Source organism: Motacilla alba, chromosome 1A (assembly GCF_015832195.1).
Source record: "Motacilla alba alba isolate MOTALB_02 chromosome 1A, Motacilla_alba_V1.0_pri, whole genome shotgun sequence".
Classification (NCBI taxonomy): Eukaryota; Metazoa; Chordata; class Aves; order Passeriformes; family Motacillidae; genus Motacilla; species Motacilla alba.
Genome location: NC_052031.1, coordinates 10933619 through 11005707, shown reverse-complemented (window position 1 = coordinate 11005707; position 72089 = coordinate 10933619). Strand labels below are relative to the sequence as shown.

Genomic DNA, 72089 nt, shown 5'->3' with positions numbered 1-72089 from the left:
AATTGCAGTCTAGAAGTCAGGCAGTGTTCTGAGCTAAATTTTTCTGATGAAGGTGAATCCTTGCAATTAACAGTGTTAAATTCACTTTTTAAATGAATCTAGCAAAATAAATCTGCCATTTTGCATATGGTAGCACATGTGATTGTTCAGCATGAGTGCTGCCCTCACATATCTTAGTATAGTTAATTCAACTCTTAGTATAGTAAACCCAGATGCCAAAACCATTATATTGGCTGGATTAAAGTAGTGAGACTTTTACACATAAAAAATACTGTTCTTTTATTTTTTCCCCTCATTTTAAGATTTCTGATCTTGAGCTCACTTTGCAGAAAATAAAGACCAAACTTCAATGAAATATGTGGATGTATTCTAATTAGTGCTTGATGGGAAAGGGGTTTTGGCTTTTGGGGTTTTTTAGCTTCTGAGCGAGGCAGACAGGCTGCAGGCTCCCCTTCCCAATCCAGGTGTCTTGATGGCTGGATTACCCACTGCACAAGAATAAAATTCTGCCTCTCTGCTTGCTGTCTCCCTCATTCTTCCTTTCCACTCATACTTGTTTTGTTCTGTCCCTAATCACATGTTTCTGCAAACTATTCTTTCTACATGTATTGGGTGTCACAAGATTATTTGGTTTAAGGTCATAAGACTTCAAGTTCTGCTTTTTTTCCTACTTTTAATGGGCCCCTTAGAATTCACCCTGTTAAGTTGAACTCTGCTGAGTAAAACAGAAGAGTTCAGTATCGGTCAGACCTCAAATCTCAAGTGAAGCTGGTGATGAAATGCAGCATTAAAAAACAATTGCTCCTGTGAGGCCCTAGAACAGCAGTGCTTGCAACCCCATTTCTCCATCCCAGAAGGGTTTGAGCCATGACTTCTTTCTTCTCCTGATTTGAGCCAGTGATTTGAGTGAAATTGTTGTTTGAATTAGATGAGAAGATGGAGCTGAAGGCTTGTGCTTTCAGCAGTCTGGTTCTTGTGCTGAACTGTGGCAACTAAGTCTCACATGCTAAATTTATTGATGTCCTGGAACGAGATGCTAGCCCATTATGGTAAGAACCCCATGAAACTTTGGTTGTTTTGGGAAATGTTTGTTATGTATTAATTCATGTAATAGTCTTGTAAGGAAGAGTTAGCCAATACAATGGAAAATAGCAGGAATTTTAGCAGTCAGGATTTGTCTGTATCAGACAGTGATTTCAGAAAGCATCCCCATGCTTCCTGTGCCTCCATTAGCTCTGGAGTTAGATGTCTGTCTCATCATTCCCTTTGGCCCTGCTGCCAGCTCCAGGGCACCTCCTCACCAAGGGGACTGAGCTGCTGCTGTGGCCTCTGCAGCACTGGGCTGTCTGGGCTCTCCCAGGCTTCCCAAACAGAGCAACTGTGGCCTTATTTAAAACTCTAGTGGAATTCCAAACCTCAGTTGGTGGTTTTAGTCAGGATTTTTTAATTAGTAAAAGAACAATACCTCTCCTTTCTTCTATAAATCCATTTGTGCAGCTCTGTTTCTGCTACTGGATGTAAGCTGCTCTGTGTTACTCATAGGCAGGGTCTGTTAAGGGCTTGAAAGGAAGTAGGATATTTGCAAGACAGTGCCCCACCTGGGTTTGAAATTACATCTTCCAATCTTTTAATTAATTTTCTGATTTTGCTTTTTGATTTTTAGCACTAGTATTTCCAAAGTGTGGGAATAAGCTATCCTGCAGCAGGCTATAGAAAGTTTAATAATGGAAATATAGATGCATTCTACTCTACTGAAAAAAAATTATTCAGGATTTCCATTGGCAAATCTCATTACCTTTAATTTGTCAGTATAAATCACACACCTTTTGATGTTGTAGAGTAAATAATCGTATTCATAAAACGTTACAGGGGGTGTTAAAAACTACACCAAATGTGACAACAGCCCTTTCCCCCCATACAGTGCTACATGAGACCCTGGTGGTGGATGGCCCAGGTCATTAACCCAGAAAGCAAGTATTGATTAGATGTCACTATGTTTGTTACTGAAGGGCTCTGACATTAACTCAAGATTCCTTGCATGGCATTTGCTAAGAGCCTCTCTTTAGAGTTCAGGACCACACATGGTTTGGTTGTTTGGGATTTTTTAAATTGAGATCACTGCTAATAAAACCCAGTATTTGTCCTTGCTAAAATTTATTACCCTGTCTTTCCTTCATTTGGTTCTCTTATCTTGTATATTTGAGTTCCTCACTTCCAAAGTTTAGCCTTCAGTGTGAACAGTTCTGTTTATATTCATAATAGAATTAGTAACCAGATATATCAACAAAATAAACTTGTCTCGAAGGAGAAAAAATCTCCCACTTTCTTAACCATCCAGGGAAGTATTTGCTGGATCCTGCATATATTCTGGATGAGATCTTATCCCAAAATGTTTTTGTACTACCCTGATGCTCCAAGAGCTCATTTAGAGCAAACATGCCATCCAGGAAACAACGGGAGAGCACTGTACTCTTGCCAAGCCTCAAATATTTGCTCTGAGGCAGCCCTCATCAGCTGCTTGCAAAGATGCAGAGGGGCCAGGCACCAAAATGCTGCCCTTCAGGCTTGGCAACCAGATTAGGGGACTGCCATGCATTTTTCAGACATGGCCACAAATATTTATTTTCTTGCTAGGGCAGTGGCTTGAGTGTAAATTCTTTCTGAATTCTTCAAAACCTCTTTTTTTACCTTTTGGGGTCAGATGATTTTCAAGGAAATAGAAAGAAAGAAAAAAAAGGTGGCTTGAAATGTCCCAGAGTTGAGCAAGTACAATAAATCTGGTGGAGTAAGGATTACCACCCTGAGACATACAGCTGTTCCACAACCCCTGTGTGGGAGAGGAGATGCTGGGCGCAAATCTCCCTGAAAGGGAGGTGGAAATCTCTCTTCTACCATGGCATCCATCCTCCAGAACACCCCAGAAGGAGCCACAAAAGGGCTCCTCATTCATGGCATGTCTGGCAGATGGTGAGGTCAGCTCTTGGTAAGAATGTCCCAGCTCTGAGCTAAGCAATTTGTGTGTGGGGGTGGTGTTTTCGTTAACATCAGCACAGCAAGCACAAACACAGGTTTCGTGGAAATTTGATGATCCTGATAAAATTATTCATTCCAGAAGATAAACAGCAGCACATTTGGGTTCGTTTAATCTACCATTTTCTTTTCTTTTGAATATAAAAAATGTGACTTGAAAGAAACTTCCACACAATGTTAGAACTGATCTTGCAACCTAACAACACATTTTGACCAAAAAGTAGAAATTTTTGATTACAAAATGCCATATGATGCTCTGAGAGGTAGAGGCAGCTCATGACAATGCTTTGTCTAAGGGATTAGACCCTCCCCACCGTAGCTGCAGATCCTGGCATCTTGTTCTTCTGCAGCAGAAGAGGTCTGAACCTGTGGCACCAGAAGTGTGAGTGGCCTACACTGCCATCCCCACCAAGCACCAGCATTTCTGAACTCTGAGAGTATGTAGCCTGTTATTTGATTTCAAATTTCATGGAAAGCAGTCACTTAAAGATAAATATTTCATTTAAAGAGCAGATTTTTTATTTGTTTTGATAGGTAGATTTTGGATGGGCAGCAGTCTTAGTTACCCATAGATACTGAACTGCCAGTGAAGCTTTGTGGGAGTGAAGATACTGATGTTGCAATTCAGATTACTTTCCAATGCTGGCAATCACAAAGTGGCTATCAACACTCCTCTGCTATCTTATCTTTGAAGATTCCTTTGCAGCTTGTTTCAATGGGTGTGTGCTGGTGAAGAGCACAGTACCACGTCTCTTAGCAAAAGGAGTTTGTTTTCTGAATCCAGCTATTCAATAAAGTCTATTTTGAATGTAAAACACTTACATAATATTCAGGTTTCACTTTATTTTGGAATATTAAAATTTTCTTGTACTGAGATAAAGTGATCAATCTAGACATAAGAATTTCATTTAATCTGGTAGCAAAATAGAGAAATTATCAAGTGCCAAATCCAGTTTGGACCTGCAGCTTTGCCAAGCCTCTCTCCTGAAGCTGTATTTCAGAGCAGATTTTGGCTGAGAGATGGTGGGTTTGGTTTTTGGGGTGGTTTTTTTTGTGGGGAAGGTGATGTTTCAGGCTATTTCTTTTTGCTGAAAACTCTCAAGGTGAAACTCTACAGTAATAAGCAAATTAATAAAATCTATTTTTTTTCTCCTGTGAAATGTACTGATTGATTCAGCTCTCCTTTTAGTCTCATGACACATGAGGTAAATTGGAGGAGGCAGTAACTCTATTAACAAATAAAAGATATAGGGGATGGCTCCTTTAAGTAAAGGATGGTTTACTACCTTAATAAGAGCCATGGTGTGATGCTTCTGCCCTTGAGCACTCTTTTCCTTCTTTGATGTCTTCTATCTATTTATAAAGTGCTCTGAGATTACAAGGATGAAGCACTCCATATAAAGTACAAGGTCATTGTCTGTCTGCATTAAAAAAAGGCAAGATAATTTATGATTTAAAAAGAGGGGGAAAGAATTTGGCAAAGAAATCAGCTTGCCATGTTTTGTTATAAGATCCAAGAAAAATTGATAAAGCTGACACACTTTTCCATTAAAGCCTCAATTACATACATAGCTTCAGACAGATTCATCTGATTTTCTACTCAGAGTAAAAGAACCTGAAAAAATAGAAACCAAATCTTAACAAAAAAAAATGCTGAAAGTTGAAATGGATGCAGAATTGTGGGTTCTGGGCTGTAATTACAGTCTAATTCAGGCAAACTGCAATTATACATAAATAATAAGTTGAAGTTACACTGCCCTGTGGAGATGAAGTACTGAAACCAATCTCTGTTTAAGGGAAACTTGCTATGCCAAGGTGGAATAAAACATGCTGAAACAACCATAAAAATTGCTTGGTCTGTGCAGCAGACTTTATTTTATTAAACATGTTGAAAGTGATACACCTAAAAATATCTAATATAATGGTTCTTCTGGCTAGTCTCATGGATTTTTAGTTTTAAGAAGCAAATCAAAACACAGAAGATAACTCCAGGATCTGTTCAATACCATGTGACACTTTGATGCTGTTTCCAAGGTATGTGAATGCACACATGCAGGTAACCAGGGCGACCACCAAACCACAGCTGAAATGCAAGGAGTAGATTTATTTAATTACCTTATGAACAACATCAGGTGGCAGAGACACATGGGGACACAGGCTCCATCAGGCTCAGTTCATCTCAGTGCCCACAGGCACATGGGGACACAGGCTGCTGGAGGCTCAGTTCATCCTTGCAATGTGTGGGTGTGAGCCCCTGCCTGCCCCACTGTACCAAAGGGCTCCATGAATGTGCAGTTTATCACAGTTGATCACAAAGGCTTTTCTGGTCTCTGAGCTTTTGATTTCTCTCTCTCTCTCTCCATCAGGAAGCCCATGAGTGTCTGTGACAGTGTGTTATCTCTACACAGGAATTCTACTTCTGAAAACAGGGAGAGGATGAACAACTCTAGGCATAATAACTGGGGTTTCCCCACTCTGGTATTTTTAGCATTCTCAGCTGCAAGGTCACTTGGGTGAATTTACCTCTTTGATATCCTTGTGCTTTCAACCCTTTCCTCCCAACACAAGGTTTTGGTTTGTGTTTCTAGGCTAGACCTACCACTTTTATGGTGCCCAGGTCCTCTTTGGTTGAGGAAATCTTTGGAGTTTAGGAATCCTACAAGTGCTGGCGGGAGTCTTGACCTGGCTGAGTTTATACAATCAGGCTCTTAATCCCTGCCCTGTGTCACTGAGGTTGGCAGGCTGGGTGCTCTGCACTGGGTGCAGCAAGTCCTCGAGGAGGGCCCCATGCTGGAGACCATCCCACGCTGGATTTCACCTGCCAAGAGGTCCATGGAGCTCCTCCTTCTCAGCTCAGTGTATCCACTGGCAAGACCTTTGGGGCAGTCCACCTTCAAAAGGGCTTCAAGCACACTGAACTACACAGTCCCAGTTCAGCAGAGCTGCCAAGCTCATCCTTCTCTGCCCTGCTGAGTTACAAGTGAGTTCAGCTGTCGTGTTCATTTGTACACAGAGGCCAATGAGACTGTCACACTGCCTGCTGTGCCGGGTTAGAGAGAGAAGATTAAAAATGGCACTCTTTCTTCTTGTGTCCCACAGATAAGAGGTTTTCCAGTTCCTTTATTCTCAGGAGTTTAGGAGCTGTTTGAGACTGGCAGTTACGAACAAATCCAGTTAGCTGATTATCTGCTGAAAAGCCACCCTAACAAATACCAAAGATTTTGGGGGAAAAAAAACCAGCCCCAAGCCCTTGTGTTGTCTTTTTTTGTATTTGAATTTAGCCATCACTCCTTTGGCTGACATTACACCAAGTAGCAGAAACGAATGAATTATTGGACGTGGTGTTAATTTATTCTTGCCTGACTCTGGGCCCTGCATGAGGGCAGCTCTTGCTCTGTACATGGCAGATACTTGATATGGTGTGTGTCCTGCTATTGTGACTCTGTAAAGCTTCTGAGGATTAACAAAGAAAGGATGTAGAAATATACTGCCTGAAATGTCAAACACAAAAGTGAAATAAAAAGAAATATATAGGAAAAATGGGCACATTAGTACCTAAACCTTTCAGAGAATCAGATAATGTAGGTTCAATTTCTGATTCCACTATCAGTTTTTTCTGTGACCTTGGGCAAATCATTTAACTTCCCTCTCACTATTTCTCTTCTGTAAAACTGGAACCAGGCTTTGTCAAAGGAAGGGGAAAGGGATAAGCCTTATTTCAGCACAGAGATCATCTCATGTGGACAATGGGAATATGAATCAATTTATTTGAAGAAAATAATTTATATGTTCCTCCTGATCTAGACAGACAATATGCAGTGCTTAAATTTTCTCTCTTTTCTGTTGTAGATCTCATATCTGAATAAAATAGATTGTACTGAAAACTAACTGCCCACACCTCCCCAAATCCGTTCACTCAAATGAAAGCAGATATTTGGCCTCTTTAAGCACTAAAAATAAGCATTCTACTAAATTTCTTCCCCCATTAAACTGATAGAGTTTTTCTTAGAAGAATTACCTTTGGCAAAACATACATTTGTTGTAAAACTTCTGAAACTGTGGCAGAAATTGGATCAGAACAGTGTCTTACACATTTCAACAGCAGCTATAACAATATAGAAGATTAAGGTATATCTCTTGTCACCAGTAGACTTTTGCTAGATCTCCCTTGGGCTGACAGCACTTTTAAACATTTGCATGGCCTAGGATTTATATCCTAACTGTGTGCAAGTAAAAAATTACCCTAATTGGTATCAAAAAGTCTTAGTGAATGTATTATTTTAGCAATAATTTATTTTGTTTCATGCTGAACTGAAATAATACATTCTGCTTTGAAGAACTGCTTCTGTTCCACAGTTTACATGCCGTGAATAAACATTTAAATCACTCTTTCCTGTGAGCAAAGCTCAAAGGGGAAAGATGGGCCACTCTTTACCGAAGCCAGGCGAGATGTGGTGCTGCATTCCAGCTCCTGAGGGCTCCCAAAGAGCTGAGCTTCATCCTGGACCCACCATGCTGTGGTCAGGAGAAGGCTTTGTGCTTGGATTGCTCTGTAACCTCTTTGCTGTATATTTCAGAAATACCAGGGATCTGACCTGCAAAACAAAATGCCTCGAGGCAGAATCAAATTTATGATAAAAAAACCCAGGCATTTTTGACTTATAATGTGGCTATCTGGAATATCTGTGGGGAAAAAGCATAGGATTATATAATTAAAATTATCTAATATTGCACATACATAAAGACATTGAACAGGGTTATTTACCTATTTCTGCCATTTCCTAACTTTTCTGTGTCTAACTTGGAATCTTTGGTTGTATCCTTTGCTGGTCGTGAGTAATCTGGGCAGCATGCTCTCTGAATGAACAGATTTTGAAAACGTCATTATTCATATTTTTATGAGCAAAGCCTCCTCCTCAAACATCAGTACATGCAAAAATCACAGTCATCTGGGTACTCACGGGAAAGGGACTGGAATGGTATGAAATGCAGAAGTTATGCTTTATCTCACCTTTCATAAATTCACTTATTCTATCTACAGCTTTTTATTTGCAAGTCTCAGGTCTGTCTAAATACCTGCTAATTCAGAGAAAGTACAGCTCCACTGTTTTCCCAACACTAATAAGAGAGATATTTTTGTGTGCTCATTACAATAAAAATGAACTCCAATATTTTTTTAACAATGATTTGACAGCCCCTTTCTTTACAAGAGTTCTTTCTCTTAGAAGTTGTCTTTCAATGTGTCCCTGAATTTTTTAGCACTATGCACTGATGTGGTACAGGAATAAGGCTGAATTGAAGGACTTTATTGTAGGAAAATACAGAAGGTATTGTCTCCTTTCTGTCCTGGAACCATTTTTTAAATTCCTTTTACATTTAAGGGTCAAGCCCTGAGGAATACTTCAGGTAATATGCATTATGAATTGCACATGGCATGCTGACCTATTTTTCAATACACTCTATTTATTAGTAGACAAATCCTTTTTTTTTTTTTTCTTTTTTCATGTAAAGTTTGCATCCAGGCAAAGGATACAGCAGCACTCGGTGATCCAGGCCAATGAGTTATTCTGCCAGGTTCTGCCTTGTTAAATTTATACACACCACATCATCTTCTTGACCTCATTTACCTCTTAAGAAGCAAGTGCCTGAAGCAAAGGATATTTAGTTTTAAAGCAGTTGTTTTTGCTTCATATGTTTAAGCCTTTTGAATAAATGTCTCTCTGTAAAAAGGCTTGTGTCCCTGCAGTGACTCTTTGGTACATAGAAAACACCAGAAATTATTATACTCTACTGGAACAGCAAGTGGGCAACCTTTGACAAAAACATGAAGAGACAACAGATATGTTAGTTACAAACATTCCTGTTCTTAACCTTTTGTTTCCTTGCTCATAAAGAAAAAAAAAAACTTTTTAAAAGGAGTTAATGTGCATGAATGGCATAGACACAATGGTTTCCTGAAGGCTGTGAGTATATAGAGGTGGGTGCTGGCAGAGGTCTGTTCCCCCTGGATTGCAGATGATCCACTAAGGTCCTTGGAGAAATGCATTGAACCCCTTTGGTCAGAGAGGGTTTGGTTACATGGACAAGGTGCTCAACAGTGTTTCTGCTTGAAAAGGGACTGGTACAAATAAAGAGATAGGTGTGGAGCACTGAAATGCAGGTGAACTGCAAAATAAATGGCATACTTCAAAACAGCTCAGATGACACACAGCTTATTTCCCTCTCTCAAAATATCAGTTAAGTCTCTGCAGCAGCTGGAGGGCTAAAAACTTCTAGCTCCATCAGAAGGATTTAATCAGTCCAAGAGAATTGGGCATATGTATAAAATAATAGATACAGAAAAGATGGTGTCTACAGATGTGGCTTATTTCTATGAAAACACACGTAGCTGATTCTGTGTGATATCAGTGCTACTCCTCAGCTCAAGGCAGAGACAGACACTGAGGCTGAGGTGTGATCCTCCCTCTGGAACTGCTTACTAGATGTGTGCAAAAGCATGTGGATTCTTTCTTTCTTTCTTTCTTTCTTTCTTTCTTTCTTTCTTTCTTTCTTTCTTTCTTTCTTTCTTTCTTTCTTTCTTTCTTTCTTTCTTTCTTTCTTTCTTTCTTTCTTTCTTTCTTTCTTTCTTTCTTTCCTTTCTTTCTTTCTTTCTTTCTTTCATTTCTCCTCTGTCCCTCTCTCTGCCCTTTCTTCCCCCTGATCACACATTTTGGTTTGTATTCTGAGTGTCTCAGTCTTTCTCCACATTAATGAAAGCCAGAGCTTTTAATAAAAAAAAATTTAAAAATGAAGTTGCATAGAAAAATGAAGTTACACACCCTCCAGTGTGAGCCACAGGAACTGGGGCTATAAAAACCAGTGTACCAGTTTGTCCAGTGTAAGGGACAAATCTGGGACTTAAAGTGTGTGTGACTGTCTCCAGTGAATCCAATTTATGCACATGGTTGCCATTAGTTGTGGAATCAGAATTAAATTGTGTCACATTTTTGACAAGGTCTTTGAGAGAATTTATTCATATTACTTTACTTAACTTTTTTACTTCCTTAAGTATTAATTCTCTCTACTATTACTCCACATTAATTATTCTAGTTTATTGCTGTTGCTGTTTCTGGTCCTTGGTGTCTGATGCTTAGACATAGTTTTTGTGGTTTTAATCTCATGGGTATGCACTGCTTGCCTGAAGTCAGTAACGGTGAGAACCACTGACTCAAGGCTTTCCTGTTCCTACGCAGTCTGTGCATCATGTGATTTTGCTTTGAAGGCGTTTCACTCAACAGTTGAGCTGGTGACACATTTCTGTAACAAAATACCCCTTGACCACCTCCACACCCATCAGACAGCTATGGGAATAACCTGGAAGTAAGGTTGACTAAGTAGCATTTTTGGGAAACATCAGGTTCTGTCATTGAGAGATGAGTGCCTATGTTCAATGTGCTGCCAAAACCTCAGGGATGGATTTCACCAAAGGACGCTTTGAGGGAATTTTGGGATCTCTGATCATTATTAGAAGCATGGCACTCATGCTAACAGCCTGGCTGTGGCCTCAGCCAGCATTCACAGAGCATTTGCCATCAGAAGCTGTGTGCCTTTGGCAGTGCTCCTGTTCCATGCACACAAACACACTTTGCCAAGTCCTGGCAGCCCCTGCCTTGCTGGCTGCCACCACCTACACACAGAACAGCAGAGACTGCCTCCTCTCTGGGCTGAGCTGCTGAGTCAGGAGTAGGTTTCCCTCTCCTGCCCCCAAACCCACCCATGGTGCTGTGAACCATTGCTGGGACTTGCTTTCTATGGAAGCTGCTGAACAGGAAACTCTGCTGAGAAAAGTGGTGGTAAAAGTCACCCAACCTTTGTCCCTCCATCTGAGGCAGATGTTTGTCATCCACACTGTGATCCCTGGGGGGGACACACAAAAGTCATATTCCTCTCAGCCAGTCTCTGGAATGTCCTTCTTCAGTTTGGTGGCCTTTCTCTGCTCCCTGTGTCTTCTCACACCAAGACATCCTTCTCTTAGAAATTACTGGGTCCAGGTAAAGTGGGAAGGTAGGTATTGACTGTCCCGCTCATCAGCTTTGGGTTTCTTTAGGTCTGCTGCATTCTCAAACCCCACCTGCATTCTAGCACAAAATACTGGCTATATACTCTGGCATTTCTCGACTGCACCCTAATCTAGTGCAGGCTAATTCACAGATTTGAGGAGAAGAGCAAACCACGTGCACTCAAATCTAATTCGGTCTTTTTGCTATTTTCATAAAACCAGTGTGTGATTCATGGAATACTAACTACATATTTTCTTTTGCAGCCATTCATTCTATGCTCACTTATGGAAGTAATTCCCTCCTAAGACTTGCTTCCATGGCAGTGAATTTTTTGGTTTCCCTGTCTGATCCTTTGTTTGTGGTCTCCCAACACCCACCCATTATGAAAGCCAGATTTGCAAGCTCAAACACAGCTCCCCATGAGCCAGCATCCACTTTTCCACAATGGAACTATGAAGAAATGGATATTACTGTTTATTATGTTTATTATATATGTTTATTAAATATATGTTTACTACTGCACTGACGATCTGTCTTCAAGATTCTTTTACAGGAAATTCCACACAATTTAGTATTTTATTGAAGCTCAGCTTCATTACATTTATTGTGCTTCTTCTAAATATTATTTCTGTAGAAGGAAGGAAGAAAGTGATGAGATCATGTAAAAGTATGACACTGGGAGTGTCATTGTTGCTTTGAGATTAAAAAATAACACAAAGGGAACCAAAATGTTTCATATCCCTACAGGTATTTCATCATAGTTTCATTTGGTGGGTCTCACAGTTCCCAACATCTCCCCTTTCAGGGATGACCAATTATGAACTTGTCAGTGATATAATGAATTTACTGCATTTCAAGAGCATTTCCAGAGATGAAAATTTTCTTGCCCCTTACGTAATTTTTACTTTTTCTAGAATAGCTTTTTTTTCATGTTCTTTTCCAAATTTTTTACCTAAAGTTGGTTATTTTAATGGATGGGTGCCTTTAAGAAGACATGACATTGTTAATTGTGTAGAAAATTATATTAAAAAGCAAGATTGTTGATAATGATAATGAGAAAATACTATTTATGTATTCTAAAGGCACAAAAGTTTGAATTAAATCTTATTTGAAAGTATTAATTAATGATTCTGCAGTTGCTAATATCTAGCCTACAAAGAGATATAATTTTATGCAGTGCACAGGAAGCGATTAAATTAAAGGTATAAAATATTGATGTCTCCAGGCCCTGAGCTGGTACTGTAGGTTAGAAATAAAACATGAAATGTTGAAGCTGATAATTGTAACCCAGATAATTTTACAGAGAGTTTTTTGTCCTTCTCTACGGCTTCTGTTTTTCCTCCTGCTTTCTGATGGTTGCCTCAAGAATGTAAACACAAATGTGAAGGTGGTCATGAGTCAGTATGACAGTGGACTCCTGTCTTTTACAGAAAGACACTTCCCAAACAGGCAAACATATCAGCAAGATCTCACAGCCTTGGATTTGTGAGTTTTTAAGTAAATGGCAGGTAGTCACCAGTTCAGTACTGACATGGTACAGCAGCAGTGCTCTGGGGGAGGTGACCAAAAAACACCCATGATGCAGAAGGTGTGGGGAGTAAGTTATGGTAATCACATTGACCTGTCCTGTAGAGCACACTGAGATGAAAGTGGCTGTGTCACAATTCAAGGAAACAGGATTTCTTTCCCAGCACTCTGATTGCAGCCCCAGCACAGGGATCAGCTCTGCCCCCTGCACTCTCCCAAACAGTGGCTGTTTTGGCTGGCATAGACTGAAATGAGGCTGGAAAAAAAAAAAAAAAAGGATGAGAGGATTATTCTATTCATAGACATGTAACAGTAGACATTTAAATTACTAGACTCTTCAGCTCCCTTCCTTTTTTTTGGGTATTGGGAGGGTCTTTGTGGATGCAAAGGGAGTCAAGATGTGATGCAAGGAACCAGATTAATCAAGACTTACAGCTCATTTGTATTTCAGAGGCATCTATTGCCACTTTCAAATTTAATGGAGTCCAGATTCTTAAAGATCAAGGTATTAGTATTTTCCAGAATAGAGGTTAAAGATTAAAGTCTTATCTTGATTTGTAAAAAAACATATGGATAACACAAACTTCACATACACACTTGGCCTCTTCCAAAATAAGAATTTTTATGAGCTCACCTGCAATGTAGATGTGGTGTATTTATGAAAACCAGATGTGGTGCATGTGTATGGGATGAAACCTTCAGTTGTGCATTTATAGGCACCAGTAATGGGTGAGCACTTAGTCACTGGCATCAACAGTATACTTTTGCAGCTTACTTGAGATTCAGACTTTCATGCTTGTGAGTCTATGAGAATCTTCCATGTTTCTATGATTCCATGACTTAGTAATGCCTGTGAGTAATGCTGAGCCTGCTGCACTGTACCTGTAAAAATATGGATATTTGTACACACAAAATATCTGTTCCTTTACATACTTTATCAGTCTTAATTCCAAATTATATCATATTGCAGAGTGCTTAGAAAGATAGCCAAAATTCTGTTATTATTGTTTGCACTTCATAGTTTTGTTACTGGGGCAACTGGGGACTTTTGCTATGGAAATGCAGTTTTCAGACTTTGAGATATTGGTAGTGCTGCACAGACTTATTTCAATTCTTAAATAATTATAAGATGAAACTGGAATTAATGGGTATGCTTTGAGAGAGGGCTGAAAAACCTTGATGTAAAGAGCTAGACTAACTACACCAGCAAATTAACAAAATGGCAGTAAAATGAACTTCCAAACATTTCAACATAAATAAGACTAACTGTCAGAAGGGAGAAAAATCTGCACTGGTAATTCGCTGGACCAAGATTTCAAATGCAAATTGATGTTTTGAAACTGATGGCTCCTGAAAGACAATGTGGACATTGAAAAAACTTGCAGAGTGCCTCCTAGATCAAGACCTGCACTAATCTTTCATGATCCTCTGTTTCATGCTTCCTTCCCCCCCTTTTTTAAATTTCTTTGGTCTGATACTGATTTCTTATGCATCGTGAGAGGTTAAGAACCAAATCTCAAAGCTCAGCTTCTCTCTGATGTGCTTTGATTGTGTGACAGAACAGGAGCAGCAGCTTCAGAGCATCAAAACTGGAGCCCTAACTTGCTGGTATCACTGAAGTCCAGGCAGACCTCCTGCTGTCCTCCTTCATCTGCTGTTAGAGGTCTGACAGAGCAGAACTGTATGTGATCCTCCTGGATCTTACTGGACTGCCAAAGTCCAGAAAGGATGCTGACTTGGGACCCACGGTGCAGTTCTCTGCTGATATTTGCCATTACTCCAATTGCTGTCTACAGTGGCTTCTGCTTCTCCTTTGGAGGAATGAAATATTCAGTACAGAGGAATGAACAGAGGTGAGGGCTTTCACATTTTTTTCCCACATCCTTTTGTCATTATGTTCCCACAAAAAAGGTGTCTTGACTTTAAATACAGATCCATTCCTGAGCCACTGCTCAAACTGAGCTAAGTCATAGGTATTTGAGGGGATAGGCGAAAATAAGGAGCCATCTCCTCTCAAATTATTATGAAAAACAATATGATTAGTATCCTCTTACCCTTGTTGTCTTCAGTAAAGCTGCTTCCATCACAGCTGGTCACCCTTGGAGTTCCTGCAAAACCCATACCAGGAAAATAGGCACCTTTATAGCTGCCACCTGGCCTGTTTTATCGTTATTAGACTGCTTCAAAAGTGATTCTTTCTCTCCCTGAACAAAACAGCCTCAATGACTGGCTCTATGCCTGGGATGCCTGCATTTAATGAGATGAATTCCAGTGTTTCTGACATTTTTTTGCCACGTAATGAAGACTCTCCTGATGGAACAGAGACACCAATACCTGTTTGTCACCCACACTGCCGTGAAGCATTGTGAGCAGGCAGTGGGAGAAAATGATCACTCTCCATGCTATTTCTGGATCAAAAAGACATGCCTTACTAGGAAAAGTGCAGTGGGATTTTTATCTTAGTAAGGATGGATAGGGAGTGGGGAAAGTCAGCCAGCAATGCATAAACAGAGGATTTGTATCTCTGTCAGCATCAGTCTGACATCTCTCAACTTCTATGCTCATCAGAAAAAACACACATGCAGAGAAGTCAAAATTGTAGAAGATTTAAAACACAGCATGAAAATAAACTGAATGGTAATGAGAATTTCTCAGAAACATGGTTTCCAGAATTAAGATGCCTCTTGTTACCTGTTCTTCCCTGTAGCTTGTGCTGCTCTCTGAAATACCAAATTACACTGTTGCTCACAAAGTTTTCTCTCATATTTGCTGGTTACTCATCAACAAAATTCTGTTTCTGAGTGTAAGTAACAAGAAAAAAAAAAAGGTTTCCTTGAGGCTTTTGTTTCACAGCTCTCAAGCTGGTCCCAGCTGCATGTGAATCATTACCTCCTGGCTGGACAAGACCTATCCATGGCTTTTTGAGGAAGGTTTTGAATTCATTTGAGGAGGCAGATGGGAGATTGCCTGCCACCAACTTGTAGGCAGGGATTTTCCTAGGATTTGGTCAACCTGCCAAAAGGTACTTCTAGGTTTGTTTTGTCCAATGTAAAAAGTGCCCTAGAGACTGCAGAGAATTGCTGCACTATCTAATTAAGTGGAGTATTTTTAATGGAAGGTCAGAGAAGAATTACTCCCATGGTTTGGGACAAATCCTTAATCTTAGTGGTCTTGATTCCCAGCAGGGTCTGACCTGGTTGCCACAGCCAAAGGGAATGCTCTTGGCATACTGAAATCAGTATTTTTTAATATTATTCCAATTTTTAGAGACTTTTTTTATTCCCAACATTTTTCAATCAGCCCCACATTCCAGTTTCACTAGCGGGCCATTGTGAATCAAGTGAAGTTTTCGTTCAGAGGAGAATGCCTCCTGGATTTCAAATGAGGGTTTCAAAAGCAAGAAGGTGATATAGAAGTTTGGAAAAGATGACATTTTACAAAAACCTTTATAATCTCTAGTGTCCTGAAATCTGCAGCCAAAACCTAACTTGACGGACAAATATACGACTGGCTGATTGATCAATAGCCTGAAGATGCTTTTCCTGAAATTAATGCATCCAGACAGATTCTCCAGGGAATTCTCACTCTATGAAAGTTCCTGGGAGGTAAATTGGATTGATGAATCTTCAAATGCTAGTCTCATTAAAATCAGCTAGTTTAAATATGTCCTCTGTCTTGTAGTTGCTCTAATTGCCTAGAGACAGTAAATTGAATGCCATATCTGAGCATTGGTATGGTGCATGTCTGTGATGTAGATAATACAGAACAGATAGCATGGAAAAGTCAGTGAGTGGCACCCACATGCCAAGGCTAGAAGTACAGGGCTTAATTTAATAGGAATTGTGAGAGTAAATTAGTGACAGCAAATTAGTGACAGCAGGGATATTGTTCTGTTTCACATGTAGGAATTCCTGGCCTGCTACCAAAGGACAAATTATTATTCAGGAAGAAGCAACTGGAAAAGGAAATGGTTGTTGTATTTTGTTATTCCTGATTCCCTCAGCATGTAAATGCAAAAGAGGAGAATCCTGCAGCTCCCTCTGCTCTGACTCTTGCTCCAGGCTGGAGTCATTAACATGAGAAGGTAAGAGGAGCCATCAGGGAGCTCAGACACTCAGCCCCAAGGTATGCTCAGTGGTGGAGACTGGCAGGAGGAGCTATTTGAGCCAAAAGGTTTCTCAGATCAGAAGAACCAGACCACTAAAAGTGAAATCTAACCAAAATTGTGTCTGCTTCTCTAATCACAGGAAAACATGAGCTGAAGCAAGACAGATATTTTCACTTCTGTGTATAAACCAGCCATAGGTAACCAGTCATGATGAAAGGAACTCGAGTCTCTGAATCTCAGAGGTAGTCCCCCACTTTAAAAAGTTCTTTATCTGGCTCTTAAGTTTCCCTGGTGCAGCAGCGAGGAATGAGGAATAAAACCTTGTCACATTCGAATATAAGCCTCAAGGAATGCCAAGATGAGCTTCCCCAAACCAGAAGAGCAGCATGAGGTGAGGGACTTGGCAGGGCATTAGTGGCTGAAAATAAAACCACTAAAAGTGAATTATGATCAACTCCTGTTGTACTTCAATTAGGCTTTTAATGGAAGAGAGGCTGTGTGTTGTTTTAGAACCTAGGAGGGCTAATCCTAGTGCTTTGTTCAGGGAATTCAAGTCACTCACAAAGGACTTAAAATATTGGATTAGAAGACCTGTAGAGAATATTTTCATTGTGGTACATGTAAGACATGTACCTTTAAAGAGGTAATTTCAAGTAAATTCCCAGTTGCATTTTCCTAATGACTGAGCATAACCTGTGGACAAGAACTGAGCTGGAAAGCTTTAAACTGAGTGACTCCAAGCAAACTGGGATCCTCTCCTTCTTCTGGGCAACCCTCTGGAGCTCACTCTCAGAAGTGAATACCCCACTGGATATTTTATGTCAATGATCCTTTGCAGGCTTTTCCTCAGTGTCTAGACTTGGCAGCCTGGAAAGTGAAGAAGTTGAGGGGTGGGAAGGGCTCAGTGAGTGGAGCAGAGGAACCAAATTTAAAACATTGTCTTAAATTTACTTCCTGGAAGCCACATCAGAGGGCAGGAAACAGTGACTTCAGTCCTGGTATAAGCATTTCATTTTCATGTTCTCACAGGGTGAAATTTGTTCCTTAGCAGATGTCCTGAAGGAGATCTGGTTATATACACATTTGAGTGAGGGTGCAGTGAACAAATGTGAAGTGTTTGGTGTGATATCCAGACAGCAAACTTTGGAAGCAGATGTGCAGTGGGGACAGTTGTCTTTAAAAATAATTGTGTCAACACTTGCTGTCATTTCTGCACTGCTGCATGTGTAGGGCTTGGACCTACACTTGCCCCTTTTATGAGCACTGCCCTAAAGAGGATGTTGATGTACAGAAAGTGTTCACAGTCCCTACCTGCCAAAAGACATGGTCAAAAAGTCTTTGTTGTAATTTTTGTCTAATTTCTCTCAGAAAAAAAAAATAAGCCAAATTTAATAATTATAATTATTTATGAGATTCTACTATTTTTGGACCCTGAGTTTCAAAATGGGTAGGAAAGTAGACGTTGTTGACCATATGAAGTGATGTAGATGGGAAATAAATAAAGATTGTCATGAGCCTGAAGTTGAGATTTATCACAAATTGGATTCCTTTGCAATTCATGTATACCACACTCCTGATAAGAAAGAGCTATTTCCTCTCTGTTTTTACATATCAGTAACCTTCAAACATCAAGCATCTTTCATTTTTCTTGTTCAGCTAACCACTAAAATGGAATATGCTACTCAAGGAATTTGAAAGGAGTCACAAAACCACCTGTAGGTGTGCTAGAATACAGTACCAAAATCCAAATGAACCATTCCTACTGCAGCTCCTATTTGTATCATCTGTCACAGCCCATTCAGGGATGCCTGAATCAGTTTCTGGGAACAATTATGGCATTTTATATTACAGTAGTTTAAAATCCTAATACTTTCTCACCAAGGCTAAAACCACACACTAAGTGGACTATTACCAGACTGTTGCTGTGCTGAGGTGCATTTAAAAGATTGTATCTATCTGTAGCAAGGATGTTGACAATTTCTTCTAATAGCATTTGGCAATTTATAACTGCTATGTTCTTTCTGAATACCTTCTGTCATGTTCATGTAATCAGAGATTTCCAAACAAAATTACTCATAAAGAGACATAATTAATTGGAAGAAAGCCAGCTATCTAAAACAAACACTACCATTAGCATCTCTGGCAAGCCCAAAAATAGTCTCTAGAGATGCTACTGTCACAATGAAAAAGCTTTCAAAATGGTATAAAGAGGTATGCTACATGTTAAAGGAATTATTCTGCCCAGTCCAAGATCTTGAGACCTGATGTTAATAAAATTTAAGATGGACATGAACCTCTGGAGCAAGTCCAGAGGAAGCCATGAAGATGACCAGAAGGCTGGAGCACCTGTTCAAGAAGAAAGGCTGAGACAGTTGGGGTTGCTCAGACTGGAGAAGAGAAGGCTCCAGGGAGACTTCAGAGAAGCTTCCAGTAACTAAAGGGGGCTACAAGAGAGCTGGAGCATGACAGGACAAGGAGGAGTGGCTTTAAACTCAAAGAGGGAAGGTTTAGATTGGATATTAGAAAGAAATTCTTTACTATGAGATTGGCAAAGCACTGGAAAGGGTTGCCCAGAGAAATTGTGGATGCCCTATCCCTGGAAGTGTTCAGCACCAAGTTAGAAGGGGGTTTGAGCAAGCTGGTCCAGGGAAAGATGTTTCTGTCTGTGGCAGGATGGTGGAATTAGATGATCTTAAAGGTCCCTTCCAACCCAAACCCTTCAATGATTTTATGACTTTATCATTAGAATACCACTTTGTGAAGCTAAGAGGACTACAACATTGCTGTTAGATGTGTAACAGCTGTCTCTGATTTAAGGACCAGGTCACAGGACACGATGCCTGAAGCTCAAACAGAACCCAAAATGCCACCTTAGCTCAGCTGGAAGCTTCAGCTTTGCAGCACAACAAGAAGGAAGGAGTTTTCACTTATCTACCCTTTGCCATCATTTCTATGCATGTGGGAAGGTGTGGAGTGTGCAGATTCAGTACTCAAGATTAGGGTACAATGCAGAGCCTCTGCTCAGCCTTACCATATTTTCCTGTGGTCTGTCTGAATTATGGGAAAGGGCATGCACCTTCGATAAGCACGTGAGCATGTTACTGGTATTAACTCAGGAAGGAAAAAGACCTTTCAGCAATCAAGAGAATATTTCATAGAACAAACCCACAGGAAAACAGTACAGATCAGTGAGACGGAGGGTGCTATTCAAGACTCCTTCAATTGAGTCAAACATGCTTCATTAGTAACTTTTCTGATCAATAATGATACCAAAAATGTACATAGTTCATCTTTTATTATAATGGGCCAAATTTCTACTTCATCAGCAAAAGCCATGAGCAGAAAGTTATGGCTTCCTGGTCCTTTGCCCAACTCTGGCTTGTGAGCTGGGCAGCCTTGACTCTGCTCGTAAGTGCATCTGCTGGCCAGAGTCTCCACTGGGAAATTCAGAGCTGTGGGTTAGCTAAGTGCAGTTTTCTAACCACATTTCCTCTCTGCCCCTCCTTGTGCCCAACAGTGACCCTGCCATTAGAGGAGATAAGAAGGAGTGGCAAAACCTAGCTTAACCTTCTATACACAGAAGTGAAAGAGTCATCTTCATGTGGCTCACTTGTAATCTCCTCAGGGCAAAAGATTTTCAGTCTTTTTTATAGTGTATTTTGTCAGTTAAGATACATTAACAGTTTTGTAATATAAACAATTAAGACCCTTACTATAACCCAGTCTTATAAAGAGATGCTTTCATGACATGTTTTTTCTTTTCTAAGAACTTTAATACTATCTGCTATATTGAATATAATGCAGTGAAAGAAGAAGGAGCTTTATTTGTAACTTGTATGCTACTTATTAGAAATTTGAATTAAATTGATACTTTCTACTCTGTGTGATTGAATCTGAAATTCCTCCCAAACTGTGTGCAGCAGAATTGAAGGTATGTTTAAGATACTAATGGAAAATATATTACTTCTCCCCAGTTTTCTGATATTCCAAAACAAATTGAGTTTTTTGGAAGATATGTAATGTCATTTAGCATGATGCAGAAAGAATTGCAAATAACAGATTGGCTAAAGAAGAAAGGTACCTGATTGTGCAACACTGTGAAGTGAAACATCCTGTCCTCAGGGAATTAAAAATGCACAGGTCTGTGTTGACCTATAGGTGTGCACATTCCTCCTCTAATGCCAAGAGGAAGTGCAAGCAGCAGTCCAGGGTGATGCTGGAGGAGATTGATTAGAAAACCTGTTTTTACCATTGTTGCCATTACATTATTGGGAAATGCAACCAATCACCACCCATTTAAAAGAGATGCTGGTCGGAAATGTGAGCATGGCAACCATCAAGGGGTGAGACTGCTGGGGGAATAGATTTGTAGATGAGTTGTGCTGATTAGCAGGCCTGTAAACAAAGGTTCATTAAAAGTCTGTTTTGTCTCTGTGCTACTATCAAGCTCTCCTATAGAACTAAGAAATGGATAAAAATCAAAGGGGATTTTAAAATTTGTAAGACCTGTTTTTCATCTATTTCTGTACAGCTTTGAAGATACACTGTTTTGATAATGCAGGCAATGAAAGCAACACAGCTTTACCTCTGCGAACTGCTCCAAGGAAAGAGCTATTCACTATTTGCTCACTTTCTCTGCATGCAATAACTCATCAGCTGCAGACTCCTTGTTTTCCCAGTCAACTTTAACCATTTCCTTGCCTGCTCCCTGCAATAGCACTAAGCTACTTCAGTAAAACTGATGCTTGCTCTACAGGCACAAATAGAATGTGTGTGCATAGTCTGTACACTGTGACCCACTCCTTTCCAATTCAAAATAAAGCATTTCAGAGTAGGTAGGCAAGATTTCTGCAGCAGCTTCAAGAATGTTTGACTAGCTAACCTGGGTGGACGTGAGTGTCAGTGTCTAGTGTAGTAGATCACACTAACTGCACCTACCCTGACCTCCAAACTCCTCATTGCAATCCTATACCATTGTCCCCGTCATATGATGACATGAAAATCCCCATGAAGATGACTGATTTGCTGAGATCCATTCCCAGCCTGTATTGTGCTTCCTTCTTGGCAGTAAATTAAAAGTGGTTGAAATCATTGTTGGTTTCTATAAGAAGCTTTTAACTTGGAGGTTGCAAAATTTAGAAGAAGTGTATTCCATCCACTTCCTGGTTTTATACTGAGTGATAAAAAAAAAACCTGTCCTTTTTACCCTGTTCTGCTTTGGAAACCACAGGCTCAGTGGTAGTGCCATGTCTAGTTCACTGATATGTTGGCATTGGGGCTGCCTCCCAATGAGCATAGCTCACTCAGGTTTGCACTGAGCAGGGACCCTCTGGAGGAGTTACTCCTAGAAGGTTGTCAGATGAAAGCTGAGGGGTCTGCACATTTTCCTCCTGTTAGCAGGGGGAGATTGGCACATGGAGACTGAGAACTCATTAGCTTGCTTATCTTGAATCTAAGGTACATCTCTCTCCTTCTCTTTCTCTTTTCTGAGACCTAAGAAGACATAAAGTGTAACTCACCCAAAGACATAACTTATTTTAATTTTTAAAAATTTAGGATGTATCTTTGTAAGGGATCTTTGAGAGGGAACTGCTGGTCAACATCTCTGTTCAAGTAGTACATGATATTGCTGATAAATGTAATGAAAGAAGGAGGCATCTGTGGACTGAGCAATATTTCCCACTAGCACAAACAATGAAACCACTGTGATGTATATTACACTGTTACTATCCATCTTCATTACCTTGTGTTGTTTAGGGATCTTCAGGATGATTGTCTTGCAACTCTTGCTACACTGGTATCTCCTGCCAGAGTGAAAAACCCCACTGTGTCTGAAATGACATTCCTCTTCCAGGGAGAAATTGTGCTGAAGTGAGTTATCTTTCCAACACAAGAAATGTTACAGGACACCTGATGACTTAATTTTGCTTTGCTCTAGAGGATTTTGCTTAGTCAATGAAAACATTTAGACTGTGACCTTCCTCTGTAATATATCTTGGTGTTTTGATTTCAGCCTACTGATAAGAATAAAAGGTCTCTATACTTTTATAAGGAGATGGAAAGAAAGAAACAGCTTAAACCCTGCTCCTACCAATAGGAATTTTAAAGAGTGAAAATATGATTCTTTTTATCTCAACTGAACCCCTTTGCATCTGGACTGCAGCAAAGAGGAATAATCAGTATCTGATATCATCTTTTCCCCGTGCTGAAACGGGTGGAGAATGATAAAGCAGCTACATTCCTGCCCTGAATGAGGGATTCAGCTCTTCAGATGGCCCTTTACATACTGGTACACCCTGCTCCTAATAGTGCCTGTGCCACAGCTTGAAATTTTGGCTGTGACTGAAAACTACACATTAATGAGCCTTTGATAAAAACTGTCACACAGATCCTGCTATTGATATTCAATAGAGCCAAAAACATGTCAGGAACTATTTAATGGCAGTAGCTCTTCAATTATTAGGAGAAAATGTTAAATACACTGGGTAAAACTCGTCTGGTTGGAAGTCACAGTCATGAAAGGCTTTTTTTAATAACAGAATATAATAAAGATGTATGACCTAAGTGAAATGTTGCTAGAACTATGATCTCTGATCTCTGTCTCCTGTGGCATCATTCACATCATTGTAGTTATTCTAGTGAAGTGTGGTTTGTTTCATTTTTTTCTTTTCATCTACAAAGGGAAAAAACCCCTAAGTAAAAGCCTGAGTCCTGTAATGAGAAATGAAGTATGCAGGCCCTTGTACTCTGACATCCAAATGTATCAGACTGCAAAGTGAATTCACCTTTAGAAAACCAATTTAAATTCAAATTAAGGTTATATCTTCTGAATTTAATATGCAATAGTAGTATTGTTTTCTATTGAAGTCTACTAATCACTCTGTGAAGAGTGAAAACAGGACTTTCCAAATTAAAGTCGTCATAAAAGACAGAAAGCTATTCCACTTTTTTATTAAAGAGATCTGTGTAGAACTTAGTTAAATTTTTATATTAGCCCTATTAAGTTCTTTTCTTTTCTTTTCTTTTCTTTTCTTTTCTTTTCTTTTCTTTTCTTTTCTTTTCTTTTCTTTTCTTTTCTTTTCTTCTTTTCTTTTCTTTTCTTTTCTTTTCTTTTCTTTTCTTTTCTTTTCTTTTCTTTTCTTTTCTTTTCTTTTCTTTTCTTTTCTTTTCTTTTCTTTTCTTTTCTTTTCTTTCCTTTCCTTTCCTTTCCTTTCCTTTCCTTTCCTTTTCTTTTCTTCTTTTTTTTTTTTGTTGTTTAGAAATAATGAATAATGTGAATAGGAAGACATTTCATTACTCTACAATTCACTCATGAGCACGGGATTCTAGGAAGTGCTCCACAACAGAAAACAAAGTCCATAAAACTATTGTTTGTCTTATAAAATCATGCAGCAAGCAGATACCTGCATATAAAAATATACATTTTCTATTTTCTCAGATACAGTAATTAATGTTTGATGCATACACTAATGAAAATTTTAATTCATATATATGTGTGTGTGTGTATAGGTATACATTTACACACACGTTAATGAGAAACATGATGGTCATAACCCATCAGACAGATATGGCACGTATCAATTTGCATTAGACTTTGCTCCTAGTGCTTTCTTGACTCACCATTAGATCAATTTCTTGCCCAGAAACATTTTGTCTTGTATCACTGAGCAGGGGAATGGCACGAGGGATCAGCATCAACATCGAGCAGCAGAGGTTTCACCAGCACAGCAGAGGAGCCTCAGGCATGGAACTTTTCAAAACCTGAAATTAGCAGCTGAAGCCTCATTCACTGATTTTTGGCCTGTAGGAAGGACAGCAGAGTCAGTGATTCCTGTGGGATATCTGCTCTGAGAAGGGCTGAACTTAGCAAGGCTGGTTCCATTGACTGGAGCAGGCTTCACACTGGGAGCAGAACGGCTGCTCTGGCTCCAGCTCTCTCTAAATTAGAAGCTTGACTCCAATACTGATTTTAACCTTGAGAGAAGGTCAAAGAAGAGACATAAAGAACAGCAGTAGGACTGACATAGCCCATGGCATGCTTTCTTCCAGTCTTTCATATTAGGAGGTGTCCCTAATGAGGCAGATCACAAAGCAGATTGGATTCTCTCACAAACTTTGATTGTTTGAGGTTATCTTTTAAAAATCATTAAAAAAAACCCCCATACTTCAGGATTTTGTTTCTTAGAAAAACACAGAAATATTTTGACTTATAAGGTATATTCTTCTACGCAGTTGCAGTTGACAGAGTTCCCCCACCCATAAAACAGGCAGAAGCCAATTTCAAATCTGGAAAATCTGAATAGAAAGAACTTGCTGAAGAGTGTGACCTAATTAGCCATGCTAGAGAGGAACTTCAGTAGGTGAATGGTATTCATCATAACAGTCCAGAATACAGCTGACTCCCTTCTCCCTTGTGCCCCTCCCACACGACCTCAGGGATGTCTGTGTACTTTTGATCTCTGAAACACCTGTGTGCCTACATTTTTTACATCATTTAAATGCTCCACTGTTCATTTTCAATTAAAGTTTTGCCAATTCTGAGAGTCTTTCTGAGGACTCAAGCTCTCTTTTTTTCCCTTCTTACGAAACAGGCAGAGCAGCAGTTTTCACTTTGCTGTCTGTGATGTGTACTTTGGTGTGTGCGTGTGTTTGCTTGTGCAGTTTGGAGGTCACGGAAAATACAAATGTGAAAAAATTCTATCATGATGTACTTTTTCTAGTTCTGTTCCATTGGTAGTCAGTATCACACTCTATACAAAAGTTATTTTGGAAATAATACTTGCAAAGAATTCTGACACAGAATTATGACACTTCTATGTGTTAAAGATAACAATAATCCCCTAATAGAGGATTTATTTTTTTTAAGTGCTCTAAACTGAATTAAGGCTGGTTCACTTTTTCTGTGTCCATTGTTATTTTCTCAAGCTTCAAATAGACTTAGCCAAAACAAACATACAAAAAAATCCTTCTACTTGCAAAAGAGCTTTCAAAGTTCTTGAGGAAAGCAAAAAATAATTGATAGAAAGTCCTTGATGCTTACAGAAACCTTTGAAACTTCAGGATGACTGAAGCTCTGACAGCTGAAATGCAAAACCAGAGGTTAAACCTTGAGATCTGCAGAAGTTTGGAAAGCATTTGGTTGCTGGGATGTCACATATTTTTTAATTTACTGTAGAAAAATGCTTTGAAATATTTCAGATAATTTTATGTAAAATAGTTTTTCAATTTACAAAGTAAATTCTTCTAACACATCAGAGATTATGCCTGCAAATGCATGTTCATCAATGTTTGTACATGTGGGCCATCCCATGAAAACCAGTGGGAAATATGTAAATATTATGCAAAGTTTGTCACTTGCTTCAGCTTTCCTCAGAAATCTATTTCCTTTACCCTCTTTTTATACTAAAGTCTAAGAACAACCTATCAGCAAATTCAGTGCAAATCCAAAATAAATCTCCCAAGTCCACTGAATCATCTGGGATTTACACCAGGGTGTTCAGGAAATGGCAGCACTTTGCCAATGCCCATGGTAGGAGGAGCCCACACACGGGGCTGCAAAGAGCTCAGGGACAATCCAGGAGTGAAGGTGGGCAGTCAGCTGGGTGCCAGACCCTGGCATGGCTCTGTGCCTCCAGCACAACCCTGGGGCTGCTCCGAATGAGAAAAGGCAGCAGGCTGTGCTCACAGCATCTTCTGCCTAAGGAAAATACTGTAGCAGCAAATTTCCCTGCTAAACTGCATGAAAATAAAACCATCAATAAACTTGAAATATTATGATGCAAGGTCGGCTTCACATTCTTTCTCCAGTCTGGCTATAAAGTGACATCAGCAATGAACTCAGACTTTATAGCTGTTCATTTGTCACCATGCCCAGAATACCTCTCCTAGGCAGTGTGCTTTATGTAGCACAAACTGGATCCCCAGGATGATGGGTGACAACTCACGATGGGTGACTATCTGACAAATGATTCAGATAACACTGTGAGATTGAGGAGAGGAAAAACAGGATCACATCCAAAAAATGTCTGCCCCAAGAAAGAATCCAGCAAATAGTAACAGAGAGAAAAAATTTGCAGTGATCTAATATTCCTATTATGTTATGATTATCTGCAGAGCCCAAGCTCTGCAGTCTTTCCCTCTTTCTCTTGCTCTAATCTATGTGGGCATTTCTATTATGCCTGTCAGCTCAGAGTCTGAATGTCTTCTAAGCAAGAAGAAATAGTGACTCTTTTTCCTCCCATCAACAAATATGGACTTTATCTCAGCTAGCATGAAGTCTTCTAAAAATGTCAGTGTGCCAAGAAGGGGAGCATGGAAATTTATCATGGATACAACACCTCATTCTCCAGTCTGCTTTCTGCTCTATTTATGCATTGCTTTGAGTCTCTCTGTGACGATGGGAGCGAGCTGATGTCTGTGGTATTTATAGGGTATTTATATAAGGAATGGTTCTTTAAATGTTGCAACAAGGTTAAGTGTGATGTAGCAGCTCAAGAAGTGCTTTTGACAGCTGAGTACCCCCTCCCAGAAAAGCATTGTCTACTTCATTTTTATTGCAAATGTCACTTAAATGTAAGATACTTAGCAATACTGCTTGCAGCACTGGGTCTGTCATTCACAGAAAGGCAGACACTGACCAGAAGTGACAAAATAATCACAAGTCATTGTGCAGCAGATGCTTTAGTCACATTTTATATGACATAAAACTCATTCTAAAAACCTCCACAAAAAGTTATGCTGCCTTGACAGTGCTTTGATTTCAGTTTCACCCCAGTCAGCCCCTGCTCTGCTGCTGGCCAGAGCAACAGGGCCCTCTTACCTCCATTCACATTTCAAAATGAATGAAGCTACCAACGATGTTTTGTTTGCATCTTCACTGAATAGAGAGAGAGAGAGAGACAGAGAGGTAATGTGAAAAGGTCCTTATAATTCCAAGAAAATATATTTTATGCTCATACTTCATATTAGTAATTCAAACTGTCATACTGTATACTTTAAGAACAAGACAGGAAGGAGCTTGTTCACTTTGTGAGTTTTTCTTTTTTCTCAGAACAGTCCTTTGAAACCTTATTTGCATTGAAAATAGTTATTGAAAAGCTGAGTGTCATGTCAGGATTCCTATTCTACTCAGAGGATGTAATTTTGCTTTGAAAATTGGTCTCTCATCTTGAATGAACAAATAAGCATCCTGGTGGATGCCAATTAGATGAACTTTTGTATCCCGAGTAGAACTGCTGAGAGCAATTTTGATGGACTGAATTTGCATCTGAATATGCTTTCAACTGGATCTAAAACACATTGTAAAATCAGATTGATCTCTCCAGAGTTCCTTCAATGTAAAAGATTCCAGTAATGTAATTTTATTTGGAAAGATTCAGAGAAAGACATTTGGAATTCTGTTTAGTTCCTAAGACTTTTCTTTTTCTTTTAACTACCCAAATAACATATCTTGAAAAGTCAGTATGAAAGTATTTCAGTTTTTCTGAAAGTAAACATTGAGAATGGTTCCAGCTTTTTGTTTCTCTGCATTTGAGACTTATCTTCAAGAAAAAATCTGTAACACTGATTCCTATCAGAAAAAAAGTCAAACACTGAAAGCCTGAAATTCTTTTGAAAAATAACTTCTATTCTCAGACTTAATCTGCAGAGGGAAAAGCATTGGTTGCTTAAAATGTTTCCAGCTGCAATAGTCTAAATCAGGAATTTAAAAATATTTTTGATAGATGCTGCCTTTGCTAATGGCAGCACTGGGTATAATCACTGACAGGAATAGCACTGATTACTGGTATCAGGCAAAAGCACTTCCAGCTCTGTCTGTCTGTCCTTCAGAGCCAGGTTCCATACCATCACGATTTATGCTGTGATCCCAGAACAGCTGAGATTTGTACCAGGGTTTTCGGGCACGAGAGTGTGTACTAACCTGGAATTTCATTGTCTCCCTACATCTGAGGCTGATGTTAAGAGAATTCTAAGCAGATTCAGGGAAGCTATTTTTGGAAGAAGCTGTGGATCAACATGAGCAGGCAGGATTGGTGTGCACTTTTAAAATCTATTCCTCTGCATCCTAAATACCCCAGGCTACACTAAAAGTGCATAATTACTTCATTTTGCCTTTAGACAAATGATATGCCAGTCTTTTGCAGTAAAAATACTTTTTTTCTCAGCTCGGTGGAGCTGCAGATTGGTGCTATTGATGTACTGCTGTCATTCTTGTTCATCTGGACTCACAAAAAAAACTCCAACGTTTTTTTCTGAAGCAACTATCGGGGAAGATGAAAGGATCTGTACTGCCTCTAAAACCTCTTGTGAATTGCTGATTCTGCTTGGATTTAAAAGATCAGCTTCAGCAGTGGTGGGCATTGAAACATAAGGACAGGTAGTGACCAGTGCTCTGTGAAAAGGGATCACACCAATGGAACAAAGGTTATCCAAGACATCACTCTCATCTACTTCCTCAAGTCCAAAATAAAATCCTGTGTCAGAGTGAGGCATTAATGCCAGCAATTGCTAAAGGAAAGACTCCTCAGTGAACATAGAGAGAGTCTCCTGTTCTTAAAAGTAACAATGGTAAAATTGCTGTGCTTCACTGAAACAGGCAGAACGAGCAGGAAATGCCTCTCTCCCTTCAGGAGTCTCCTCTATGTCAAAGTCATTTTTCTAAGGAATTTCCAACATGATTAACCTTATCCCAGTGCTAGACCTGAAGGAAGCCCTGATGAAGATATTTGGTGACTACTTTTGTTTTGTGTGTCAGAGTAAACACAACTGAGTCAGTCCTTTAAAATTAGGAGCCAGAGGCCAAGGTGGAGGAGTCATTCTGTGGAAGCCTTCTCCTGTGCTGGGCTGCAAAGATCAGCTGAAGGACTGCTCTGCAAGCTGGACCTTCCTGAGAGTGGCCAGGAGAGGAGAAAGGAGAAAAATCTTTTCTAGGTTTTTGCTTTTCTTTTTGAAGGGAGATATTTCTTCAGTCACCACCTTTACTATTCCACTGAGCTCCTGTGCTGTGAGCTGTCTCTTTGTAGCCAAAAGGAGGCTGAATTTATCAGATGCTCTGAATCTCTGATTCAGCCACTAAGCCTGTACTGTGATGAATGTTGCTGTGGGCAGACAATGTAATGGCAGGGAGCTTTTGAAGAGCCTGCAAGGGAGGGAGGAGGGAGAACAGTGTCATCTTGACATCTCAGAAGCTCGTCAGTTTCCAGGAATAAAGATCACCCATATCCGTTCCCCAGCCCTCCAGACAAAGCCCTGGCCTGTGCTGCTTTCTGGAGAACCCCACATCCCTCCCAGTGGTTACATAAAGACCTGATGCACACAAAGGCAGGCCTGTGTTTACAGTGGCAGCTAGACAAACTCATAAACAATACCTCTCCCAACAGCACAAGTTCATACAAAATCCCAGTCTTTGGCGAGCTGGAAGATAAACATGAATCTGTGTTTTCCTTTTAAATAGAAAATTCTACAGCAAATGATGGCTTTATCACTTTAAATGCCTGCTTCACAATTTTGGGGGATAGAGTTTGAATCCTTATTATAGGTTACTAGAAGCACAAGAAACACTTTGCTACAGCTAAGAAAAGCTTTCAGATGATTACGAGTTTAAAGCTTCAAGTTGTATATGCTGCTGGGTTAGCAGCCTCCTAACTGTGCTGTATTTTTTGTAGCTGCAGAAAATGGCATGTTGCACTTGAATTGTTTGGGAGAAAACATATATTGCATACAGATGGAGAGATTGGGAATTCTTAACCCCAGGAGAGCTCTGTGAAACTGAATATATCAAAAGCAACCCTTAAAATTTTCATATGCTCATATAAAGATGCTTGCATATATGCACACATGCACATTTTGGCACATCACTGTTCTGACTTATGGCTGGTGACAGAGCTTCATCCTGTGGGCCAAGATTGCCTCTGCCATTTCTTTTCCAGAGAGACCTGGCTGAACATCTTCACCTCCCTTGTGGTCAGCTAGCCTGCAGAGAAGTCAAAAAGTTAGCGTTACATAATTTCCAGAGACTATAATCAGTGCTAGGTATAGCCAACTATAACAAAATGATTCTAGTCAGAAAAACTATCCAGGTCATCCTGCCCCTATGAAAAACGGGAAAAAAAGAAATTCTTTCCAGGAGGTCCAAAAGACTTTGGATTGCTTGTCACAAGGTGTGAGGGGAAACATTATCCTCGTGCTGCACTTGAGTTTCTTTTTATTGGTGTCCAGCTGGTGTTGGTGACCTGGCCCTCTCCTCAGACAACAAAAAGGGCTACTAGAAAATGTTCACACAGAACTTTGGAAAAAATGAACTGGAGATGCGAATCAGTCTCACTGAAAGCTGCAAGCTTCTCTGGGAAATTCTGTAGGCAAGTTCAGCCCTCAGTACATGGCATTTTTTTTCCTCTCATGGAACAAAATTGCCAAAGTATAAAAAGTTTCCCTGCAAATCACTTTCCTCAGAGGAAGAAAGGGAAGCTGATGAACCTGGGAAAGGAAAACTCAGTGTCAGCAATACAGAATCTGTCCTATTTATGAGAAAACTTCTGTTTCAGCCTGCCCAATTGAGCATCATTATTAACCCCATTCCACAGTACTGATTAAATTAAAATTTTCTTTTGTATTGTACAGTACTATATAACACTGAAACCTTGAGGAGGTAAAAGCTAAACAGGGACACTAATAAGAAGAATCCTGTAGCTTACTCTATAAGCTACAAAAATCTGGCTTGTGGCAGCTTCAACCTGAGCAGGAAAGGTCCACTTATTAAACTACCCAGAGAGAGGGAGAAGGAGAGAGAGAACAGGCTGAATCTCCTACAAGATTCCAGGTGGAAGTTTTTTCTTGGCTAACATTTTTTCACTCATGACAACCCTCACTCAATTCCAGTTGAAAGCAGCTGCTTCCCTAGAATGGGCTGCAGTTTTCCCAGCTTTCCTCTCTTGGCCTCACATCTGTCAGAATTTGACATAAAAACTTGCACAAAAAAACGTGTATGAAAGCATTGTTTGTTTTTTGTTGCCTATGAAAATATTCCATAGCAATAATCTTTAAAGATACCACACATTCTTTTGCCTCAGAAATGTGTTCTCTGTAATGCCTTTATTCAATATTGCCTTTATGACCACTCGGGGTTCAGCTTTTATACTTTTTTGATTGTATATATAAAATCCAAGATATGTTGCTATTCTCTGCCATTAAGTGGATGTTATTTGATTTTGGCATTCAGTTGATGGAGATGGAAACATTGAGGTACATTCAGACTTTTGGCAATTTTGCTTATTTTCAGAAATTCTATTATATACCATTCTTTTTTCAGAACCCATTTATGAAGAAAATGGCATTTCAGATTCCAGTTCTTTTAAGTACTAAATATTCCCAGCAAAATGCTCAAGTCTTTCCACAGACAACCTACATAGCAAGGTCTTTTTTGGTATCAGATTCTCCTTCAAAGAGGTGTCTGGATTCCCACTTATGTTTAGAAAAGTCAATCTCTGCAGAGATTTCTGCAATCCTCTGCAGGATTTCCTATTGACTGCCCTGAGCTCCTTCTGCTGCATGCTGACTCTTGCTAGCTCATGCTCACTTGCTGAACTCTTTCCCCTCACTTTGTAGGGAACTTTACCACGATACTCAGGGGAGTGATTTTTGCTTCAAAAGCTGCTTGTCTGTGTCTAAATCCCTTTGCTGTGTAAGCTGCAGCATTCCCCAGCACCCAGGTGTGGGTGTCTGAATGCCTGGATATGAGAGCCCCCACCTTATTTAAGGTTCTTAAGAACCACTTCATGGAAAAGCAAAGGCTACCACTGAATATGCCATACTTTAAAATCAATGAGTCTCCTTGCATTTTGCTTTCTACTTCTTACTCCTTCTCAATGCATCTGTTGGATCTGTACCAGCAGACAGAACCACATGACTTGCACTACAGGATGAAATGACTTTAAATGGCAACGTGGCACTAGTACAGCAATAACATCTCAGCAGCAGACAGTGTGAGATTAATGTCACCATTAGCCAGTGGATGTTTGATATCTTAACCTCAAGGATTCATTGGGCTTGTAAATCTGTAGGAGCTCAGCTGGGTTCTCAGTTGTTACAGATCACAGGAATAATGTAAACAGGCATTTACTGGGGCCTCATGGAACTGGAAAGTCTGCGTTTGCTTGAACAGTCTTCATAAAAAGTAGAAATCCTGTTATAATATAAACATGAATGTATATGTATATAAACATTGTTTTATGCAAGAAAATCCAATAAACCTAAATTCAGTAAGCAGAAGTTAAAAGCAACTGCATATTAAATATTGAAAGGAGAAAGAAGCAGCTCCTTCATACTGGTGAGCTCAGGGATGGCAAGCAAATATTTGGGACATAATTCCTCACTGTTCTTGTACACCTAAACAAAAATATAAAGGAGAAAATACCTCTACCTGTGCAGCTCCTGAGCTGGGAGAACTGAGGCATGGCAAGAAAACCATATTCTGAGTTTTCTGGGTGCCAATTGTCACTTGGTGCCCACGGACCCCACTCTGTCCCCAAATCAAACAAAACCCACATATCTGGCAAGGCCGAGCCCTTATGGTGGGGCTACTACTGCTCTCTGCTGGTGCAGGCTTAGGAAAACACTGCTGAACCAAACCAACTCCAAGAAAACAAATGCTGCTGCCTTGAGCTGTGCAAAGAGGGGGCATTCCCCTCAGGCAGGTTCTGAATTTTCAGCCTTTTTTTTCCTTTCTGGTTTTAATAGATGCTGGTATATCTTCACACCTGAAAAGGGAAATATTTGGGATCTATCACAATATTCAATTTCAAAAAAACCCAAGGTTTTAATTCTGCGCTTTGAAACTTTTCTGTTATAGTATACAAAACAAAACAGAACAAAACAAAACAAATAAACAAACAAACCAAAACAAAACAAAACCCCAAAACCCAAACCCAAACCCAAACCCAAAACCAAAACCAAAACCAAAACCAAAAATAAAAGAAACACCCCACAACTGTTTTGAAAGGGAGAAAATTATTTAGTCTGAAAACATACCTGTCCTTCATTTAACCCCCCTTCCTCTAAGTTTGGCCACTATTCTCTGAATCCCCAAAACTGTTGTACAAGTATTTTCTCTACCTCATGTACCTTTTCAGAGGAGTATTAATTTAGAAATTCAAATTACTTGCAGTATGAAAAACTCCGGCTGAGAAAGAGCTCTGATAAACAAATGATAATTTGTTTATTACAAAGAAGACATCTGAAGTATGTTATAAACATCTAGATATGATTTTACTTTCATGAAAGTTCTACTTGCTGTCTCTATTTACCAAATGACTTCCTTTTTTTTTTTTTTCCGATGGAAGTACATTAAAGTAATGATGCCTTAAGTTTTAGCTTTCATATTTTCCAGATTCTGTACTGCATTAGTATGTGACTCTGAACTTCATATAAAGTGTTAGCAAGTTCTCCTCACAGTTTAGTCAGACAAAACCACCTATTTCCAGACTGAGAACCAAGGACACCATTGCAGCTTCAGGCTCAAGAAATATGAACAGCAAATTGAGGAGAGCAATCTGGGAGGATGGGACTTCACAAGCTGAAGCTGTAATTGGACAATTGACCCCAATATTTAAATGGACAAAAACTTATAAAAGTGTGAAAACTCGTGAGTAGGGGCCCATCTTGGGTCTATCTAGGGTAGAGCCCAGCCATGCTCTTGCACTGCCCAAGGTGTATCCTTTCAAGGCCTTTCAATAAATACTTTATTCCTTTAACACTGTCTAGCCTCTGTTTCAGGTCAGCCTCTTTAGGCATCAGTCTCTTTCCTTGTTTCATTTACATGGGATCAATAATGACCCTGTTGAATAATGTGTCTTGTTTGCTGATGCCTTGAGAGGCTACCTGGAACAGAGGCTAGACAGTGTTAGAGGAATAAAGTATTTATTGAAAAACCTTCAAAGGACACGCCTCGAGCAGTGCAATAGCCTGCCCTAGATGGACCCACAATGGGCCCCAACTCCCAAGTTTTCACATTTTTATAAGTTTTGGTCCATTTAAATATTGGGGTTAATTGTCCAATTACAGCTTCAGCTTGTGAAGTCTCATCCTCCCAGATTGCTCTCCTCAATTCGCAGTTGTTTATACTTTTTAGGCCTGAAGCTGCAGTGGTGTTCTTGGTTCTCGGGCTGGAAAAGGATTGTTCTGTCTGACTAAACTGTGAGGAGAACTTGCTAACACTTTATATGAAGTTCAGGGTCACACACTAAGGCAGTACAGAATCTAAAACATACAAAAGCTAAAACTTAAGAAATCAAGACAAGAAAATAAACTTAGTCATTTCCACACATGTATACATAAAAATACAGTGGGAATTCTCAAAGGTCCAACATAAAAACTACTAATTGCTGTTTTATTACAAATACAACGTACAATAAGCATCAATTTTAAGCAGAACTCCTAAACAAGGTTATATTGTTTTTTAGAGATAAGACAATAATGTCTTAAAAAATATAAAATCAAAATAATCATGAGGAAATATATCACTCATAGTACATCCTGTTGTTGATGTTATGCGGAACAACCCACTAAAATTTAATTCATGGTGAGCTCCGACCAAAACTCAGTACCATGCTGGGTGTAGCTCACAAGCCAAATAACTGCCTATTTTACAGGAGAAAAACTACACTTAAGGAGGCATTAAGGCTTCCTTTTTGCAAATCTCTATTTCTAACTGGAATGAACATGATGCCCCCTTAAGCTGCAGCTCATTACCACAGCTTCAATCAACACACACAACTTGTAAAAATATCCTCAAATCTGTTGTGTTCTTTCCCCTCAAAATTAAATAGAGTATCAGTCTATCTCACTCCTCTCTACACATCTTGCTATCACAAAACCACCCACTGAACAGTCCTGCGAGGTAGCAAATTGCAGTTTAGTATCGTTTGAGTAAGATCTCATGTGAATGCCTCTTGGAGCTGAATAATTTCATTTTACAGCTCCCTGCTCCTGTGTGGACAGGATTTGCACTCAAGGGTAAACAGAGCTAACAGGTTTGATCAATGCCTGTTTAGCATGTAAGTGCCCTTTGATCTCAGGTCTCAGAGGATCCTCATACGTGCTACTTCAGAATTCGTGATTTGCTTTTAATGGGTTGGAATAAGAAGCTTTCACAATGCTCATCCTCGGAGTCTCCCTGTCCTGTGATTTATATGCCATTCCTATGCTTTTAAAATGTTACAGAAAAGGACTGTATTTATGGCAGGTTTTTTATGATGTTACAGAAAGTGGTTTCAGAACATGTAATGCATCATATAGGTACACATGGTAAGAAGGATATGTTAGCTTTTCTGAGTGTCTTGCTACTTTCATTCACATTAATCAGATTTATATGTCCCAGTGGATGAAAGTATGAACTGCAGAGATGTTAATTCAATCTGTTAGGACAAGTGGCTGACTCAGAGTTGAGAAGGAGCATGACCTTTCCTCATCAGTTTTCTCTTAGCACCAATGTAGAAAATCTTCTTGAAGTCCTCAGTGAGGAAAAATAAACCTTTGGTGTTTCTTGAGTGGCCTTTCTGGCCATTTTGTCCCCAGTACAGCTGGTGGGCATGGAGCAGGTTTCAGACTATTGGAGACACCTTTTCTTCAGCATTCTCAGCTTATGGGATCAACTTAGATTCTAGCTAAGGCAAAAATTGCAGTTGGGGGTTAGGGATTGGAATGGCTTCTATCATTAAGTGCCTTTTCTAGCGCAGACACAGTCCTGGGAGGACTTTTGGAAACCTCTGGCTATCTTTTCTCTGGAAGCCATGTGTCATCTTTCCATCTCATCTCAAAAATTTCTTTTCCTCGTGAAAAATTCCTGTTTTCAACAGCAAGGTGTGAAGTCACCATGTACTAAACTCACAAGGCAGATATCAGTCTTCACTCTTCTTCCTGTCCTCCACTACAGCCTGTTCACCATAATTCTCCTCACCCCTCACTTTTTGGCCCTTCCAGGAAATTCAGGCCAAGTTCATGTTGCTGCAGGGCTATGCAGGGTCAGGCTTCAGTGCTGGGTATCAGTGCAGGTTTGGCTCTGCTGACCATGGGTGGATGTCTGGAGCCAAAAATTCAACAGCTCCACAAGGTACATTAAGAAATACGTAATAACCTTAAAGGATTAGCCAGGATTGAGAAGAAAATGATCCTGCTTGCTCTCTGGGTAACTCAGCCCAAGCAGGTGCAGGTGACCTGGATTTCACCCCATGCAGTAAGAGCCCTTGGGCCCTTTCCCTGCCTCCCTCTGTGTGTGTCTGTAGGAAGGAATTAGAGGCATCGTGAGACTGCACTCCTGGGCATGGCTTGGCTGCTGTTCCTGCCTGGTTTGGGGCTGTGGGTGGCAGCAGCAGCCCCTGGAACGGGATCATTTGGGCTATAAGCACAGGGTTGGATGCCTGCAGCACTGCTGCACACAGCACTGGGTGCAGGACCCATCCCAGCCGAGCTCTCCTGTGTCGCCAGGAGATGGAGCTGCCGGCTGGGCTGCAGGGGACCCCCAGCACCCTGACCTGTGCTGTGCCCCCAGGTGTTCCCTCAGCGCCCTGGGTCCTGGTGACACTGCCTGCAGCCTCTTTTCTTGGAGGATCACAAGCTGAAAGCTCACTCCTGTCACTGGGCAGGCTTATGCCTCCCAAACTTCTTCCACATGAGCTGGAAACCCAATCCCAGCAGTCCTACCTGTATGAGCTTTGAGGCTGTGGTGTCAAGCCTGTTTGACTTCTCAGGCATTTGTGTGAAGAATATGTTTGAGATATGCTTATTCATGGATTTTTTTTCTTAAAGACCTTGTCTTTTATTATGTCATCAAGGCATCAGGAATTAATGTCAATGTCACCATAGTTCACATTATTCATTTCAAATTATATTTATTGCTGGAAATGAATCCAGAATCCTTACCACTGGAAATCCATTACTTTTAATACAAGCAAGAAATTAATCAAGTGAAGCACTACAAATGAGGCAGCAGCAGAAATACAGGCAATGCAAAATGTATTTTGGCTCTTCACTTCCCACATCTTTTGGGAGACCTACGAACCCTGGTGGCCCTGCTCATGTGGACAGCTTGCAGGATGCTGCTGTTCAGTGCCCAAGTTCCCTGTTCTAATTAGATTAACCAGATGACAGGGAGTCTATGGTGAGCATTAACTTGAAATGTATTAAAAAAATAAAAAGGACAAAGGCAGAAAAAAACCCTTCATCAATGATTTTATTTTAAGTGTAACTGTTATTTCAACCCCAAATTTCAAATTTCAGTTTAATATTTTTAGAACTCAGTCATGCTCTAACTTCAACTGGCAAATAAGTACCACACAGCCACTTGCTCACACACACTCCAAAACCTGCAGTGAGATGGGGAGGTGAATGAGGAAAAGAAAAAAGTCCATGGGTTGATAGTAGAACAGTTTAATAATTGAAAAAGTAAAATAAAATAATAATAATAATAGCAACAAAAGTAACAATAATAATAGTAAGGAGAATGAAAAAGAGAGAGAGGAATAAAACCTAGGAAAACCAAGGGATGCTCAATGCAGCTGCTCAATGCCTGCCAGGGATCCCTGAGCAGTGATCAAACCTTCCTGGCCAATCTCCCCCAGTTTCTTTACTGGGCATGATGTTCTGTGTTATGGAATATCCCTTTGGCCAGTTCAGGCCAGCTGTCCTTGCCATGCATGCATCTTGTGGCATCTCTTACTGGCAGAGCATGAGATGCTGCAAAGTCCTTGATGTAGGATCAGCCCTACTGAGCAACAGCTAAACCATCAATGTGCTATCATTATTCTGACACTAAATGCAGGACTCAGCACTCTGACAGCCACTAAGGAAGAAAATTAACTCTAATCCAGCTGAAACCAGGGAAAAGTCCCATTCTATTTAAAATAGTCAAATATTTCCTATAGTTAGTCACAATAAATCAACAGGAGTTAAGGGAGAGCAGTTCTGCATTAGCAAGATCTTTGTGTAGAGAAAGGTGCTGTGTGCCAAAGTCCCAAGGATGTGTTTTTGCCATGAGAACTGGTGGGTTTACATCTGCTCTGCAGTGGCAGAAGTTACTGCTGCCATTCCTGTTGAGTAGCAGGATTATTAATTGCTTTTTAAGAAAGTCTCATATTTAATTGTATGTATGTAAACCAAAAATGTTTCAACTTGCCTTTTGCCTTATGCAGAAACTGACTGTCATTATAATTTTTTTTCTCCTTAGGATTTATAAAACTTGCCTCCATCTTACTGTGTTTAATTTTTCTCAAATTGAGAATTTTGTCAATTTTGTGTGTTGCAGTTTTATGCATATATCCCTCAGCTCTTCAAACAAAGCAGTATAATTAAACTTTCAGATTTGCACTGCTCTTCATCATACACCATCTAAGTCTGGGGAGTTTGCTTTTGCTGAATAAATGGCATGTCACTTTCAGTTGTTTATGTAACACGACTACAAAACAGAACGTAAATTATGCATTGATACTGTTCAAAGCTATAGTTTTCTTTAGGCCTCAGTTATAAATTCTTTTTCATCCTATCACTAGAAGACACGGGATACTGAAGTGTTTCCTGAGAAGTGCTGATTGCCTGATCTAGTGGAAGATGTTGTTGCCTATGGCACAGGGGGTGGAACTAGTGATCTTTAAGGTCTCTTCCAAACCAAAGAATTCTATGGTTTTGTGATATTGATTTAAATAGGAATGTGACTTTGATTCCAGCAGGGTTTATCAGCAGCTGTCATCTTTGTAGAACAGGAACATTTTTTTTAACCTCCTTATGATATCTGGAAGGTCTGTGTTGGTCTGCAGTGCTTAGGCTGTACCCAACACTCCACTGATACTAACAGGTGTCTAACTGATATTGTTTCTTACCTAGAGAATTTTTTTTTTTATTTCAGTCAGCACATGAGATGACAAGAGGAAAGTGGACTGAAGCTCTGAACAAGGGAACGAATGGTTAGAAAAGCCCACAATCTTTCAGATTTTCTTTGATTATTATGTCTGTGACTGCATCAAAAACAAATTTGACATTCTGAGTGTCTGTGGCACAGGTCAAGTGACAATATATCTCTTTATCTTGTTTCCTTATGTTCAAGTCTAGAAATTGTTTCTTGATGTAGTTTGCAGCATCTTCAAATGTATTTTGTCCTAGTGGAAAGAAAAGTAAAAGCAGAAAAAGACACATTCCAACTGGTACTTCCTTACAACTGCAAAAAGAAAAGAAATAATGTTTTCTGTGTTTTTTTTTTTTTTCCTTTTCTTTCTATTTGAATTAACTTGATACTTTAGGTATGAAAATTTTGTATCTAAACTGTTTTTTCTCTGGAAATTTCTGACACAGCCTTATATATTCTCTCGCATCAGCTGGGAACATCTGGTGTTTTTTTTAATTTCCAGTAGACACTACTGTGACATACAAAAAGAGACAGACTTCCCTTATGGAATGAGTTCTTAAAATAGGAACAAAAATTTTGGATTCAGTTGTGATGTGTGTGTGAGTGATAAGATCTTGACTTGTTGCTTGAGTCCATCCCAGCACAGTTCAGCCATCTGAAACTTTTAAATTCTCATCTTCTTCTACTACCAATGGACAGAAATAAGCAACTCAAGGGAGAGAAATGAACCCACCCTAGGATAAACATGGTCGGTAGGTGAGATGAGTTGAATTCTGGCTGTGTCTGTCCCACTCTTTTGTGAGAAGATTCTTAGGTAAGAGGTTTAGTATTTAAAGGCTTATACATAGGTGACATGAGTCAGAGTCTCAGTGTTTGATTCATGGCCTACACAAAACATCTGAATGTGTTTTCTCCTGAACACTCCAAACTTACCATTATACTCAGGAAAGCAGATATTCAGGTGAACTTTTGTTATTTTCTCTTGAAAGAGGTCTTTTTTGTTTAGGAACAGCACTATGGAAGTGGCTGCAAAGCACTTATGGTTGCAGATGCTGTTGAACAGGTGAAGGCTTTCATGCATTCTGTTCTGTTGAAGTGCAAAAGGTAAACATGAGACTGAAAAATCTCATCTCTCCATACATCATTTTTTACTGAGATGTTCTTTACTGGAAAGAACCAATAGAGTGTAATAGCCTTTAAATGGTTATCAGAGAATGGGAATGTACCATCAGAGAGTACATTAAAACTTGGAAGCAAAAAGGGTTGTTTGTCTGTTCTGACTCACCACTTCTTTATCTTCCACCAGAACCATGTCATAGGCACTGAGTGCAGCACAGAATATGATGCAAGTAACTCCTTCAAAGCAGTGAATCCACTTTTTTCTCTCTGATCGTTGTCCACCCACATCAAACATCCTTTGCAGAAAAAATAGCATATGTACAATGTAAAGCACTCATAAGGATGTAGCTATGCTTTTAATGCACTGAGTTCAAATGGAGATGAGTGACAAATACCCAGCTTTTCCAAATATTGGTCTGTTCCTACCCCAGTAGGTCAAGGAGTGCTGTGTGTTGTTACTCATGATTTTGTAGTGTGTATAAAATGAAATAGAAAGGCTTAAATACCTGCACGTAGGATTAATACTCAGTACTTATGTGTGCCACTTTGTGTTCACAGAATTCAAGAATCACCAGGTTGGAAGAGACCTTAAAGATCATTGAGTCCAACACATGCCCCAATGCCTCAACTAAACCATGGCACTGAGTGCAACATCCAGTCGTTTTTAAACACATCCAGGGATGGTGACTCCACCACCTCCCCAGGCAGACCATTCCAGAACTTTATCACTCTTTCTGTAAAAAATTTTTTCCTAATATCCAACCTATATTTCCGTTGTTGCAGCTTAAGGCTGTGTCCTCTGGTTCTGTCAGTGCTGCCTGGAGAAAGAGACCAACCCCACTTGGCTACAGCCACCTTTCAGGGAGTTGTAGAGGGTGATAAGGTCACCCCCGAGTCTCCTTTTCTCCAGGCTAAACACCTCCAGCTCTCTCAGTCGCTCCTCACAGGATTTGTGTTCCAAGCCCCTCACCAGCCTCATTGCCCTCCTCTGGACACGCTCCAGCATCTCAACGTCCTTCCCAAACTGAGGGGCCCAGAAAAGGAAGTGTTGAGGAAGTGAGACTCAGTGCAGGACTAAGACTTGCAGGCTGGGATTTATTTAGGACAGAGTTCTGAGACATGGATAGAAGACCCTCAAATTCAGTGTCATTTATTACTTCACAGCTTTGCTTGCAGTGAACTGACCATTGACCAATAGGACACAGGTCTGAAGGCCAGTCACACATTGCCCCTGGCTGTGCATGAATAGGTGTTGCCATCTGCTCCCTGCCCTGGGGTGATCACTGAGCTCACTGCGTCCCACCTCTGGAGGGTCTCCTCACCTTCATTAGCTGCTCTTAAGCAGCAATTCCTGGGGAGAAGGAATTGCTTCCTTTGTACAGTGGGAATTGTAGGGCTGTCCTCCTCTGCAATAATTTCCTTCCCCCTTTGCCAGGAATTGCTACTACCTCTGGGTAGTGTCATTTGAACTTTATATGGGCTCTCTATGGGATCCAAAGCCCTCTGGGCACACCTAGCTGGGACTTACTTAGGGCCCTTAGCCCTAGATTCCAAAACTCCCACTTACATTTGCAGTTCTTCAGTGATAAGGGCTAGGGCTTTCTTTTCATTGTTTTTCAGAAACAAAAGGTGCCAAACTTGAAGATTTTTCAAGTGCATTAGAAAAGATGGAAAACATAAAAAATCAAATTTATCCTGCCCTTAGGTTTTCTGTTTCCTAGTGTGCAGGATGACTTTTTCCTGTGCCCCCTGTTGTTGAACTTAATTCTGTAAAACCTAATACCCTGTTGGATTACCCCTTCCTCCAAGAATATGCATTAGATCTCTGGATCCTGCAGTATGTGAAAATTAAACAATTCTTACAGCAATGAATATAATGGAATTCAGTAAGAAACAATCATGTCAGTAGCAAACAGAGCAAGAATAATTTGTTACTGAAATATTGTTTTTTGCAGTATCTTAATCCTTTGTTTCCTTCACCATCAGCAGTGTAGTTTATGTCAAAAAGGGTTATTTTTTATCATTTTTCATCCTTAGGAAAAAATAAAACCCTTTCAAGTGCTCATAATGAACTGTTTCTGCAGTTGAGGAGTAATCAATTTTTTTTTTGCGGGGGGGGGGATGTTTAATCTATTTTTTTTAATTGGGTGTCAATAAAAGTGAAGTATTTTGGAAATCAGGAAGTTGTTGTGGAGCAAGATTTTGATAATAGTAATGATATTTTTCCAAGCATATCTTCACTGAGTTCAGAAGGTCTACTGAAGAATGGGGTCAGCACAAATGAAGTATCTTGACTTTTGTCTCCGATTAGTACTCAAAAGTCACCTATAATTACATGCCTTTCTTGATTTGTGGTGTAATACACCACAACTGAAAATCAGGGTTATGGCAGGAAAAAAATAACAAAAGCTACAAAATTTATTTTTCAGGAAAGTTTTGTTTCAGTATACATAACCATGTGAATCAGTATTCACTTCCTGTGAAATTTTAGCATATGGCCTTTGAATATTCATGAGAAGTCAGTTAAAGAGGTCAAGACCAAAGCCAGAGGCAAGGCATAAGGGCAGTTTTTGTTGTACTAACCTTAGTTTGCTTCTCTTTTCTCAGCCCAGAACTTAACACACTCACATGTAAAACCAAAGTCCCTCCAAAAATGGTAGAAAATGAGGTGATCTTGTTTTACCAAGGTGGTCAAAGTTAGTCTAGAAATCTCTATATTTTCCCAGATGTGCTCTTGAAAAACTTAGCTGCAGATACAGAATTAGCTATATACTCCTTCAATGGTACACACAGAGAGGTCTGAAGATTAAAATAAAGCTTGCCTGATTTCAGTCAAACTCTTCCTGGCACACCAATAGAAAGGACACTAGAAGAGGACCCATGAAGATCAGATCTCCTTTGAAAAACATTTAAATATGTTCTGAGCTTTAAGTCAACATTAGTGAAATAAACTGAAGAGCACATGGAAGCTAAATTGCACTAAACCAGCAAAGTAACCACTAAGCAAGGAGCAAATAAAAATCAATGTTTTCTGTGCAACTGTAATTCAGTTCCTGGGAGCAGTTCTGGGATTTAGACTTTTACTGCACAGATACAAAATGTTTTCTGTCTCATTCAGTTCAGTAAAGGGCCAAGTGTTTAGTAAATGAGGCATCTGTTCATGGGTTTTTTGTTTCCATGCATGGCTTGTGACCTGAAGCCCCATGAGTACATCAGCCAAAACTCACTCTGAATGTGCAAGTGCTCCTCTCTTTCTAGATGTTTCCATGGTGCTTATCAAACTTGGTGCAGAGACATCAGGATCCTCCAGCTGTTTTGCATTGCTATGGCAAATAGCAATAGTACCTGGCCGGTTAACATGGATTTATAATTGTTCTGCACCCCTTGAGCAGCTCAAACCCCTCAGACTCCTTTGTAGTGATGTTGCCTAATATTACTCAACTGCCTGAAACCATCAATGAATTTGCTCACATAACACTGCTGAGATGCACAGTAGAGGGTAAAAACTGTGGGGTTTGTGCTTGTGGTGGCTTTAAGAGCCTTCCTCTTTTTTGCAGACTAAATTTTGTAAACTAAATTCCCAGTTGTGTTGCATTTCAACTAGACCCAAACACTAATGCTGGTGTTCTCATACCAGAGCTGATAGCATCCATGTCAATGAGGATTTCCCTCTTGTGGTTTTTCTCCACCCTGACTTTATTTCTTACATGAACTATGCTTGTAACCGAAGGCATTCAAATTTCCAATGTACAAAGCTGGAAATACATTAATCAGAGAAAAAGAAGATGATGTCCAGGACATTGCACTGTAGCATTTGTGGGCAAATAATGAATTCTCATGAGTGACCAGAATATTGATAGATTATAATAATTTATTTGTAAGACATCTACTTCAGGATCTCATTTTGTATGTGCAATCTCTGTTGTGTTAAAGCATCTGTGTGGTAGCGTAGATGGTTTGGGGAATGCTTAATTGGCACATGAGGAGAAAGAAAGAAGGCAAATGAAAAATGTAAAAGTTATAATCCTCATGCTTTATAAATCTGTCTGTCTCTATGGGCAGTTTCTTGTCTAGACTTCATTCCTCAATATGCACCCCAGCTTTTAAATTGAGAATTAAATGGATTTCAGTCCACAGAGAAAAGCATTATAGAACTCTGAAATGATAATAATTTGTTCAAATCCATTTTCATGTGCAATTAGATGGTTTTAATTGGTTCACCAAGCATAACTAGATCTTGAATATCTGGAAGTGTAAAACATTTCAGTCAAATTTCTCAGAGGCACTATCTTCAAAATTTTCTTCTGAACATTTTGGTTTTCATCTTAAATGAGCATGAAGATATGCTTGATAATGCTGAAATTCCCCATGGGATAGATTTTTTTTTATTATTATTTTTTGCCAACTGTAGTGCATTCCTGTACTAAAAGCAGTTATTTCCTTTCTCAAAAGAAGAGTGAAAGGTTGAGAGTGTGTGCAAATTGGTAGACATCAAATGTTTTTTGCATGCTCTTAAGGACATTTAAGTAGGCAAATTTTATAAATGGCACAATTATTCAAATGGCAGGATATAACTGAAGCTCTTTAGACATTTGCATAGTAAAAATGCCCTTTTAGAACCTAGTATTCTGTGACCTGTTTGTAATGGTCCATTATATGCTCAAAGTTGGAGTACTGATAATAAAATATCTTACTTTTTCAGCTGTGTAAAAATGTTAAATAAGACTGGATTCAGTGATATCACCTGTGTTATATTAAGTCAACACCTGTGAAAGAAAATACTTAAAAAAGTAAAACCCAAGAAAACTGTAAAATATGGCTTTCATACCTGAAATTTAAATCCTTGAAAGAAAACTGAGTCTCTATGATCCCAGTTGTCTGCACTCGGGAGTGCAGGACATCTTGCTCGGTAGGGACATAGTCTGGCATTGCCAACCTGTCCAAATCATTGAGGTAACTAGGGAGAGTGAGAAAGAGATGGTGGTTGGTGAATTCAAAAAGTGAAATGTCCATTACATAATCACTCCACACTGAGCCCCTTTTAAATATGTTATGCAATATACATATTTACATACAGTACTGTTGGTTTTATATGACTGACTTGCACAATTCAGAACCTTTTTTTTTTTCCTCCTTGTATATAGAAGTGCAATTCAATTGCACATAATAAACAGCTTTCTGGGATTTGCAGCTAAGGAAAATCCTTATTTTCCCTAGGGATGCTTGAAAACCGCCTTGTCAGCAAAGGGGTTTTGGCCATTTTCTCTCAGCAAGTGGGAATTGCTACCTCAAAACCACAAGCATCCTGCAGAAGCAGATGCATAAGGACTCACCTCAGCCTGTCAGACTGGTTGCAACAGTATTTTTCCTTCCTAAGTGATAATATTTTGGAGGAATTCGCTTTTAATGGCTGTTTTCCCTGTAGACCTCTCAATTTACAACAAGAAGGTACATGGTGATTTTAAAAAAATATACTTTTTAGTCAAAACCAAAAGCTTCAATGAAGCTGAGGATCCCCTAGGTTAGCATTCTGAAGAGCCTTTGAAAAACTGTGGATCATCTGCTTTTACTTCTGGTATACAGAGATATAATTAACATTGTATGAGAACTCAAACCAGATCTTTGAAGCATATTTTTGTCCAACACTTCTCCTGTCTCTTACCAGGGCAGACAGCTTTCTTTAAATGGCTGGGCAGAGCCTCTGAATACTGGTTGATCTGAGAATCTCTGCAGAGGCACTATGAGGTGGCAAAAGGAAAACAAAAGGTGATGCCTGAGTAATTTCCTGCATTTTAGCTACTATGTTCAAATAAAGACCAAAGCCAAAAGCAAGAAGCCACACAATAGCTGAAGCATTTTCAGTGTCCAGCTGGCACCTTCCTATTTGTGTCTCTGGCAAACAAACACTGTGTCTCTAATGGCTGTTAGGCTCCATGCTTTATTTTTTCCTTTCTACACCAAGTCTACAGTCTCTACACTGAGCCCAGCAGGAAGTTCTGCTGCTCAGTTTAACCAGAATCTTCCAAAAGAAACCTCACAGATCATCACACTTGCGCGCAATATTTAATTGATCTGTGAGTTAAAAAAAAAGAAAGAATAAAAATGAAATGAAATAAAATAAAAATTTTAAAAGCTGGAATCTTTCATTTGGATATTTCCAAGTAATGTTTGGAAATGGGATTTTCTTATTTTAAGTTGATTAAACTGTATCCAGTCTGCAAGGGGTGTTGAACCTGATCTGAGTAATTCAATGTTTTCCCATTATTTGAGGCCAGGAAACAATCTGTTGGGGAAAGAAAAAAAAAAAAGCTGTTTCTCTGAGTAGGGCCTGAGGCAAACTCATCTCAGCTCACTTTTGTGGAAGGCAAAAACAAAAGGCGTTTTGTTATTTATAAAATATGTAAGCACTAAAATAAACACTTGAATATAAAATAGAGTTCTGATAGGTCTTAGCCCCAAATGCCTAAATTCAATTCAACACAGCCAATTCTAATTGCATTAAAAATTAGACCAAGTCAATTATCCAGTTAAAGGAGCAGGAGGCAATTTCAGGCTCTTCCTAGAGCCGTGGGCATCCCCAAGGGGAGGTTGCAGACCATCTCTTCACTGGGAAAAGAGGGAATGAAAACTGGGGGGTCAGTAAATGCTGACCTTTCCTTGGCTTGGATGAGGTGACAGGACTCCTACCCTGAGAGGAAAATGACTGAGCTAGCAAGATGCACCATGTACTACTGATAGTTGTACAATGACATGTAAAGTCACAATTTTTAATCCCAGTCTTGCCCCTTCCATACCCGTCATTCCATTTTAAAAGAGAAATAGTTCCAGGTGAGTCTAAGGGAGAAATTCCAGCCAAATTTGACAAAGAGGAAATTTTTTCTATTATTCAAAAGTCTTTTTTTTTTTTCAATTAAAACACACAAAGGGAAAGCAGTGATCAAACTTCATTAGCATGAATTAATGATGAAAAAATCTCAGAGAACACAACCTCAGAAACTCAGAGTTTACACAGTACTAATCAAGATTCTATGTAGGAACTGGTTCACAGGCACTGAGAAACAGCGTGTGGGGTTTAAAAGAAATTGAACTGCAGCATTAGATGGCTGATTGTAGCTGACTCTGAGCAGATCATTAGAAGCCTAGCAGTAAGGGCAAACATTAAGTTGATTTTAATGATTCAGAGCCAAAGGCTAGAATTTTAGAAGCATCAGGTACCAAAAGATGAAGCCAGAGAAGCAGGATTTCCAAGAAATTAGCAGAAATGTTCAGGCAGATGAAAAAACATCTCACTGTAGCTGTTTTTATTGTAAGTCTAGAAATAAATAATAACTACGGACACAATCTATATTAACCTCCTTAAATACTGGAATCTATTTCAAGTTAAAACAGGACACAAACATTAACCCTGAAAGGGAATTAATTTAGGTTCATCTATCTTCTTTGTAGACAACTAACCTTATTTGCTTGGCAGAGGGTACACAGAAGAGTGTTAGTTGGTAAACAGGGTTTAAATTCTGTTTTAAATTTAAGAGATAATTTTCCTTTTACTTATTATGACTAGTTTGTTATGGGCTTTTAGTGGGAATGGCAGTGGAACCTGTCAGAAAGGGTTTTGTAGAAAAAAATTGCTTTGTACCATCCTTATAGAAAAACAATGCTGCTATAAAATACTGTCAAATCAGGCACAAATCAACACAGGCAATATTTTCTTTGTTTAGGACTCCTGCAAGAGATCTTCATCCCTGTTTGGAAGACGTAAAGAGAGGAAGAACTTTTAATATTTTTTCTGCTTATTCCCTGCACTATATCTACAATTAATGAACTCTGGATGACTTCAGTTGCCCCCTGAAATCCAACACGCAGCCATGCCTTTCTTTTCCTGCCTTGCAGGAGGGACACCCTACACCTTGGAAGGCTTCACCCTGCAGGTGCCCTCAGCCTGTAGGAGGAGCTCCAGGAGCGGGGAAACCTCCACCTCCAGGTCTCACAAGATGGACCTCGACTGGAACAAACCTCTGCCCCAGGTCTGGAGTCAGACTTGAGCTCTCTCGAAAGACTCTGACCCAGTGACACCTCCCTTCATGAAGTGTATTAGCTGGTGAGAAGGCAGCTGAGCAGGACTGGGGCCAAGCAGGACTGGAGCCAAGCCAAGAGCTCTTGAAAAGTCTGAAGTCACTGATGAATCTGAGGTAAGGGCCCCAGCTGGATGGTGATCCTTCGTGGGGGAGAGGTTGAGCAGCCCTGGTCAGCCCCCTGCTTATCTGTCTGGTACCTCCAGGGCTCAGAGAGGGACCTGGGGCTGTCAGGCTGGAGAGCAGCTGCAGCACCACTGGCTCAGCCAGGGTGGTAATGGACCACCTGTCCCTGCAGACTGTTTGTTTAGAGGAAAGTTTTTATAGTTTCTCCTGACTTACATTTAGCATCTTGCAACATATACAAAGTATCATGCTAGGTAAAACCTTAGCTTTTCCAAGTCACCTTTCCCTCATTTTGTCAATCTTAGCAATACTAAGAATACACTTCTTAGAATACTTAGAATACTTTGAATGCAATTCTTTTTTTTTTTAACCATTCAAACAAACCCACAGTAACAAAATGTTTCTGAAATGTTGTTTTCAGAACAACATTCTTTCTTCTTTCCTCCAGTTAAACATTTCTGATATATCATAAACCTTAGCAACCCCCTCATTTTCCCAGGTTAGCCAGCAATGATTTCCACAGGCTGTTCTGCAAGGGGGACAGTTGCTGTAGCAGCAGAAGCCAGCTGCAGAGCAGCTGGTGTCACCTACTAGGCCGCCGAGTCGCTGAGCTGGTACTCCGCCGCCCTCGCGAAGCACGCCTGGGTGCCGCCGTCGCGCCACAGCTGCTTGATGAGCCCAACCAGCTCAGAAGACATGCTGCCATCCTCCAGAGCTGTTGCCATGGCACACAGCTTCCTTTCATCTTCCTAAAGAGAAATTTCAGTAAATATTGTGCAAGCGCGCTGTGCCCCTTCACCTCCTTGAAGACGAGTTTGGTTTATAATGAGTCGAAAGGGCAAAATTTCTCATTTTCACTGGTTTTTCCAGGTTGCTGTACTCGCCTGTGCATGTAAACATCTTTTTACAGGCTCACTTCCCTTTAGGTAGTGCCAAGGTTAGGCTGAAATTGTGATAAACAGAGTTTTCATCTTTTATTATTTTGTTTTTCTGTGAGGGCTCAGTTTCATCTTACCATAGGCATTCATAAATAGTCCAACTTGGATGGAAGGCTTTTATATCAAGAGAATAACAGAATATCAAAAAATAAATAAAAAAGGACGTTTAAATTTAAAACTTATTATAACAATATCAATGCAGAAGTCTATATCTAAAGGTGGTTTTGAATGTATTTTTTAAAAAAAATTTCTAGCTTTTGACCCCAGTAAGAGTTGTGACAAAGTGAATATAACTTGTGAATGCATTTCCCATATGTGGGGAAGAAGAAATCTGTACAGAATAAAATCCCAAATATTTTATATATATATAAATATATTATTCTGTAATTTCTTCCTTTTGTAGTCAAATAAAAATATTTTAAATGATCTATTTCATTTAAAGTATTTCTTTTCAATAGTTAACAGCTTAGGAATTTATTGTAAATAAAGAGCGTGATTAAAATAGTCATTTGATACACTGCCACAGCAAAAGATAATTATAAAATATAACTCCTTCTTAGTCATAGAAGTAGACAACTCAAGTGACTTGCAGTCAATAGTTGCAAAAGTATAAATGGATTCTGACAGACACTGTTTTGGCAGGGAGTATGTTTTATTCAAAACCAGGAAGCATCTCCACAAAAATTTTTAACAAATTTATTTTAGGAATGTGTTATATCTTTATGTCTCAAGAGGAGCTACAGTAAATGGAAAATTTATAAAAGTCAGAGACAGATCAAAAATTAAACACGGCATTTTTTTATGAAAGAGAAATTGAGTAGGCATGGAGAAAAAAAAAAAGAAAGAAATTGAGTAGGCATGGAGGAAAAAAAAACAAAACTAGGAAAAAACCACTAGAAAATTGCCTTCACTGGAAAGAATGAGGAGGATAGCAGGATAATTGCCCTTCTACATCAAGCGGCACCAGCTCCATTTACACCCCCATCCCCTCCTGCAGTGCTGGGATCAGCAGAAGCGAGTCACTCTCTCCTGCGTGCCCCGCATTTGTCTCCAGGGTGCACACTTGTTCAGCAGAAAGATAAGAGTTGGAATGTTCTCTGCTTCAAGATATGACATATCACAGAATGATTACAGCTATCCACCTACTATATGCTGGATTTGTAGGTTGAATGACCTACAATAAGAAGCCTTGAGCTCAGAATCTCTAGGTGTAGAGGGCAAATGTTCATTGATTATTATGCAAAAGGGGAAAAGTGTGGATTTTTGTGTTTACATAACTGTCCTGGTAATAAGAATAATAAGAAGTAGAGGTGGAATACCCTGGGGTGACATTATAATGCTCGTATCCCCATTCATCTGTTTAGCCCAGAAATAAGTTTTGCACCTTTAAGACTGGTTCTGAGAGAGAAGGGGGGAGAGAAGGAGTGCAGAGTTTGCTGTCAGGAACTGCACTTGCTCCCCCCACATCCTCTCCTGGACTGACTTGTCTGCAGCACGGACAGACAGCAGGACAGAGCTTTCCTTTGCTTTTAGTTAGTTTTTAGCTAGCTGAGGCAAAGAAGTTCCCTGGACTGTGTTTTTTCATTTTCTTTGGACCTGTTCAAACCTGCTCTGGACTGAACACCCAGAAGAGCACCAGCAGCTCACACCTGTGGCCCACCCGGGTGTGGGGCGCAGCATTTCCAGCGCAGGAGGGACTGATAACAGACTGGGTGAGCTGAGCTACAGCCCACCAAGGGGACTTTCTGAGTTTGCCATCTCCTTTGGAGCAGCAAGAGCTTTTATTGTTTAATATTGTTCATTATTTTGTGCTGGTGAACGCTTTGCTTGTTAAATAAACAGTTTTTTTCCCCCTTTTCTCTAATGAAATATTTTCCCGAACCACTTGGGGTAGGGGCTGCTTGAATCTGCTTTCTAGAGGAACCCCTTCAGAGGTTCTCTCCCAAATTTGCCCTAAATCCAGACAATAATAAAGGAAGATAGCAGAAGATAGATTGAATTTATGGCATTATCACCCTGATTTGTACAACTTTTTGTTTCTCTCTGGCATTTACAAAGACTTCAGATGATTTTCACACTAAAATATATGGGAATGATGTCTTAAAGAGAAAAAATTACCTTGCTCCCCAGAACAGATATTCTTTAAATTAAGTGTTAAGGCCTTTTCTGTACTAGTAAGATGTATTTGCAGGCAGACCTGGAACATGGATAAGCACATTGCTTTTGGGACCAAGATACTCCCAGTCCTTGAACTAGATGACTTTGAGCAGCTAAATCTGGACCAGAACACACAGCAAGAACAAAGTCCAGCTGAAATCACTGTTATGTCAAAACAACTAAAGCCTATCAATTGCTTATGATTTATGGGAAATGTAAGCTAAGTTTTTGGAGGTTTTGGAAGAAAAGGCAATGTTTAGTGGCAATGCAAATAAATGTGACCAAAATTTCTATTTTCTCTAAAAATCATATGCAAGTTGCTCTTCTGTCATTCTGGGGAAAAAGACGACAGGCACTGGAAACATTCTATGCTGCTGTATTCACCTGTGCTCCTAGAAGCCTTTTCTGCAATGACAGCAAGGGTGAGCTGACTGTGCTATGAATGATAAACTTACAAAAGCTGTGTTTTCTGCATTTGGTTATGTATAATGCTAAGAAATGGATTGGGCTATTTAACAACTTCTCCATGCTGTGAAGTCCCTTGAAAAGGGTATCTGTGAAACTGGCATAGAGTGAGCCTGTAGAGACATCTCTACAGATACGGAAAATTTGTCTGGGTTGGGAGAAGAGACTGAAATACTGGGGCACAGGGAGGACATACCTCAGTAACAGGTGGCAAAATCTGCACCACATAGTGGAGATCATGGGCTGATCCAGGCAGGACTTGTGGCCAGTGCTGCAAGGTCCAGCTGTAGCCATTGCTTGGGCCATGCGGGGTGGTTGATAGCTCCTTATGCAGTACAGCACATTTACATTGCCCTGTTTTCTGTGTGCTGCTTTTAGACCTTGTTACGTTTGTTTGAATGACTTACATTAGTGGAAAATATTCAATTTCTATTTTGTCAAATGCCAGTATGAGCTTTAGTAACCCCTGAAGATTTTGTTTATCATTTTTTAGGTCAAAGTACCACATGTCGTTATAATGAAATATAGACTTCTGGAACAAGTAAAGCTCTTTCAGATAAGCAGATGTTACTCCCTCCAAGATAAACCTCTAGGGATTAGGCAGAATTTGCCAAAACTGGAATCAACAGATATTCTGACAGGCATTTGAGAAATTCTCAGCAAGATCTGAACTACAGGCTAAAAGACTAAATCACTAAATCATTGCACAGAGAAGAAAAGTTTTTCCTTTATTTCTGTCCTTGAAAAATTCAGTGTGATTGACTGAAGATAACAGGTCGTCCTGTGGATTTGCCTCCATCTGCCTGTGCAGAGGATTTTTGACTGTGTCAGGAATGTTGGACACCACTTCCCTGGGGTGCCAGTGTGCCAGTAGTGCATCCACACAACAGGGAAGTCTCTGTTCCAGCAGCAATGACAGACTGAAATGCTCCCAACATGTCTACATAACCTTTCCTTACATGGCTGAACCCCAAGGTTTGGTCATAAAAGGAAAATATTTTTTACATTTCTCAATAGCAATAAGTAAGGGACTAAGCAGCTAAGAAACAGTTCTGTTTTTTTTTCTTTTTCTGTTTTTCTTTTTTTAATGTCTTTGCAACTTGAACATTTCTTTTGTAGCAATCAAAATGGGAGTTTATGCAAAAGTTAGGCATCAGTTTTGAGAAAACAAAAATAAGTGAGGGCATTTTGTCCCATGTAACAAAATACTGGATCCTCTTTGTTCTACTGATCTCTACTATTGTATTACCAAAAAAAAAAAAAAAAGTGTTCCAATATCTATTTCAAGAGAAAGGGTGTCATACTCACAATTCTATCAGGGTTTTCATAACTGATTCCTAGCTTAGTCATTGCTTTCACAATGGCCAGGATAGACTGCACTGCGTTGCTGTAAATGATAGGTCTGAACTCCATGCGTTCCTCGTAGGTGAAACCGTCTTTGTGGATGATTCTGGGGAGAAAAACCAAAACAACAAAAGGCTTATGGGATACATTAAAAAAAAAAAAGTAGTGACAAGTTAGATCAGGTACTTTTGTAGCCAATGTGAGAAAGAACTGAATCCATCTGGCCCTTGGAAAAGCATTTTTCAATGGTTGATCTGCCTATTCTGCTGGAACAGGAAAACAGCAGTTTCTGTCTTTGTGAGGTTAGTTGTCTGCACCCAGTCTGAGTGAATAGATGCTGTTTTTTCTGCTTGGGAAAGTTAATCTAAAACAAAGCATGAGTCTAGAACAAGAGCCAGGCCTATCCCTGAAGTTATAGGGCAAGACACATTTCTGTACTTAGATCCCAAATATTTTACTTTTGGAAACTACAGTATTAGTCGTGGGCTGTCACTGCTTGTTCAGTCATTCTGATTTTTATCCAGAATTTTACCTAGATAGAAAAATTATTGGAAAAAATGTTTCAGCACTAGGAGGCACTTATCAAGAAAAGAAGAAAAAAAATTAATATTTCTTTGTGCATCAGCTAAAGTTTCTAGTTATAACAAGGACTTATTCTTAATCTCCAGGCTTTGGAGACTTACATTTTACTCCATAGGGTAAAGAGCCTTAGTAATCAAGTTCAGTAATCTTTCTAACAGAGGAATTAGAATTTCATAATCCTCCTTGACTGGAGAATGGCATGTGGTTAAAGTTCTCCAAATCAGTGTGCGGATTATATCACAGTTCAGAGACATCTTTTTCCATGAGTTGTGAAAAAGGATGAAATCTTCACCCACTTTGGCCTGGTGTGCTCTCAGTGAACAGCCTTGGAACTGCTTTGGCTGCTGGAACCAAGGCTCTAGTCTTCCTCACCTCAGCTGGTTAAAGATGAAGGCTATTAAATACAGAATTTCTGGGCTTTGGGGTTTGGTGTTTTACCCCATCTTCCCTGAGATACACTCTGGAGAGAGCTACCTAAGTGGCCAAGTCAGCCCTGTCAGAAAACAATTCACTCACATACACACACACAAAACTCAGATAACAACTGATGTGTCTTAACATTTCTCTGATTTATGGATGTCAGAAAACTCAAAAGTTGCATTCCTGTGCCTGTAGGAATAGCATCTGTAGGAAAAGAAAAATATCTCTAAAATGTTTTCCCAATCACTTCTTGATCAGGCAACTTTATGAACTCTCTTTTGAAGCCTTGCCTTTTTTTTTTTTTTTTTTTTTTTTTTGGGGGAATGCTGTTTTCATCATGAATTCAAATGTATTCTGCAAGAATCAAAGGAGTCCTATTGAACTTGGGAGAAAGAAAAAAAAAGGAGCTCATGGAGCAGAGACCCTCCCCATTTTATGGATGCAGTCTTCTGAGGCTTTATTCACACAAGCAGGACTTCTCATCAGAGAGGGGGCTTTGATTCAGTCTCAACAGGCTTGATGAGTTACCAAATATTTTGCTTCCTGCTTTTCATTCACTGAAATATTTGTAGAAGCTTCAAACTGCTAAATAAGAGCAAGAGATATGCAACTTGGTTTTAAAAAAGTTAGATTGCACATTGGAAATTATGCAGTTAGAAGCACAGAGCTCCAGATTTTTTTTTCTTTTCAATAGCTCTCATAACCATCCTCATCTTTTTATGCTGCAAGAGCCTTGCTGCATATCTGTATTTTGAGTATCAGAAGATATTTTTTAAAGCTTCGTGGATGGATATAACTTTGAGTAAGACTGAAAAAAAGTGATTTATTAAGTAGAAAATTATGTTATTAGTTATAAAACTACTATGATTTTGCTGGAAACTATTTTCAGCAATTTTTTTTTGTAAACATCTATCAGTGTTCTTTAGAAAATGTTATGCTTCATTGAAAAAAAATTACTAATATTGGGGGTTTTAACTGAAGAAAATCCTTTCAAAAGTCCTTGGTTGTGACAGAAAGATGACACTTTATACGAAATAATACGATTTTTGTGAACAGTTTTCCTGTAAAATAATTAATATTTGTGATGAATTTGGCAGGTCATAAATGCACAAGTCTTTATATATAACACTCAGCTTAGCAGTGTTCTCCCCTTCCTCCGTGCTGTTAAAGCTTATCAGCCTTCTTAAAGTGCTCAGTTCAGAGAACATCTTTAATCTGCTCCTGCTTGGGGGAGCTTTGAGCACAACACACTTCAGTGGTTTGCTGAATAGGGAGGGTGTCCTGCATGGAAGTCAAACCAGAAATAAATTTATCTACTATTTAACTGGGAAAAAAAAAAAAAAAAAAGGTTAGCAAAGTATTTAGTGGATGGTTCTGAATCTGCTTTATTACAAAATTATTTGCTTAAATAGTAGAAATTTGTTCTTATGACATAATATTTTTTACTTAACTCTTTAAAATGCATTGATGAAGATAAAATATAGGTATTGGTGAAGATAATAAATAGATAGGGGAACTTAAGTTCAGAATTGTATTACTGATTTCATAAAAAGTTTTCTTGATTTTTACACAGGAAGAGATTGGTGCTTACAAAGTGGGATCAAATCTAAACAGCTGCAATCCCTGTGTATTTTTTTTCTGTATTTGGACAGTTTTAGGAATCAGACCTGGACCTCTCTATGAAAATAAGACTAGACACATCAGCAATTTTTTATCAGGTTGTGCAGTAAAGGAACATTTGCCATCAGTGTAAGTATGGTCCCTTGAACTTTGGTGGATTATAAATTCAAACCAGATACATAATTAGCATTTTGGTTGCCCTTAAAAGAAAAATATGTATGAATTTAGTTGTAACCTGTTTTACTGTATATGAAAATATTGTCAAACTAAATTGTAAATCAGCGCACGCATGTAGAGAGATTCAGCCTTCCTCTGAAGCCAAGGAATGTGAAGTTCCTGACTTCAATCTGTGAGGGACCTTGTGCACTTTGAACAAACTACAAGGATTCTTGAAGTGGATTTATGATGCACTCACAATATCTCTGTAACCAGATAGTCAGTCCAAATTCGAACAGGGATTTCTGCACATGAGCTTGTACAGCCTGGTTTTTATTCCAGATTGATTATTGTATGAAAACTTTTTGTGCTGATAATTTTCTTACTAAGATCAGTTCTTACATCAGTCCCTGCCCTACAATGGTATTGTGGGTAGCAGATGCTCACTGTGCAGGCTGATGGCTAAATGTGTTCTCTCCTGGCCTGTGGGAGACCTTTTTAACCTCAGCAGGAGCTCTGGAGACCAAAAATGATCTATAGAGGCCATTTTGGGGGGGGGGGGGGGGGGGGGGGGGGGGGAACAGTGAAATGAGAAAAAAAAAACAAAAACCAACAACCAAACAACAAAAACACAAACAAAATACCAAAACAAAGAAAAAATAACCTCATCCCCCCAGAAAGAACCCAGGAAGAAACCCCTCTCTGTTCTATTATACAATGTAACTATTTTGATATTTACTCTTGAAATACAGTAAAATCAAATGGAATTAATAGGAGAGATGATTCACACCACGTGTAATTAAACTGTGGAACTACTTGCTGTAGAATGCTGTGGAGGTTGTGAGCTTACATTGGTTCAACAAAAGATTCAGGGGTAGACATGAATTAACTGAGGGCTACTATAGGGACAGAGTGGTGCTGTCTCCAGCTCAGGATGGTTTCCCAGCCACAGATCATCAGATACTGCCAGGATATCCAGCACGAGTGTGCTGGCTTGGCTGGTCTGATGATTTGCAAACATCCTCCACTGGCATCTGCTGGAGACAGGGTCTGCCAGGTGGTTCAGCCATCGCTGCTTGTCTCTTACAGTCATAGTTCCACTACAGCAATCCCACCAAAGCCAAGAGCCAAGGAAGCAGATTCCCTGGTCTCCCTGCAAGGGCGCAGTGCATGATTTGGTCATTCAGATTTGACTACCAATCCACCTGTGTGTCTCACACACTTGGTGATTTGCTTTATAGTGTGTTTGAATGGAAACCTGATTTGAATGATGTTTCTTTGCATTTTATTCAAATAAGCATAAATATTGTAATAAGACTTTAGCTAGACAGCTTATACTACAAATACCAAGTTCAACAGCTGATATGCATATTCAGATACTTACTTCATTTGCTTTACAATAGTGCTCTTTCCTGACTCTCCAGCACCTGCAGAAGGGGAATGTTGAGAAGATATGATTGATAGATGAATAAGAAGCAAGTATTAAAAATAACTCTCTGGAGCATAGAATTTTCTATCTATGAAGAGAGGTACAGATGTCTTAGTTTCTCACTGCACTAAGCATAAACCCTCCCTAACGTCCATTTGGATTTAAAAAGAACAAAGTCTGGGTTAAAGTATTAATACTGAAAAGCAAAGGGACACTTGAAACAAAGTGAATATTCAGTCAATTAAAGAAAATTGCAGAATTTTTAGTTAGCAGGTAAATAAAATATGGATAATATTTGGATTTTATCTCTGGCAGATGAGCAGGAAAACATGAACAAAGTACAGCCTCTGATAGTGTCCCATTATTGCCTGTTTTGTAGCTGGTCTTTTAATTTGTATTATGACCTTTTGTAAGCCAAGTGAGCCAGGTCCATGCCCTTTAGCCAGCTTCTGTGGGCAACTGGAAAAACCAGGGTGTAAAGATTTATATGTGGTCTAGCACCTAACGCAGAGGCAGCACACAAGCAAAAGTCTTGACACTGTTTTTTTGTCAGTTCCTCTGCCATGTAGTCTTCTGCCATGGAGTACTGTGGCTGGAAGTGGGAAACCTGCAGAGCAGTGCCCCAGTTCCACCCTGGGAATGATTCTGCAGGAAAACCCCACAGCTGCTGAGGAGGTGCAGGCATTTGCTTACACAGCCAGTTCAAGAACTAGGACATAGGTTTGGCCAGATTATGTACTGCTAATTTGCCCTCTTATCTCATGGAAAGTGAGTAATCACAATGCAAAGTGTCTCCATTGCAAATCAACAAGAGTGAGTGACTATCATCTTCAGTCAGTGAGAGTGATAAGGGTTGGCAAGAGCTGCCAAAAAAGAGAAGGATTTTGAAATCACCTGAAGAGAGAATTTAACTTTGTGAATCCATGGGATAGGATTCATAGAACCAGAGAATATTCTGGTCCTCACAAGACCCCTCAAGAATCACACCCTGTGCATGAGAGTTGTCCCAACACTTTTTGAACTCTGCAGGCTTGATGCTGTGACCACTTCCCTGGGGAGCCTTTTCCAGTGTCCAGCCACCCTCTGGCTGAAGATATCCAACCTAAACCTCCCCTGACACAGCTTCATGCACTTTCTTTGAGTCCTGCCACTGATCTTGAAGTGATTAATACTTGACTGTTTCCCCTCAGGAGGATGTTGAAGACTGCAGTGAGATCTGCCCTCAGACTCCTTTTCTCCAGGCTGAACAGGTCTGAACTGCTCTTCATAATGATTCCTCTCCTGACCCTTCACCATCCATCCTCATGGCCCTCCTTTGGATGCTCTCTAATAACTGACTGACTTTTTATATTGTGCTGCCCAAAACTACACACAGGGCTCAAGGTGACAAATATTCTTCATAATTTTAAGAAACGGAACTATTCATTACCAGAATTTGTGCTCTCTTTCCTGGTTGCCAATGCTGTGCCTGAATCCCCCAGGACAGAGCTGGCCCTCCTGGCTGCCAGGCACTGCTGGCTCATGTTTAACTTGCCACTGACCAGGACCCCCAGGTCCCTTTCCCCAGCACTGCTTTCCAGCCTCTCATTCCCCCGTCTGTCTGTACATCCAGAGTTGCCCCATCTCAGGTGCAGAATCCAGCACTTTCCCTGATTGAACTTCACGTGGTTGGTGATTGCCCATCTCTAATTTGTTGAGATCTCTCTGCTGGGCCTCTCTGCCCAGGAGGGAATTGACAACTCATCCAAATTTAGTTTAGTTGAGAAACTTCCTTAGTATTCCTTCAAGTCCTGTACTCAAATAATTTAAGATTATTCTGAAGAGACCCAGGCTGAGGATGGAGCCCAGTGTGACCCCAGCAGTGACAGGTCCCCAGCCTGATGTCCCCCCATTCACTGTAACCTTTGTGCCTGGCCCCAGAGCCAGTTGCTCTCCCATCGTGTAACTCCGTTATCCAGCTGTGAGCTGGGCGTTTTATCTCTTGTGAGAGAAAGTATCAAAAGCTGTGCTGAAGTACATAAAGATTCATCACAGCTTTTCTCTTGGTAGATTACCTTTTCCCTCATGGTATGTGTCAAATACTTCTGACAAAACCAAAATCTGGGGCATAGGTTTTTTGACCAAGGACTTCTCAGTAAATAGAACAAACTGATTATTGACTTTTCAAACACATTCTGTAAAGATAGCAGTATTCAAATGACAGGGATTAATTTACTCAAATGAACCACAAGAGACAGCAAACCACACTCAAAGCATTTTCTGAAACTCATGATGTGAATGGTAGAAAGTGCAAGAGAAAAACAAGCCCATGCAAAATGGGCTGATGCTGCCATCTGCCACAGTTTGGAAAAAATGCAAATTTGTTGTAGATCATTTATTATCCTTTCAGTGACCTTCTGAAGAACTTGGCAGAGCTCTGTCTGCAAGGTAGTGTTTGCTACACTTTTTGTAGGGGAGAGAGGAGGCTGTACTGAGAATTCACACATTCACCTCATGGAAAGATGCTAGGAAACATAATATGGAAATTAACTTCTCTGCCAGATCCAAAAGACACTGTTAAAATAGAGTGAAAGACATAATCTGTAACTTTTGGATTCAATTTTCTATCTCTGCTCATCTTTAATTTATGATCCAATAATGCTTTTATCCAAACAACAGGTGACTTTCAGACTTTGGCTTCACCATGGAGTATCATTTTAGTTGTAGCAGCATTTTCAACCCCGGAAGTGGGTCAGGAATAATTTTATTTGCTCCTGCTTTTTTAATTCCTTCCCTTCACCATGTATTCTCCTTCTTTGGCCAGTCTCTGGTATGGAAAACCAGAGTTAGGGCTGCATTTGCACCTGCTGCAGTGGATTTCTACTTGCAGAAATAGTGGCAAGAGTGCATCACAAAAGACCTATATAGTGATTATACAGGGAGCTAAAGACATCTTCTTCAAGCCCAGATTTTCTGAATCATAGACAAGAATTTAGGACAGTTTTGTCCTGAAGCACAGAATGAACTGAATTAGGGTTTTGAGAAGCTCTGTCAGCTCTGAAGATTTATAGCTCCACCTGACAGGTATCACCATTTTTTAGTCATCACCATATTTTATATTTTGCATATTTAAGCTCTAGCTTAAATTTACTCTTCATTTCTGTCTCTATTCCTTTGACATGGACAACTGCACAGAGAATACACAAAAGTCTCAGTCAATATCTGAAAGTCTGGCTGTCACTGCTGGGGCCCCACTAGGCTCCATCCTCAGCCTGGATCTCTTCAGCATCATCTTCACTTGGGTGCAGGACTTGGGTGCAGGACTTGAAGGAATACTAAGGAAGTTTCTCAACTTCCTGTGAGCTGAAAGATGTCCCCCTTGCTGGTGACATCAGCACTTCCCAAAATCACCTCCACCACGCCCCAGGGCACACCACATTCACCTTCTGTGAGGTGCTGAACTCTTGCTGGTTGTAACCTGCATCTCTTCTTGCTTTGGGTGCTCCAGAACTGCATCTGACCATGTCCCAAGCCTCCATGGGCATCCTGGGACTGAAGAGCAGGCTCAGGAAGAACAGGCATGCAGCAAGGCTGCAAAGGAGCTGTCCCCCAGCAGCCTGATGCAAATCTCCCTCCTGCTCTGGGGGTGCTCAGCCTGCTGCCTGCAGGACACTACGGCATGTAGACAGAGCAGAAATAGAGAAAAAACCCAGAAGTGTCTTGAAACCCAGTGAGAATCCCACAAATTCAAGGGGAAACAGAACCCAGGCCTTCAGCTGTGATTTGACATTTTTGTTTTCCTATGCAGAATATTTTTGAATAGCTGTGGAGAGCACAAGCTTTCAAGATTAGCATCTGCTGGCACATTGAGGAAGGTTCTTCCATATTAAGGTGGTTTTGTGTCTCAGATAAAGAATTATTATCTTTTTTACAGTTGCTATTCCTGTGGAAGGAAATGTTTCGTTTAGAAAATTTTCCAGAATTAAACACAGGGAAATAAAAAAAAACCCTGCTGAATACTTTGTTTAAAACCTGTCAGAAAATCTACTGACAATGACATAAATCAGCAAAAAGCAGGAAGAGAAAATATTCAAATAAAAAAAGAGAAAATATTCAAATAAAATTAGAAAATGTTTCACACCCCTGCCTGATCTTTGCCTGTACCATTCAGAAGTCTGGATATTATGAACTAGAATGGAAATCATACCTTCTTGGTCCTCTTATGAGACTCAACAAACTTAGTCTATGAGAGAAAGAAACTCGAGAAAGAAAAAAATCTAAGATCTAACCCTCTTGAGAGAGAATAACATCCTTAAATACTGCCCTGCTCTCCAAAAAAGTAAATCAGTGTATTCCCATCAGTGGGATTGTTGGACTGTCTTTGTGCCCAAACCCTATGTTTTCAGGCTAGGTGGTAATAACAAGAAGTTAAGCTTCAATTCTACAGTAACTGATTCATTTAACTGATGTTAAGTATCTATACTATAAATGTCTACGTTCAGACTGCTTACCAGAGACCTCTTATAGTCAGTGGACAGAAATATTTGCTGCAAAAACTAAACTAAACAGCTTCAATTTCTGTTTCCCTGAAGCAGATGTTTAAATTAAATTGTATGAGTTGTGCCCCAAAGGGTGAGGTGAGGATGACCAGTTCTGTTGAGGGTGGCTTTTGTCCTGACACTGAAAACTGTAGACAATGAGACATGGAGTAATACTTTGAAAATAGATAAGTTAAAATTTTAATGATTGTCTAAACTGAAGCTAAGTTCTTATTTCTGTGCAACATCACTGTGAGCATCAGCTACTTTGGCCATGTTTGGAATGTGCACTGCACTTTGCACACCTATAAATTGAAAGCTGCCATCCTGCAAAGAAAATGCAAACTGCAGGTGATGTGGCAGGCCAGATACAGCCCTGATACCCAGGATATAAAACTTTCACCTTGGAGTTTGTTCCAGACTCATAAAACAACCTGATCTTTTTGAAGTATAAATATGTAGAGACCAGATTCATGGACATGTTGGGGGAAGGGATGGCTTTGGTAGCATGAGAACGCCTAGCACAGAGGATTTAATGCTCTTGGCTCCTGGCCAGCTTGTGAGGAACGTCAGAACCTGACATAATTCCCCTCCTCCCCAGTTTATATGTGCGTGCCATATAAACTGTAAACCGTCTCAACCCAGTTAGTGTGTTTGTCTGGGTCATAGAACTTGACATAAACAAACATAGTGCCTTTCTTCCTGAATATAAATTCTATTTTTTGTAAAAAGATCTACTGGAGGCTGCAGAGACACCACACTAGATTTTAAATAATACCCTCAGAAAAAAAAGTCAGAATACACTGGATTTTTTACATTTTAGGTGTAAGGAAAAAAGTGATTACACTGAAAAGCTTATTATATACATCTCATTTTTTTTCTGATTATTTTCTACCAACTTGCCTATTGCAAAAAGAAACTATGACATCTGGTCTGAAGTATAAAGACAACATAAAGTCTGACTGAACAGAAAGCTAGGACTAGGTAGGACTAGGCTGGCTTGGACAAAGCTGCCCTTGATTTACGAGCTCTAAAATTTGTATCATTTCTGATATCACTTCAGAGGTGTGGAAAGATAACAGGTACAAATCTGAACACAGTAGATTTAATCCTTTCCTATCTGGCCATTTCCCACTCTGGTGGTGCAATAGGCTCCAGATACACTCTTTATTCACTTCTCATTTTTTTTAAGAAGAAAACTTAAGTTGTTGAACATTTTATATTTTTTTTTGTCTCTTCAACATATTTTTAATGAAGACTTTCTGATCTGTTGTTCAGGAGGAAAAAAGCTGTCCAAAACATTACCCACAGAAAAAATTTGAATTTTTATCATGTGTCAGTAAAGGAAGATATTGTAGAAGTCTATAAAGAAGTATTTCAGATCCAAATGATCATTGTGTCTCATGAAAATAGTGCTTGTGGATGTAGTGAAACTGAACTATGTTCAGGTTGGAAATGAACATAATAGAAGCCTTTTTTTTTTTTTAATGTAGCTTTCATTGAATTTCAAAGTATTTTATTAAAAGTATCTTAAGGCTGCTATTAATAGTGTCAGAAGAAGACTGATTATATACATTAGGAAACATTTAAAACTTAAGTCCTTAATACTAAATACATACATATGTTTGCGGGCAGGAGGTAATTTACTTGGTGGCCTGCTGTAAAACAGCATTCAGTAATACTGTAAGGGCATAAAAGCTTGAAGATAAAACTGCTTAACTTATAAATTCCTCTTTATCTGGAAAATTCCTCTTTATCCTATACATTACTCTTAAAGGATTTCTTACTTTTTTCTCATGTATAAGGTTGGATAAGGTCAAAGACAGGATGGTAACTTGGATGGATCCTGGGTCTAACTGAGTGTCCCAATTTCTTTTTGTAACAGTAGATATAAATTACTTTAAATTTATGGAATTTTAAATGAAAATATTGTTTTTGGATTTTTTTACTGACTCAAGCTTTCCTCATTAGGAGCAATATTTCATATTGCTGTGGCACAGAAACTCTTACTATTCTTAACTGGACTGAAAAGCTTTGTAAGCCACAATCCAAATACTGATGTTACATATAGAGAATCAAACTTCTCCTTTCTTCTTATTATTTGAGAAACCTGCATGTTCTTCTCTTAATTATTTTTGAATAATAATTCTTTGATTTTTAACTGGTATAAATAGACCTTTTTCATAACATACAAAAAAACAGAGTTGATATAATTTATCTAATCTAGTTTTGTCTGAATAAATGTCAGTTTAAAATCATTTTCAAGAACTGCAATTACAAGAAAGACAAAAAGAGAAACACTCCAATGATCAAAGACTGGTTTTCATTCATTGGGAGAAGCCACTGTTAACTTTTTTTACAGGAGGCTGTTAAAAGAAAAACATTAAGACAGTGGTGGTATTAATGTGCACTCAGATATTTCTTGTAAGCTGCACAGCACCATGGGAAAAAAAAACAAAACAACAAGAATAAAGCTGTATCAAGAAAAAGAATGTCTTTTCTTTTGCCATTACAGCCTCTGTCAGCTAATAAATCGATCATAGTGTGGATTAAAAGTAGTAGTTTGTGAGAATATTTATCTGTATTCATCTGAGTACTTTTCCTTCCACTCTCCACCATACATCAAAAAAAGCCATTCTAAATCATTTTTTGCTTCTTTAAAAAATGGAATGAAACACTTTGGAAGATAAACAATATTGGTATCTTGTGACATGTGGATTTTTATGTAACCATTTATCTAACTTAATCCTCCTGCAAATGAATGCATATAGATCCATGAAAAAAAAGAGATGTGTGCTATGTTCTCTGTAAGTCTGTACCATAACATTTATTCTAACAGCAAGTTCTCATTTCTCAAATGCATTCAAAATTAAGGATTTATAACATTTTAAATTGAATACATGCAGTGACACGGCCATTTCCAGCCTATTCCTTCTGACTTCATAACTGGTCACAACCAGAAAATATTTTAAACATATATTACAGACTTGTCTTCTTCAAATAAAAGAGTGAGAGGTGAGAAATTCACAGTATTAAAATGTAATTCCAAAGAAAAACAACCCCTAAATGGAAAAGCATTATGAGCAATTTTTATTCTATTTACCCAACAGTAGTAGTTTGACTGTCCTGGCTTCCCTCTCTGCATCTTCCTGGAGTTTTTTTTCCAGTTCTCTGGATCTCCTGGCCGAGTCCTTGCTCTCTGAACTGGCTCCACTGCCCATCTTGAGATGTTAAAAATTCTCTATATGCAGCTGATTTACTTCTTATCAGACCAGTTGCTTTGACTCAGAAGAACAACCATCTGGGCTCAAAGAAAATTTTAAAATCCCATTGGACCTCTCTGGTCAGCGTTCAAATCAAGTGGTCCTTTTTCACCTGTCACATGACCTGGAGATGCTGTAGTCAAGCATTTGCATAGGAACACAAAAAGGAAGCGTTATGATGCCACAGAATCAAAGTTATCCATTCAAGATCAAACCAAGGTATGCATAGATCTCCCTTCTTATTCAGGGAGGTTTTCTTTCACATACTCTAAAAAATGTCAGAATGTCTTGAAACAGCATTGGAAATAACTATAGAGAAAATGTTCAGCTTGTGAAGCAGTATGCATGCCCTGAAGCAAAAAACCCAGCATTTACAATTTTTGGTTTTCGTCTTTCTCAGTGGTCGTAGCTCTAAATATATGTATCCTATATTTTCAAATGACAGAATTTGAATTTACACAGTAAAGACATTTTTGATCTATTATTTTGATTTATTATTTTTGCTTTATTAACTAGCCTGTGGAATGTTTGCTGCATTTTCCTATTATGGCAAGTACATTTGTTTTCTTGGAATGGTAAAGGACACCTTACAGTAGTTTGTAATATCTTTGTAATAAGTTTGTGCAGACATTCCTTGAGTAATGTCAGAGTCTTTGCCATTGTTAATGCTAATAAAATATGTTGTTAATTGCTAATAAAAAATATTTTATTAGCAGTTATCAGTTTTGGATGAAAGCAGTACACCTTTCCTTACGTAAGAAAGGACATGGGTCAGATTCTCCTCACAGATATAATACTTTCATCTTAGCTTCTTCATAGTGCAGTAGTATTATAGAAATGTTTTATGTGATATGATGGAAATATTACTTGTCGTGTGGGGTCAGCAGTATATTGAGAAAATACATCTACTGTAATAGTATGGTGTGAAAAAGTGTGGAATTACTGTCAGAACTAAAAGATAAAAAATACACTTTTTTGCCCTTTCTCTTCAGATTAAGGATTTAAGTTAAGTAAATCTCACCAGTGTGAAAGACTATAATTCATTCTAGACTTACACTTATTCACTTTATCAAGTATTTTGGTTATATAAAAAACATAAACTCAAAATGATATTACAATTCTCCAATTATTCACTAATACTAGTTAATAATATTCTAACTTCACAGTATGTAAATATATAAGGTTGAGCATGAAAATAATATTTACAGGCAAAATAAGCCTGCAGGTTGTTTTGATTTATGTTAGAAGTATTTTTAGGTCAGAAGACAGATGAGGAAGGGAGCTAGAGGCAAACTCATCCCTTCCTAGGGAAAAGAAACTTCCCCACAGAAGAGGTGTGTGGACCCCAGAGGCAACAGGAAGGCAACTGCCACTGGGTGAGGAAGATGAGAGTGAGCAGAATAAATATCACCAGAGCACTCCGAATTCTGAGCTATCAGTGCTGGAGAGAGCTGTCTTCTGAAAAAAGGCAGGGGCTGTGCTCATCCCGTTCAGCACTGACTGACTTCTCAGGCCTCATTTTCAGACCACAAGCTGCAGTAAAGACACAAATTTGTGGTTTGACAGTATGTTATTCTTCTTGTATATTTTGTCAGTATATTCTTCTTCTTTTATATTTTTGTCAGTATACTCTTCTTCAGCAGCACACAAAGCCATGCAGTTTTCAGTCTCCTTGCACTGAGTTGTCTGAAATGAACAATCAGTGCTTGTCGATAGCTGAATTTTTGCATATATGCAATGCAAGAAAATTCTCTGTTTTGCTAAGCTTATATTACTACTTTGTTTATTGTTTAAAACAGGCCACCATTAGGTCTTTACACAGCCATAGTAGTGACTAATTTGTTTAAAAAATGAAAATAAGTAACTTTGGAAGTGTGACATCAGTGCCAGGTGTCTGTTTATCAGAGCTGTAGGCAAGTACAGTGTTCCCATGGATTTCAGGGGGGTTGAAAAGTGAGCATTTCTGAAAACTAACAGAACTAAACATTAACTGATATCAGAAATCACAGAGATGAAAATCATCTCCAAATTACAGGCCCAATTCACTACTGAGTCGTTCTACACATTTGCTAGTATAACTCTATTCATTTTGCATTTAATTTTTGTGGTATCAAACTGGAAGAGGATAAGGGTAAACCATTCCATTTACTGGATGGGTGTAAATGAATCCTCATTTACATAATCTTTTTCCTAGATGGAAAAAAATGGAAAATCAATGTGCACTTGATCAACTTGATCACATCAACTTCCCATAATATGAGTTTCCTAACATTCTCTGTTATTCTGACTGTACAGAAATTGGCTTTAAAAAAGTAGGTGTCTAAATCAAGCAGACTGTAAAGAGAATGTGCATAAATAAAGATAAAAACCAACTATTTTATAAACATGCAATGTCTATATTATCCATTTTATTTACTCAGTTCTACCTTCAAACTCTTAATAGTTTACTGATAAAAGACCCCACAACAATCTGTTTCTATTTCTTTAGTGAGTAAACAAGATTCTCTTTTGCTTTAGACATCCTCCTCCTCTTCCTCCTCATCATCACTAACAATGTTTTGATTGTGAAAATTTCTGCTGATGATTGAGCCAGCACTAATTGACAATTCCTTACAAAGTTCAGTTGATTCTAAAATGCTTTTTGATATCTTTACTTGACCTCTTCTAGGTGCAATAATAAAATTATGGTCTCACATTGCTTCTCTTCTATTGTTTCAACCAACTTTTTTTGAATGGAAGGCTTTGAAGGTAAGTCTGGAAAATGCTCCTTTGAAATGAAGTTTTGCTTTGTAAAGAATATTAGTTTTGGGGCTGGAGTTGTTGCTGGTGATTCACTCTAGGTGGTGCTGATAATATGGAGTGTTCACTAAAGCATCCTGCCGCTGTATGAGCTCTCAGACTGTCTGAGAGGCTGCCTCAAGTGATCTCTTCAGAATCCATAGATGAGCCATTTTGGATTCTGGTTAAAAAATTTAATTTTACATTAAATTTGTACTGGTGAGGGATTTAATAGATTGTCCTGGTAATAGGATTCTCAAGCTCTTAGGTTTTCATTTTAATTTTCAGTTTCTTCTGAAAGTACTAAACATGTGCCAGTCAAAGAAAGAGGAAAAGCTTAGGAAATCCATATCTTTAAAGTTTTGTCTCTTTCTAGGTCTTTGCATTTACAATTTGTTCAGACTGGAATTTGGTAACCTATTCAACTTTTTCACTAAAATGAATGTTTTGCCTTTCCCTGATAAAATTTAGCTGAATGAGATGGATAAAAAAGGAGGAAGTTTTGGGAAAGAATAGATTTCTCTAAATTTAGAAACTTTTTATACAAATCTTTTCGTATACTTCTGAATAAAGGAAGCTCAAAAAATCTTCAGTACAATGCCTTTTACAATCAGAGGAAACCATTCATCTCTTTTTTCTGGCTAATGAATTCCTTGCAATGTGCCTCTGAGTTAACCACTGGCAACCTTTCAGAGGGAAAAACACCCACTGAAACATTGACAAACCCATGCAGACTTTGGTCATTACTGATGTGCAAGGACACCTGCTCAGTGACACATATTTTAGCTTTTGAGACCTGTTGAGAGCTTTATCTCTGGCACTGGGCCACAGTCACGGGGTCAAAGTGTTTGAGGGGCTGAGGCAGTGTCCCCACACAGGGCTGTGCTGCTGTGTGACCTGTCCAGCCTGGATTGTCACCTGCACAGGGCAGGGCACTGGCACTGCCTGACTGCTGCAAGCCAGGTGGATGTTGGTCCTCCTGGGAGCTTGCACAAGAATGTAAGATGGACCCTGAAGAAGCTTCACAATTCCGCATAATTCAGAATAATTCAGCAATGAAAACCCTGGGAAACTTGAAGTTTCAACTTATTTCTACTTTTGTTGAGGGTTGGACTAGAGACCACAGGAGGTCCCTCCCAACAAAAATAGTTCTATTGTTTTGTGAGAGAAATTTCAACTAGTTTTACCTTAGCTTTAATTTATAAACCTTGTCTATAAGCCACTAAGGCCTTAGCTTTGCTTCTTTCTTTTTACCCTCAATATTAACAAAAATACAAAGCTTGAATTATTTTCTTTTTATTTGCTCTCTCTCTTACCACACTTCTGTTTCCCTTTTCTAAACAGAATGTAAATGTGAAAATCTAAGTGAAATCTAAGATTTTTGTGTGCTTTCAGCCCCTCATCCCCAATTTGTCATCTTCTCTCTAGGAAATGTTACCAAATATCAGGAGAAAAAAGGAAATCTTGGCCCTTAACTCTGTATTAGTACAGGTATGATACTGTAATATTTGCAAAGCCATTTAGTCCTGTAAGAGAAGTAAAAGGAATGATATGTTCATTCATTTTTACTACTTACAGAGGTGAAAAAAGGAAAGATAGGAACAATATTACAGATCAAAGAAAATACTTTAATAACAACAAAGAGTTCCTGCATTTTCCATCCTGTCAAACATTTTTTCCTCAAGTACTGACATAAACAGCAATACTTTTTCCTTTTTGTGAAAATCGTAGTCCCGCTATGGCATAGGTGAGCTGTTCTGGCTTCAGTACACTCATTATCCTGCCTTCTGTAATTGCAGCTCATGCGGATTCAATGCAACGTGACATGGTGTGAGAAAAGATTATTGAGCACTAGGGGGGACTCACTGGCTGGGTGTTGGTCAGCTGAGACCCACCCAGCTCTGAAAAGTTTGCCAGTGCTTCAGCTGAAACCTTGTCTGTGGTCTCAGGAAACCTGTGCCAATTTTTAACAGTAGATGCGTGGCTGAGCTGCTGTGTTCAGATTAAGATCTGGTCATTCCAACAGTCTGAAACGTGATATATACATTTGGCTGACCAGTCCAAAAAAAAAAAAAAAAAAAAAAAAAGAAAAAAAAAAAAGCAACATGCAGAGCAAAGCTATAAAAGCCCAAACCCTTCAGAGTCTCTTGAACTAACACTCCTATTCCAGTCTGGGCTTAGAGGATGCCTGGGATGCGTTTGACAGAGCTGCACTGAGCTTGGCAATATCCCCTGGCTTCTCACATAAGAACAGCAAATATTTCAGGCTCTGATCTTTCTACAAAGGTTAACAAATGATCTCTCTGCTATGGCAAGTTTAACTTTTCTTGTGGCTTATTGCTGGTTCACGCAAGAAAATGGAAAAGAACAGTCAGGAGTTAGTGCATTATAAAATTGTTTGAGGTCTTGGAACTCATGTATTTCCCACTGGATTGTTCAAGACTCTCTCCTGCTGACTCCTGTAAGAAGTGTGCCTCATAGTTTTTGCAGGGGGAGAAAAAAGAAAAAAAAGTAAAAGGGAATCATAATGGGAAAATGGGGGATGCCTGCTATCTCTGAAGAAAGGATGACGTTTCTAGTACAAGGCAAACAGTCAACAGAGTACATAAAAAAAAAAAGACCTTAAAACAATGGGGAAATATTTTGTCAACATCTCACTATGAACAATTCCAATTCCCACTAGAGCTATATGTTGACTCATCAAGTCCCATTGTTCCTTGATAGCCAGAAATTAATGAAGAGTAAAAGCAGACACAATTCTGATTTGACTTGTAGAACCCTTTAAATAACAAATAATTTAACATTTTCTCTTGGTGTCAAACAAACATGCAACACAAATTATGGGAAAAATAAATACATTTTTTCCCAGCAGATCAGCATCTCTTCTTTTTTATTTGGCAGACTTTTTCCAGCTAAGAAAACTTGTGATTGTGGTGCCCTCATCAGAATGCAGGCAGCTCTGCACTGACACAGCTGTGTAGTGGCTGGATAAAATCTGATTTCTGGATGCTGAGAAGGATGTAAGTGTGTAGTTCAGAGTTTGGGGTGACTTCCAGGATATCAGCTGAATTGAACTATTCTGCATGGAGGGTGTCCACGAAGTTTCCATAAGAACTGTTGCCACATTGCAACAATACCTGTAGAAATTAATATAGAAGAGCTTGTTCTGCTGCTGGACTAATGCACTTCATCTGAAGAGATCTGGTTTTTTGTGCATGGATTCTTATATTACGTACTTATGGAAGCTGGCTGACATCGTCTGCATTATATTTGTTCTTTCATTCACACTCCAGGACACAATAACTAAATAAGATCTTTATTTTGATAGGTTTCTAGAGAGGATTTTTTAAACAATTTTTTAAAAATTATTACATTTTTAAAGATTCATTTCATTGTAACATTATATTAAACTTAAATATTTAAAAGGATGGAGCATGACACCTAAATGTGGTAAGGCAGAAGAGAGAGATTTCCTAGGAATCCATAATATTGAAATGATTCTGAGAAAACT

General features: G+C 39.2%; 1 protein-coding gene across 1 annotated transcript; it reads right to left on the bottom strand.

Moving 5' to 3' along the window:
* Positions 1-39584: 39584 nt before the first annotated feature.
* Positions 39585-68328, bottom strand: LOC119708209 (guanine nucleotide-binding protein G(t) subunit alpha-3-like). The gene is made up of 9 exons (XM_038154318.1): positions 68320-68328; positions 65641-65758; positions 57976-58018; positions 53778-53919; positions 49501-49658; positions 45540-45668; positions 40878-41007; positions 40526-40679; positions 39585-39845 (listed from the first exon to the last, which is right to left on the bottom strand). The coding sequence occupies exons 2-9, from the start codon at positions 65756-65758 to the stop codon at positions 39655-39657; spliced, it is 1065 nt and encodes a 354-aa protein (XP_038010246.1). The 5' UTR covers positions 68320-68328; the 3' UTR covers positions 39585-39654.
* Between the last annotated feature and the right edge of the window lie 3761 nt (positions 68329-72089).

What these genes read in the sequence shown, in the direction of transcription:
- LOC119708209 (XM_038154318.1), bottom strand. Translation starts at nt 65,758, where the DNA reads ATGGGCAGTGGAGCCAGTTCAGAGAGCAAGGACTCGGCCAGGAGATCC. An exon ending in ACTATTGTAAAGCAAATGAA is followed by an intron (nt 53,920 to 57,975) that starts GTAAGTATCTGA and finishes TTTTCTCCCCAG; the next exon opens with AATCATCCACAAAGACGGTT. An exon ending in CTGCTTTCCTGAGTATAATG is followed by an intron (nt 39,846 to 40,525) that starts GTAAGTTTGGAG and finishes TCTTTCCACTAG; the next exon opens with GACAAAATACATTTGAAGAT.